The 72,089-nt window shown below is 45.5% G+C and overlaps 1 protein-coding gene across 1 annotated transcript; it reads left to right on the top strand.

Moving 5' to 3' along the window:
• The first annotated feature begins 21,258 nt into the window (after positions 1-21,258).
• Positions 21,259-70,483, top strand: prmt7 (protein arginine methyltransferase 7). The gene is made up of 17 exons (XM_070897852.1): positions 21,259-21,474; positions 28,473-28,509; positions 29,131-29,280; positions 34,403-34,511; positions 35,985-36,097; positions 36,342-36,589; positions 36,966-37,146; positions 39,141-39,268; positions 39,652-39,787; positions 46,548-46,631; positions 47,486-47,533; positions 53,710-53,799; positions 56,154-56,315; positions 58,536-58,610; positions 61,157-61,317; positions 64,872-64,968; positions 69,505-70,483. Exons 1-17 carry the CDS (start codon positions 21,380-21,382, stop codon positions 69,664-69,666), a joined length of 2,076 nt encoding a protein of 691 aa, XP_070753953.1. The 5' UTR covers positions 21,259-21,379; the 3' UTR covers positions 69,667-70,483.
• The last annotated feature ends 1,606 nt before the right edge of the window (positions 70,484-72,089 follow it).

The raw sequence follows: 72,089 nt of genomic DNA, 5'->3' as shown, positions 1-72,089 counted from the left end.
AGCTGTTTATGCAAGCTGACTGCTAAAATGCAGAAAGTTCTGGAAGGGCCAGGACTCCATTTTAATCAAAAGGCACACAAATACCGTATGGTATCAGCTTAGATAAAAATACTTTCCACATCACCAACACAGTACCGTTCCACCATGCTACCGGTGGCCTTTCTCGTGAGTCGTTGATTCCCGTTTCTCGTCGCCAAATGTGTCCTTACACACTACAGCAAATCAACACGAGGCACATACTGGAGACAAGGTCACTCTGTGACCTGTACCTTTATTCATAGGACCAAGAAGTGATGACCCTGCGTGGGACCTCCCTTTATATACCTGTATGACCAGGTGAGGAGTGTCTCCCACAAGTTCGCCCCCTGTGGTCAAGGTGTGCATTTCTCAGGTGTATACAGTGTACAGTGTTGTTACATAAAGGTTACAGTTATGTGAGGTTACAAACATGACATCTCTCTCTGCCCCCACCCATCTCTCTCTCTGCTCCCTAACCGTCTCTCCCTCTGCCCCCACCTGTCTCTCCCTCTGCCTCCATTCGTCTCTCCCTCTGCCTCCACCCGCCTCTCTCTCTCTCTCCACCTGTCTCTGTCTCTCTTTCTCTCTCCACCTGCCTCTCTCTCTCCCTGCTTCCACCGGTCTCTCTCTCTCTCTCTCTCCACCCATCTCTCTCACGCTCTCTCTCTGTCATGTATTCAACCAGCATTGTAACCCATGTATAATCTGACCTAAGTTGTACACTGTGAGAACAATGACCACTAGGTGGTGAACTTGTGGGAGACACTCCTAACCTAGACCTTCTTTTTCAATCATGCTGAAGGCTCTCTCAGCCTTAGACAGACTCCTGGATGCATAAGCAACTGGTTGCAGTTTCCCGAAATCATTAGCTTGTTGCAATACACACCCGATGCCAACACAAGCAATTTGTTTGAGCATAACAATTTTCTCGCTTTTACAAAGGCATTTTCTTAGCTTTTACCCCAAACCCATTCACCCCCTTTTCGTAGTAAGACATGTTGTGGTTCTAGCAGGGTGCTGAGACCCGGTAAGAAGTTACCAAAGCATTTCAAAAATCCCAGGAACGACCGCAGCTCCATCACGTTCTGTGGCCTCGGTGCGTTCTCGATTGCCTCCATCTTTGCGTTGATGGGCCTGATACCGTCCGCCGCAATCCTCCTTCCCAAGAACTCCACTTCAGGCGCCAGAAAAACGCACTTTGAGCGTTTTAACTTGAGCATTTTAACCTGAGCCCCACGTGGTTGAGACGACTAAGAACCTCCTCCAGGTTCTGCAGGTGCTCGACTGTGTTCCGACCTGTGACCAAGATGTCGTCCTGGAAAACCACGGTGTGTGGGACCGACTTCAGTAAACTGTCTTTGTTTCTCTGGAATATCGCTGCTGCTGATCGGATTCCAAACGGGCATTTGTTATAAACAAAACGACCTTTGTGCGTGTTTATGCAGGTGAGGGCCTTCGATGATTCCTTCAGTTCTTGCGTCATGTAGGCTGAAGTCAGATCCAGTTTCGTGAATGTCTTTCCTCCCGCCAGCGTTGCAAAGAGATTGTCGGTCTTTGGTAGTGGGTATTGGTCCTGCAGGGAGAAACGATTGACAGTTACTTTGTAATCGCCACAGATTCTGACGGTGCCATCTCCCTTGAGGACTGGGACAATAGGACTGGCCCACTCGCTGAACTCGATTGGTGAAATGATGCCCTCTCTTTGCAGCCAGTCTAGCTCGATCTCTACCCTTTCTCTCATCGTGTATGAGAGAAATGGATGAGTGCAGAGTTGGCTAAAGTAGACTGGAAACACAGACTAAACGGTGGCACAATTGAGGAACAGTGGAGGACTTTTAAGGAGCTCTTTCATAGTGCGCAACAAAAATATATTCCAGTGAAAAAGAAGGTCGGTAAGAGAAGGGATAACCAGCCGTGGATAACCAAGGAAATAAAGGAGAATATGAAATCAAAAACCAATGCGTATAAGGTGGCCAAGGTTAGTGGGAAACTAGAGGATTGGGAAAATTTTAAACGACAGCAAAGAATGACTAAAAAAGCAATAAAGAAAGGAAAGATAGATTTCGAAGGTAAACTTGCACAAAGTATAAAAACAAATAGTAAAAGCTTTTACAGATATATAAAACGGAAAAGAGTGACTAAAGTAAATGTTGGTCCCTTAGAAGATGAGAAGGGGGATTTAATAATGGGAAATGTGGAAATGACTGAGACCTTAAACAATTATTTTGCTTCGGTCTTCACAGTGGAAGACACAAAGACCATGCCAAAAATTGCTGGTCACGGAAATGTGGGAAGGAAGGACCTTGAGACAATCACTATCACTAGGTGGGTAGTGCTGGACAGGCTAATGGATCTCAAGGTAGACAAGTCCCCTGGTCCTGATGAAATGCATCCCAGGGTATTAAAAGAGATGGCGGAAGTTATAGCAGATGCATTCGTTATAATCTACCAAAAATCTCCGGACTCTGGGGAGGTACCAGCGGATTGGAAAGAAGCTAATGTAACACCTCTGTTTAAAAAAGGGGGCAGACAAAAAGCAAGTAACTATAGGCCGGTTAGTTTAACATCTGTAGTGGGGAAAATGCTTGAAACTATCATTAAGGAAGAAATAGCGGGACATCTAGATAGGAATAGTGCAATCAAGCAGACGCAGCATGGATTCATGGGGGGGAAATCACGTTTGTCTAATTTACTAGAATTCTTTGAGGATATAACGAGCATGGTGGATAGAGGTGTACCGATGGATGTGGTGTATTTAGATTTCCAAAAGGCATTCGATAAGGTGCCACACAAAAGGTTACTGCAGAAGATAGAGGTACGCGGAGTCAGAGGAAATGTATTAGCATGGATAGAGAATTGGCTGGCGAACAGAAAGCAGAGAGTCGGGATAAATGGGTCCTTTTCAGGTTGGAAATCGGTGGTTAGTGGTGTGCCTCAGGGATCGGTGCTGGGACCACAACTGTTTACAATATACATAGATGACCTGGAAGAGGGGACAGAGTGTAGTGTAACAAAATTTGCAGATGACACTAAGATTAGTGGGAAAGCGGGTTGTGTAGAGGACACAAAGAGGCTGCAAAGAGATTTGGATAGGTTAAGCGAATGGGCTAAGGTTTGGCAGATGGAATACAATGTCGGAAAGTGTGAGGTCATCCACCTTGGGAAAAAAAACAGTAAAAGGGAATATTATTTGAATGGGGAGAAATTACAACATGCTGAGATGCAGAGGGACCTGGGGGTCCTTGTGCATGAATCCCAACAAGTTAGTTTGCAGGTGCAGCAGGTAATCAGGAAGGCGAATGGAATGTTGGCCTTCATTGCGAGAGGGATGGAGTACAAAAGCAGGGAGGTCCTGCTGCAACTGTATAGGGTATTGGTAAGGCCGCACCTGGAGTACTGCGTGCAGTTTTGGTCACCTTACTTAAGGAAGGATATACTAGCTTTGGAGGGGGTACAGAGATGAATCACTGGGCTGATTACGGAGATGAGGGGGTTACCTTATGATGATAGATTGAGTAGACTGGGTCTTTACACGTTGGAGTGCAGAAGGATGAGGGGTGATCTTATAGAAACATTTAAAATCATGAAAGGGATAGACAAGATAGAGGCAGAGAGGTTGTTTCCACTGGTAGGGGAGGCTAGAACTAGGAAACCTTTACGGTAGCACTGCCGATTACAGGAATCAGTTCTTTAGTGCAAGTTCTTAGTTTCGTGCGAACTGGAGTTAAGACTGGCCTTGATGCCTTGTTGCCCCACAACCTTTCGAAAGTCTTTTTGCCCATGATGGACTGACTCGCGCCCGTGTCCAGCTCCGTTGACACCGGGTGTCCATTTAGTTCAACATTCAGCATTATCGGGGGACAATTCGTGGTGAATGTGTGCACCCCATGTACCTGTGCCTCCTCGATCTGAGGCTCTGGTTCGTCGTGATCCTCTGTGGATCTGTCCTCCTCTGCAACATGGTGGTTTGCAGGTTTAACAGGCTTAGCAGCTCGCCTGCACACTCGTTGGAAGTGTCTCATTGTTCCACAGCCTTTGCAAATGTACTCTTTGAATCGGCATGAATGGAAACGATGATCACCCCGCAGCGCCAACAAGGTATTAATTAATTGCCTTGCATTCATCACCCTTGATAGTGAACTCTGAGTCATCTGCAGACGTGCAGCTGCAGGTATGTGTGACCTGCCCTGTACGTTATGATTCGAAAACAACATCACTTTGTTCACAGTACTTGTAGCAGCACTTCTGTGCTGAGAGATTTGCTTCGTATTGTCACTGGTGGCAATGAACGCCTGGGCTATCGCTATGGCCTTACTCAAGGTTGGGGTCTCTGCAGTCAAAAGTTTGCGAAGTATAGTTTCATGGCCAATGCCAAGTACGAAAAGTCTCTGAGCATGTGCTCCAAATGTCCTTCAAATTTGCAATGTCCTGCAAGGTGTCTTAGCTTGGCAACATAATTCGCCACTTCCTGGCCTTCAGACCTTTTGCCAGTACCTCGCCATCAGAACGCTTTCCTTCGGGTTCAAATGCTCTCGGACCAGTGTGCACAAATCATCGTACGATTTCTCCATGGGTTTCGCTGGAGTGAGCAGATTCTTCATGAGGCCATACGTTGGTGCCCCACAGACGGTGAGGAGGATCGCCCTTTGTTTGGTCGCGCTCTCTTCCCCATCTAGCTCATTGGCCACAAAGTATTGGTCGAGTCGCTCCACAAAACTTTCCCAATCACCTCCCACCGAAAATTTATCCAGGATGCCCACTGTTCTCTTCATCTTTGGGTTCGCTATCTGTATCTCGTCGCCAGTTGTTGTTAATGGAGAAAGAGTCAGACTGAACACTGTGAGCTCAAAGTAAAGTGTGACCTTAGTCTTTTATTGCAGGTCTCCAGAGTGCCTCTCCAACCTGTGAAGCCTCCTTAAATACCTGTGCTCCCAAGGGATTATGGGATCTCTTGGGACTCCAGGGGATGAGCCCACTGGTGGCTGTACAGAGTAAATACAAGTCCACATATATATCAGGAACCATTTCCACTCTGTCATCTTGGCCCTCAGAATCTCATCACGATCAGCCCCAATACCAGTATCACCAGGTACACCAGCATCACTTACAACAACACCAAACTTCTCCAGCAATCAACTGATGCTGCACAGGACACAGGGCATCAGCACCCGACCACATTGCTGCCTGGGAGGCCAGGGATGACCTCACCATTGCCACTTGACGCTGTACACTCTGGCTGCCACATAATGTACCAGGTTGGCACCACCCCACCCCAACATCACAAAGCGTCCCTGCAATGCCCAAACCATTCCTTTCACATTCATCACCATTGCGGGGGTTACCATATTGTCTCATCATTCACTGCAACTCACTAAGCCACTTCCAAACGTGCGCACGGATCAGTCCAAGAACGCAAAGTGTTCAAAATAAAGGTTTCAGTGTTTGACACCACATTAACAGAAACTTCACATGAACATTGCATAAAACACCCAAGTGGCTACTGTTGTTAGTTGGTATGATTGGACTAGGGTGAGGGTGAGTGTGAGGGATGGCTAGTGAGATGGGGAAGTGATAATGTAGATAGAGAGGGATGGGTGGAGGTGCAAGGTAAGTTGATGTGAGTAAGGATGTGCAGGAGTAGGGTAGGGAAGGCAGAGTGATGAGGATGTGATGAGTGGCACAGCAGGATGAGGTTGAGTGGGGCTTTGTAGTAACATTTTGTGATCTTCTGAGATCATTGAAAGGTTTGCGCCACTGCAGCCTACTCCTCCTGATGATATCCCTGCTTGTGCCATCCTGTGCAGTGGTGGATGATCATGGAGGCATGAAGAAGTAAACCATAAACTGAATCACTCCGTGATTTAACTGAGATTGAAAATGGGGTGGAGTGGTGGAGAGAGCAAGGGAACCCTCTTCCTTTAGCAATGTTAGATAATAATGGTATAGTGGTTTATAGCTGTTTTGGTGATGGTGCAATGTTCAATGGAAGTGCTGACGGTGCAGTGTTTGACGGCAGTGTTGGTGATACTGTAAGAGAACAGTGTTCCGTTGCTGATTACCAAGTTAGTGTTGCTACAGTGCTTGTTGTTTGATAGAAGTGTTGATGGGAATATTATTTATTTTTTATTCATTCCTAGGATGTGGGCGTTACTGGCCAGCATTTATTGCCCATGTGCGTTAACTGTGGCTCAGTTAATAGCACGCTCACCTCTGAGCCAAAAGGTTGTTGGGTTCAAGTCCCACACTAAAACCTTGAGCACAAAAATCTAGGCTGGCACTCCAGTGCAGTACTGAGAGAGTTCTGCACTGTTAGAGGTGCCGTCTTTTAGAAAAGACGTTAAACCGATGTCCCATCTGCCCTCTCAGGTGGATGTAAAAGATCCCATGGCACTATTTCGAAGAAGAACAGGGGCATTATCCTTAGTGTCATAGTCGATATTTATTCCTCAATCAATATCACTACAACAGATTATCTGGTCATTATCACTTTGCTGTTTGTGGGAGCTTGCTGTGCGCAAATTGACTGCTACATTTCCTACATTACAACATTAACTACACTTCAACAAGTACTTAATTGGCTGTAAACCGCTTTGGAACATCCAGTGGTCATGAAAGGTGCAATAGAAATGGAAGTCTTTCTTCCATAATTGCCACCTTGAACCATCTTCTTGAACTGCTGCAGCTCTGGTGGTGAAGATACTCCCATAGTGCTGTTATTGAGGTAGTTTCAGCATTTTGACCCAGCGACGATGAAGGAACTGGCGAAAAATTTTCCAAGTCAATATGGTGTGTGACTTGGAGGGGAACTCGGAGTTGATGGTGCTCCCAGGCATCTACTACCCTTGTCCTTCTAGGTGGTAGAGGTCGCTGGTCCGGAAGGTGCTGTAGAAGAAGCCTTGGCGAGTTGCTGCAGTGCATCTTGCAGATGGTACGCACTGCAGACACGGTGTGTCGGTGGTGCAGGGAGTGAATATTTAAGGTGGTAGATGGGGTGCCAATCAAGCGGGCTGCTTTGTCTTGGATGGTGTCGAGCTTCTTGAGTGTTGTTGGAGCTGCACTTATCCAAGCAAGTGCAGAGTATTCCATCAGATTTCTGACTTGTGTCTTGTAGATGGTGGAAAGGCTTTGGGGAGTCAGGAGGTGAGACACCGCAGATTACCCAACCTCTGACTTGCTCTTGTAGCCACAGTATTTATGTGGCTGGTCCAGTTAAGTTTCTGGTCAATGGTGACCCCCCCAGGATGTTGATGGTAGGGGATTCGACGATGGTAATTCCATTGAATGTTAAGGGGCGGTGGTTAGACTCTCGCTTGTTAGATATTGTCATTGCCTGGCACTTGTGTGGCGCGATGTTACTTGCCACTTATCAGCCCAAGCCTGAATGTCGTCCAGGTCTTGCTGCAAGCGGGCATGGACTACTTCTATATCTGAGGAGTTGCGAATGGAACTGAACACTGTGCAATCATCAGCAAACATCCCCACTTCTGACCTTATGATGAAGGGAAGGTCATTGATGAAACAGCTGAAGATGGTTGGGCCTAAGACACTGCCCTAAGGAACTACTGCAGCAATGTCCTGGGGCTGTGATGATTGACCTCCAACCATATTCCTTTGTGGTAGGTATGACTCCAGCCAGTGGAGAGTTTTCCCCCAATTCCCATTGACTTCAATTTTACTAGGGCTCCTTAATGCTACACTTGGTCAAATGCTGCCTTGATGTCAAGGGCAGTCACTCTCAGCTCACCTCTATAATTCAGCTCTTTTGTCCATTTTTGTACCAAGGCTGAAAAGAGGTCTGAAGCCAAGTGGTCCTGTTGGAACGCAAACTGAGCACTGGTGAGCAGATTATTGGTGAGTAAGTGCCGCTTGATAGCACTGTCGATGACACCTTCGATCACTTTGCTGATGGTTGAGAGTAGGCTGACGGGGTAGTAATTGGCCTGATTGGATTTGTCCTGCTTTTTGTGGACATAACATACCTGGGCAGTTTTCCACATTATCGAGTAGATGTCTGTGTTGTAGCTGTACTGGAACAGCTTGGCTAGAGGCGCGGCTAGTTCTGGAGCATAAGCACGATAGCCGGGATGTTGTCGGGGCCAATAGCCTTTGCAGTATCCAGTGGACTCAACTGCTTCTTCATATCATGTGGAGTGAATTGAATTAGCTCCTGTGATAGTGGGAACCTCAGGAAGAGGCCAAGATAGATCATCCCCTCGGCACTTCTGGCTGAAGATGGTTGCAAATGCTTCAACCATGACTTTTGCACTCATGTGCTGGGCTCCATCATCACTGAGGATGGGGATATTCATCTAGCCTCCTCCTCCCATTGGTTGCTTAATTGTCCACCACCATTCATGACTGGATGTGGCAGGACTGCAGAGCTTTGATCTAATCCTTTGATTGTAGGATCACTTAGCTCTGTTCATAGCATGCTGCTTCCGCTGTTTAGCATTCCCAGCTGTGTTACAATTTACCCAGGTTGGCAGCTCATTTTTAGGTACACCTGGTGTTGCTCCTGGCATGCTCTTCTACACTCTTCTTTGCACCAGAGTTGGTCTCCTGGCTTGATGGAAATGGTAGAGTAAGTGATATGCTGGACCATGTGGTTACAGATTGTGGTGGAATGCAATTTTGCTGTTGCTGATGGCCCACAGCACCTCATGGCTGCCCAGTTTTGAGCTGCTATATCCAACTTAGCACGGTAGTAGTGCCACACAAATGTTTCAGTCGAGCATCCCGCATTTGGGGACATCGCAGGCGTCAGCACACCCGAAGTGCAATGGACTAGCCTCGTCCTGGGAGAACCACATTCTTGATCATGGTTACTGTTGAGAACTCCCAGAGACACTCCTTTCTGATTGTATACCACTGTGCCGCCACCTCTGTGGGACAGGGTGAGACAGGACATACCCAGGGATGGTGATGGAGGGGTCTGGGACGTTGGCTGAAAGGTATGATTCTGTGAGCATGACTATGTCAGGCTGTTGCTTGACTAGTCTGTGGGACAGCTCTCCCAATTTTAGCACAAGTCCCCAGATGTTATTGAGGAGGACTTTGCAGGGTCAACTGGGCTGGGTGTACCGTTGTCGTGTCTGAAGCCTGTACCGAGGTTGATGCCAGGTGGTCCATCCGGTTTATTTTTATTATTGTTTTTCATAGTGGTTGTGTACAACTAAGTGGCTTGCTAGGCTATTGCAGAGGGCAGTTAAGAGTCAGCCACATTGTTGTGGGTCTGGAGTCACATATAAGCCAGACCGGATAAGGACGCAGATTTCCTTCCCTAAGGACATTAGTGAACCAGATGGGTTTTTACAACAATCCGATAGTTTCATGGTCACCATTACTGATACTAGTTTTTTAATTCCAGATTTATTGAATTAACTGAAGTTAAATTCCCCAGCTGCCATGGTGGGATTTGAACTCACGTCTCAGGATCATTAGTCCAGGCCCCTGAATTACTATTCCAGTAACATAACCCCTATACTACTGTACCCATAGTATTATTGAGGGTGGAATGTTTGATGACAGTGTTGGTGAATGTACAGTATTTGACAGTGTTGGTGATGGGGCAGTGCTTGGTGTAATGGGTGGTGATGGTGCCCCCTTTGATGACTATGTTGAAGCGAATGTTAGTTATGTTAGTGTTTTGTAGCAGTTGGTGGGGGCATAGTATTGACAATATTAGTGAGAACATAGTGATTAACGGCATTGTTAGTAATGGACTATTCACTGACAGTGTTGGTGAGGATGCAGTATTTGATATCCACCAGAAATACTAACTAACATGCATGGGATGAGGCAGCACAGACACATTTACAGATTAGTAAACAGCAATCTTTCTGAGGTACTAGAGATAAACTGACTTTAAGTGCCATGGACTGTGTCATGTATGTAACCTTCATGTAACTGTAACCTTCATGTAACAACACTGCATACTGCATACACCTAAGAAATGCACACCTTGACCACAGGGGGTGAACTTGTGGGAGACACTCCTCACCTGGTCATCCAGGTATATAAAGGGAGGTTCCTCGCAGGGTCATCACTTCTTGGTCCTGTGAATAAAGGTTAGGGTCACAGAGTGACCTTGTCTACAGAATGTGCCTCGTGTGAATTTATAGTAGTGTGCAAGGACTCAACAGACTGGGTTCTTGAAATGGTAAGATGTTCCATTGCCACTGAGCTGGGTGTTAACCATCTTATCAAACATAAGATGACTGAACTGCATCCGCAATGATGAATTCCCACTGAAGTGTTGGGTAGCTGAAAACGTGCCTGAATTCAAAACAAACAAAATTGGACATATGGTTGGATAATTGATCTATATGCTCCAAGGTTTTTGCTTCTGATCATGTTACTATTGTGTAGTTATTTTGAGATAAGTGAAACTTGCACCTTTTATCTTCCAGGCAAAATGAACATGAATGTTAATGGTGTAGACACTTCAAACTGAGAAAGAGCTGTTACAAATGCTGAAAAGAGACACACTGGAGCACCTTCAGCAGGAGCCATCGATGGACACACATTTAATAAACCCTTTAACAAACCTTTTGCTGATCTTAATTCAGCGATACAAATAAAGTGCTTTTTTTCATTAGAGGGCCAGCCAGCTCGATTTTATAAACTGACACTGTTTCATTAGACTAATAGGACTATAATCTCTGATTTTTCTCTCCCACTTTTCTTGAATAATGAAGTGCCAGAGGCAATTATGAATTGAAAGAGTTTTGGAAAATCATGGCTGAAGCATCAGCAATTTCCTCACCTACATCGTTTAATACCCTGGGGTGGAAACCATCAGATCCTGGATATTTGTCCATTTTCAGTCTAATTACTTTCTCCATTACCATTTTAAAAAACTTGTATTAAACTTAATATCTACTATTCTTTGCATTTGTGTAAGCTCTTTCGTTTAGTTTTATACTATCTCTCACCTTTTTTGTTGACCAAGGTTGTTTAATTACAGACGTATGTACAGGTCTTGTATTAAATATTTTTTGAATACCTCCCACTGTTCATCAGTCTTACCAGGCAGCAGATCCGCACAGTTTACTGTGGTGAATTTCAGCAACGTCCCTTTAAAGTCAGCTTTATCTACATTTAAAACTAAGTGCCACAACAAGTTGCATTTATATAGCGCCTTTAACGTAGTAGATAGAGAGTAAGATGAAGCAGAAAAAAAGTGTGTATGCCGGATGTCAGGTCGAGAATACATCTGAGAATCAGGCTAAATATAAAAAGTTCAGAGGAGAAGCGAAAAGGAAAATAAGAGGGGCAAAGAGAGGGTATGAGAATAGAATGGCAGCCAACATAAAAGGAAATCCAAAAGTCTTCGAAAATAGTGAACAGGTAGTAAGAGGAGGAGTGGGGCCGATTGGGGGGTCAAAAAGACCTACGCATGGAAGCAGAGGGTATGGCTGAGCTACTAAATTAGTACTTTGCATCTGTCTTCACCAAGGAAGATGATGCTGCCAGAGACATTGTAAAGGAGGAAGTAGAGGAGATACTGGATGGGATAAGAATTGATGAAGACGAGGTACTAAAAAAGCTGGCTGTACTTAAAGTAGATAAGTCTTCAGGACTAGATAGGATGCATCCTAGGACGCTGAAGGAAGTGAAGGGAGAAATTGCAGAGGTACTGGCCATAATCTTCCAATCCTCCTTAGAAATGGGGGTGGTGCCAGAGGACTGGATCATTGCAAGTGTTACACCCCTGTTCAAAAAAGGGTGTAAAGATAAACCCAGTAACTCTAGGCTGGTCAGTTTAAACTTGGTAGTGGGGAAGCTTTTAGAAACAATAATCAGGGACAAAATTAAATCATTTGGAAAGGTGTGCATTAATTAAGGAAAGCCAGCCAGCTAAAGGCAAATCATGTTTAATCAACTTGATTGAGTTTTTTGATGAGGTAACAGGGAGGGTTGATAAGGAAAATGTGGTTAATGTTGTTACACTCACAATAAATGGTGAGACTGAATACTGTGTGTAATGAGAAAGTGTGACCTTAGCTCCATTATTAAGGTTTCAGAGTGCAGGTACCTCGTGGGTGGCCTGCTTATATACTGTGCTCCCAAGGGATGCTGGGATCCCTTGGGACTCCAACAGGTGGCCCCTCTGATGGTCAGGTGTAATGCAAGTTACAAAGGGTTAAATACATAACATCACTCCCCTATGAAGTCAACAGTACACTTTTTTACAAGGTGAGACGATCTGGGGCTTTGCGCTCCCTTGTCGATCGTCTCGGTACAAATGCTACTGTGGATGGGTTTGTCAGTTCTTCACTGGGCTGTTGGGCAGCCGGCCTTGCCGGGCTGCTGGGGATGATGAGTTCTGTTTCGTGGTCAACTGTGATGTCAGTTGCCACTTGTGTGTGTGTTGGAAGGTCAAAGATGGTGGTGTCCTCTTCGGGTTGTTCGGAACTGTTGGTGAATTGCAATTTGATTTGGTCCAAATGTTTTCTGTGCGTTTATTCATTGGTCAGTTTGACCTGAAACTCCCTACTCCCCTCTTTGGCTGTGACCATGCCAGCGAGCCATTTGGGACCATGTCCATACACAAATACAGGATTCATTGATCTCAATATCGCGTGACAAATTTGCGCGGTCATGGTACATATTTTGTTGATGCTGCTTGCCCTCCACATGATCATGGAGACCAGGGTGGACAAGAGTGAGGCTTGTTGTGGGCAATGGTAGCCGACTGAGAGCATCTGCGCAGTTCTCTGTGCCTGGTCTGTGCCGGATTACATAGTTGTATGCCGACAGTGTGAGCGCCCATCTTTGGATGTGGGCAGAGGCATTGGTATTAATCCTTTTGGTCTCAGAGAATAACGATGTGAGCGGCTTGTGGTCAGTTTCAAGCTCAAACTTGAGGCCAAATAAGTACTGGTGCATTTTTTTAAACCCGTAAACGCACGCCAGAGCCTCTTTTTCAACCATGCTGTAGGCCCTTTCGGCCTTGGACAAACTCCTGGATGCATACGCAACTGGTTGCAAAATCCCCGAATCATTAGCCTGTTGTAACACACACCCGATCCCGTATGGCGACGCATTGCAAGCTAACACTAATCGTTTACATGGATTATACAGGACAAGCAGTTTGTTAGAACACAATAAATTTCTGGCTTTCTTAAAAGCAGTCTCTTGTGAATTCCCCCATATCCAGTCATCTCCCTTGCGCAGTAGCGCATGTAGGGATTCTAGCAGAGTGCTGAACCCAGGTAGGAAATTACCGAAATAGTTAAGGAGTCCCAGGAACAACCGCAGCTCCGTCATGTTCTGTCATTTCGGCGCGTTCTTGATGGCTTCCGTCTTGGCGTTGGTGGGTCTGATGCCGTCTGCTGCAATTCTCCTTCCTAAGAATTCGACCTGCTGTGCCAGGAAAACACACTTTGAGCGTTTCAACCTGAGCCCCACGCGATCCAACCGACTAAGAACCTCCTCCAGATTCTTCAAGTGCTCCATGGTGTCCCGACCTGTAACCAATATGTCCTCCTGGAAGACCACTGTGCAAGGAACCAACTTTAGCAGGCTCTTCATGTTCCGCTGGAAGATTGCCGCGGCCGACCGAATCCCGAACTGGCACCGGTTGTAGATAAACAGACCTTTGTGCATGTTGATGCAGGTGAGGCCTTTCGAAGACTCCTCCAGCTCCTGCGCCATGTAGGCCAAGGTCAGGTCCAGCTTGGTGAACGTCTTTCCTCCAGTCAGGGTCGCAAATAGGTCGTCTGCCTTGGGTAGCGGGTACTGGTCCTGTAGCGAAAAACGGTTAATTGTTACTTTATAGTCCCCGCAAATTCTAACCGTGCCGTCCTCCTTGAGTACCGGGACAATCGGACTGGCCCAGTCATTGAATTCCACCGGCACTATGATGCCATCACGTTGCAACCTGTCCAGCTCAATTTCCACTTTTTCCACGCATCATGTATGGTACCGCCAGAGCCTTGTGGTGGATGGGTCGCGTACCGGGAATCAAATGGATCTGCACTTTCGCCCCCAAGAAGCTTCCAATGCCTGGCTCGAATAGCGATGGGAACTTGCTTAGAACCTGGGTACATGAGGAGTTGTCGATGGACAAAAGCGCTTGGATGTCGTCCCAGTTCCAGCGGATTTTCCCCAGCTAGCTTCTGCCAAACAATGTGGGGCCATCCCTGGCACAATCCACAGTGGGAATTCGTGTACTGGTCCATCATAGGAGACTTTGACTTCTGCACTGCCAATTACAGGGATTAGTTCCTTGGTGTAAGTCCTTAGTTTAGTATGAATGGGGCTGAGCTTGGGCCTGTGTGCCTTCTTTCCCCACAGCCCGTTGAAGGCCTTTTTACTCATTATGGACTGACTTGCACCTGTGTCCATAGATACTGGAATGCCGTTCAGTTCAACTTTCAACATTATTGGTGGACATTTAGTCATGAACGGGGTACGTGTGTACCCCGTACACTTCTGCCTCCTCCGTATGAGTTTCCAACTCAGTCTGATTCACTGTGGATCGATCTTCCTCTGCAACGTGGTGGTTTGCAGGGTTTGCAGCTCGTCTGCACATTCGTTGGAGGTGTCCCATTGTTCTGCAACCATTGCACGCATAGTGCTTAAAGCAGCATTGATGGGGCCGATGATCACCTCCGCAGCGCCAACAGGGTGTTAACTGCCTCACATTAACAGATGATGGCGGACTCTGGGTCAATTGAGGTCGGGCCACAGTAGCCGGCGTGTACGTTCTGCCATGTACATTTCTGCTCAAAACCAACGTTACTTTATGCACAGTACTGGCCGAAACGTCTTTTTTCTGCGAAATCTGCTTGGTGTTGTCGCTGGTGGACATAAATGCATGGGCTATTGTTATGGCTTTACTCAGATTTGGAGTTTCTACAGTCAACAGTTTGTGAAGGATTGTCTCATGTTCGATGCCCAGTACAAAAAAGTCTCTGAGCATTTGTTCTAGGAATCCCTCAAACTCACAATGTCCTGCAAAGTGCCTTAGTTTGGCGACGTAGCTCACCACTTCCTGGCCATCCGATCGTTGATACGTGTAGAACCGATATCTCGCCATCAAAACGCTTTCCTTAGGATTTAGGTGCTCCTGGACCAGCGTACATAATTCTTCGTAGGATTTCTCTGTTGGTTTTGCAGGGGCCAGGAGATTCTTCATGAGGCCATAGGTTGTTGCCCCACAGACAGTTAGGAGGATCGCACTTCGTTTGGTGGCGTTCTCGTCCCCTTCCAGCTCGTTGGCCACAAAGTATTGGTCGAGTCTCTCCACGAAGGCCTCCCAATCGTCCCCTTCTGAGAACTTCTCCAGGATGCCGCCTGTTCTTTGTATTTTCGCGCAGTTGTTCGTTACCTCGTCGCCAATTGTTACCCTCACAATAAATGGTGAGACTGAGTACAGTGTGTAATGAGCAAATGTGACCTTAGCTCATTTATTAAGGTTCCAGAGTGCAGGTACCTCGTGGCTGGACTGCGTATATACTGTGCTCCCAAGGGATGCTGGCATCGCTTGGGACTCCAACAGGTGGGCCCCTCTGGTGGTCAGGTATAACACAAGTTACAAAGGGTTAAATACGTAACAGACATGGTGTACGTGGGTTTCCAAAAGGCGTTCGACAAAGTGCCACATAATAGGCTTGCCAGCAAACTTGAAGCCCATGGAATAAAAGGGACAGTGGCAGCATGGATACGAAATTGGCTGAATAACAGGAAACAGAGAGTAGTGGTGAATGGTTGTTTTTCGGACTGGAGGAAGGTATACAGTGGTGTTCCCCAGCGGGTAGTACTAGGGCCACTTCTTTTCTTGATACAGGATGAACCTCCCTTATCCGGACTCCCTTATCCGGTATCACTCCTCGTCCGGCACCATTCCCGGCCGCTCCGTCATGAACAAAATTAAATCCTTCCTCGCTGCTGACTCCCGCAATCGCTGGCCTGACCCCACGATCCACCCCGCCTCCACAATCTCTCTGCCGCACTCCCAGCCCCAAGCCAGCCAGCTCCGAAATCCCCTTGCTCAGTACCTGTACCATCCAATTTAACGTGACCTCCCCTCATCCGGCAAAATCCCTTATCCAGCACAGGCCAGGTCCTAAGGGTGCCGGATAAGAGAGGTTCAACCTGTATATATTAATGACTTGGATGTGGGTGTACAGGGCACAATTAAAAAATTTGCAGATGACTCAAAACTTGGAAGTATAGTGAACAGTAAGGAGGATAGTGATAGACTTCAGGTGAACATAGACAGGCTGGTGGAATGGGCGGACACGTGGCAGATGAAATTTAATAGAGCAATATGTGAAGTGATACATTTTGGTAGAAAGAATGAGGAGAGAAAATATAAACTAAAGGGGGCAATCCTAAAGGAGGTGCATGAACAGAGAGACCTAATTGTGCACAAATTGTTGAAGGTGGCAGGACAGGTTGAGAAAGCGGTTAAAAAAGCTTACGGGATCCTGGGCTTCATGAACAGAGTCAAAAGCGTGGAAATTATGATGAACCCATATAAAACACTGGTTTGGCCTCAACTGGAGTAATGTCCAATTCTGGGCACCGCATTTGAGGAAGGATGTGACGGCTTTAGAGAGGGTGCAGAAAAGATTTACGAGAATGATTCCAGTGATGAGGGACTTCAGTTACATGGATAGGACATAAAAAATAGGAGCAGGATAGGGCCATTTTGGCCCTCGAGCCTGCTCCGCCATTTAATAAGATCATGGCTGATCTGATCCTGGACTCAGCTGCACTTCCCCGCCCGCTCCCCATAACCCTTTATTCCCTTGTCGCTCAAAAATCTGTCTACCTCTGCCTTCATTATATTCAATGACCCAGCCTCCACAGCTCTCTGGGGCAGAAAATTGCATAGATTTACAACCCTCTGAGAGAAGAAATTCCTCCTCATCTCAGTTTTAACTGGGCAGCCCCTTATTCTGATACTATGTCTCCTAGTTTTAGTTTCCCCTATGAGTGGAAATATCCTCTCTGCATCCACCTTGTCGAGCCCCCTCTTTATCTTATATGTTTCGATAAGATCACCTCTCATTCTCAATAGGCCAAATCTACTCAACCTATCTTCATAAGTCAACCCCCTCACTTCTGGAATCAACCTAGTGAACCTTCTCTGAGCAGCCTCCAATGCAAGTTAGTGGGAGTTGTGTACAGACCTCCAAACAGTAGTAGTGATGTTGGGGAGGGCATCAAACAGGAAATTAGGGGTGCGTGCAATAAAGGTGCAGCAGTTATAATGGGTGACTTTAATATGCACATAGATTGGGCTAACCAAACTGGAAGCAATACGGTGGAGGAGGATTTTCTGGAGTGCATAAGGGATGGTTTTTTAGACCAATATGTCGAGGAACCAACTAGGGGGGAGGCCATCTTAGACTGGGTGTTATGTAATGAGAGAGGATTAATTAGCAATCTCATTGTGCGAGGCCCCTTGGGGAAGAGTGACCATAATATGGTGGAATTCTGCTATTCACTAAATATATTCAAAAAGGAGTTAGATGAGGTCCTTACTACTAGGGGGATCAAGGGGTATGGCGAGAAAGCAGGAATGGGATACTGAAGTTGAATGTTCAGCCATGAACTCATTGAATGGCGGTGCAGGCTAGAAGGGCCGAATGGCCTACTCCTGCACCTATTTTCTATGTTTCTATGTTTCTATCCTTACTAAAATACGAAGATCTAAACTGTAAGCAGTACTATAGGTGTGGCCTCACCAATACCCTGTACAGTTGTAGCAGGATTTCTCTGCTTTTATACTCTATCCCCCTTGCAATAAAGGCCAACATTCCATTTGCCTTCCTGATTACTTGCTGGACCTGCATACTCACTTTTTGTGTTTCATGCACAAGGGCTCCCAGGTCCCTCTGTATTGCATAACGTTGCAATTTTTCTCCATTTAAATTATAATTTTCTTTTCTATTTTTTCTGCAAAAGTGGATAACCTCACATTTTCCCACATTATACTGCCAAATTTTTGCCCATTCCCTTAGCCTGTCTATATCGCTTTGCAGATTTTTTGTGTCCTCCTTACAATTTGCTTTCCCACCCAGCTTTGTATCATCAGCAAACTTGGCAACATTACACTTGGTCCCTTCATCCAAATCATTAATATAGATTGTACATAGTTGAGGCCCCAGCACCGATCCCTGTGGCACCCCACTAGTTACTGTTTGCTAACTGGAAAATGACCCATTTATCCCAACTCTCTGTTTTTTGTTAGTTAGCCAATCTTCTATCCATGCTAATATATTACCCCCAACCCCATGAACTTTTATCTTGAGCAGTAACCTTTTATGTGGCACTTTATGTGGCGCCTTCTGGAAATCCAAATACACCACATCCACTGGTTCCCCCTTATCCAGCGTGTTCGTTACATCCTCAAAGAACTCCAGCAAATTTGTCAAATGTGATTTCCCTTTCATAAAACCATGCTGACTCTGCTTGATTTAATTATACTTTTCCAAATGTCCTGCAACTACTTCCTTAATAATGGACTCCAGCATTTTCCCAATGACAGATATTAGGCTAACTGGTCGAAAGCTTCCTGCTTTCTGTCTGCCTCCTTTTTTAAATAGGGGTGTTACATTTGCGGTTTTCCAATCCGCTGGGACCTCCCCAGAATCCAGGGAATTTTGGTAGATTACAACCAATGCATCCACTTTCTCTGCAGCCACTTCTTTTAAGACCCTAGGATGTAAGCCATCAGGTCCAGGGGACTTGTCCGCTTTTAGTCCCATTATTTTACCAAGTACTACTTCTTTAGTGATAGTGATTGTATTAAGTTCCTCCCTCCCTATAGCCCCTTGATTATCCACTATTGGGATGTTTTTAGTGTCTTCTACCGTGAAGACTAATACAAAATATTTGTTCAACGTCTCAGCCATTTCCCTGTTCCCTATTATTAATTCCCTAGTCTCATCCTCGAGGGGACCAACATTTACTTTAGTCACTCTTTTCCTTGTTATGTACCTGTAGAAACTCTTATTATCTGTTTTTATATTTCGTACTAGTTTACTTTCATAATCCATCTTCCCTCTCTATTATTTTTTTAGTCGTTCTTTGCTGGCTTTTAAAAGTTTCCCAATCCTCTGGCCTCCCACTAGTCTTGGCCACATTGTATGCCCTTGTTTTCAATTTGATACCATCCTTTATTTCCTTAGTTAGTCAGGGATGGTTATCCCTTCTCTTACAGTCTTTCCTTCTCATTGAGATATATTTTTGTTGCGAGTTATGAAATGTCTGCCACTGCTCATCAACCGTCCCATACTTTAATCTATTTTCCCAGTCCACTTTCACCAACTCTGCCTTCATAACTTTATTTAAGCTTAGGACACTGATTTGAGATCCCACTTTCTCACCCTGCAACTGAATCTGAAATTCAACCATGTTATGGTCACTCATTTCTAGAGGATCCTTTACTAGGAGATCGTTTATTAATCCTGTCTCATTTTACAGTCCCAGATCTAAGATAGCCTGCTCTCTGATTAGTTCCGCAACATACTGCTCAAGGAAACTATCCCGGATACACTCTATGAACTCTTCCTCAAGGCTACCCTGGCTAATTTGCTTTGTCCAATCAATATGAAGGTTAAAATCGCCCATAATTATTGCCATTCCTGTTTTACAAGCCTCCATTATTTCTTGATTTATATTCCGTCCAACAGTGTAGCTACTGTTAGGGGGCCTATAGACTACGTCTACCAGCGACTTTTTCCCCTTATTATTCCTTATCTCCACCTAAACTGATTCAAGATCTTCTGAACCAATACAGTTTCTCACTAACATACTGATCTCATCCTTTATTAACAGTGCTACCCCACCTCCTTTTCCTTTCTGTCTGTCCTTCTGAATTGTCAAATATCCCTGAATATTTAGTTCCCAGTCCAGATTACCTTGCAACCACGTCTCTGTAATTGCTATCAGATCATGCCTATTTGTATCTATTTGTGCCGTCAACTCATCTATTTTGTTACGAATAGACTGGAGAAGCTGGGGTTGTTCTCCTTAGAGCAGATAAGATTGAGAGGAGATTTGATAGCGGTGTCTAGACACAGTAGATAGAAAGTGTTCCCAATGGCAGAAGGGTCAAGAACCCGAAGACACAGATTTAAGGTGATTGGCTAAAGAACCAAAGGCGACATAAGAAAAAACTTTTTTTATGCAGCGAGTGGTTAGGATCTGGAATGCAATGCCTGAAAAAGGCAGGCTCAATCACTGCTTTTAAAAGTGAGTTGGCTAAGTACCTGAAAGAAAAAAAATTGCAGGGCTACAGGGGAAGATCGAGGGAGTGGGACTAGCTGAGGTGCTCTTGCAGGGCTCGACAGGCTGAATGGCCTTCTTCTGTGCTGTAACCATTCTATGATTCTAGTCATATGTCCCAAGCTTCACAGCAACGTTATTAAACAAAATTTGACACCAATCCACAGGAGATATTAGGACCGGTGAAGCTTGGTCAAAGATGTAGGTGTTAAGTAGTGTCTTAAAGGAGGAGATTCAGGTAGAGAGGTTCAGACCAGTAAAAGGCAATTTTAGGCAAATATCAGGAAATCCTTCACGCAGAGTGATCAAGATGTGCAATAAATTCAAGGGCAAATCCCTGGGATTATTTGATTGGATTCTACAATGAAGGATGAACTGCCGCTACCCATCCTCCGATCATGCCTACTCTTTGTTTTCCTCAGTGAGCACTAGATGTTTTCTTAAATTTGGCTTCCAAATTCCTGGACTTCTCCGGACAGAAGACTACGCTTCTGCACTGGACTACACCGTAAGACTCAGCTGCTGTGTCTCTAATCTGCTGCTCAGTTGTTTAAATTTAAAAGTAACTTTGTCCAGTTTACAGTCCATCCCCACTGCTGTTACTTGCTAGCCTGTGACTATCAAACAGGTCCTACTAGTTTCTCAGCTGTGTAATTCTGCCCTCTTGAGCATCCCTGATTATAATCGCTCAACCACTGGTGGCTGTGCCTTCTGTTGCCTAGGCCCCAAGCTCTAGAATTCCCTGCCTAAACCTCTCCGTCACTCTACCTCCCTTTCCTCCTTAATACTTAACTCTTTGACCAAGCTCTGCGGCTATGTGTCAAAATTGGAATCTCATGATATTGCTGTGCAGCGCCTTGGGACGTTTCATCAAGGCGCTATATAAATTTCAGTTATTGTTGTTGCTGTTCCAGTTTGGCGCCTCTATCACGTGACCCTGGCGCGACCAGCCGGGCTTCAGGCGGTTCTGCGCATGCGTTCTCATCAACCCGCATCATGTGAGGGCAGTATGGCGGGCGCGCTGTATGTTGGGATGGCAATATGGCGGCGCCGGTGTAGGTCAGCGCTGGCGGTGGTTCCCGCACTGAAGTGATTGGCTGCTCCCGCCATCATGAAGACTTTCTGTGGCAGAGCGAACCCTACGACCGGCGCCATCGAGTGGGAGGAGGAAGACGAGGACTATGACTATCACCAGGAGATAGCACGGTACAGAGCCGGTCATAACTTGACACTAGCATCCGCGCGCGTGCTGCCATGGAGACAGGCCTGTCTGTGGCATAAAATAAAAACAGAGAATGCTGGAAATCTCAGCGGGGCACCGGACTCGCTACTGACCCCATTGGCCTAACTCGGCCTCTGCCACCAATAGTAACCGGATTCCCTTGTATACAGTAACTGTGGGTAATAGAAACATAGAAAATAGGTGCCCTTCGAGCCTGCAACACCATTCAATAATATCGTGGCTAATCATTCACCTCCGTACCCCTTTCCTGCTTTTTCTCCATACCCCTGGATCTCTTTAGCTGTAAGAACCATATCTAACTCCCTCTTGAATATATCCAATGAACTGGCATCAACACCTCTCTGCATTAGAGAATTCCACAGGTTAATAACTGAGTAAAGAAGTTTCTCCTCTTCTTGGTCCTAAATGGCTTACCCCTTATCCTAAGTCCCTTGGTTCTGGACTTCCCCAACATTGGGAACATTCTTCCTGCATCTGAACTGTCTAAACCTGTCAGAATTTTAAATGTTTCTATGAGATCCCCTCTCATTCTTCTGAACTCCAGTGAATACAGGCCCAGTCGATCCAGTCTCTCCTCATACGTCAGTCCTGCTATCCCGGGAATCAGTCTGGTGAACCTTCGCTGCACTCCCTCAATAGCAAGAACATCCTTCCTCAGATTAGGAGACCAAAACTGAACACAATATTCCAGGTGAGGCATCACCAAGACCCTGTACAACTGCAGTATGACCTCCCTGCTCCTATACTCAAATACCCTAGCTATGAAGGCCAACATGCCATTTTCCGCCTTCACCGCCTGCTGTACCTGCATGCCAACTTTCGATGACTGATGTACCATGACACCCAGGTGTCGTTGCAACTCCCTTTTCCTAATCTGCCGCCATTCAGATAATATTCTGCCTTCATGTTTTTGCCAGCAAAGTGGATAACCTCACATTTATCCACATTATACTGCATCTGCCATGCATTTGCCCACTCACCTAACCTGTCCAAGTCACCCTGCAGCCTCTTAGCATCCTCCTCACAGCTCACCCAGTTTAGTGTCATCTGCAAACTTGGAAATATTGCACTCAATTCCTTCATCTAAATCATTGATGTAGATTGTAAAGAGCTGAGGTCCCAGCACTGAGCCCTGTGGCACCCCACTAGTCACTGCCTGCCATTCTGAAAAGGACCGTTTATCCCGACTCTCTACTTCCTGTCTGCCAACCAGTTCTCTATCCACGTCAATACATTACCCCCAATACTATGTGCTTTAATATTGCACACCAATCTGTTGTGTGGGACCTTGTCAAAAGCCTTTTGAAAGTCCAATACACCACATTCACTGGTTATCCCCTGTCCACTCTACTAGTTACATCCACAAAAAAATCTAGAAGATTGGTCAAGCATGATTTCCCTTTCATAAATCCATGCTGACTTGGACCAATCCTGTCACTGCTTTCCAAATGCGCTGTTATTTCATCTTTAATAATCGATTCCAACATTTTCCCCGCCACTGATGTCAGGCTAACCAGTCTATAATTGCGTGTTTTCTCTCTCCCTCCTTTCTTAAAAAGTGGTGTTACCTTAGCCAACCTCTGGTCCATAGGAACTGATTCAGAGTCGATAGACTGTTTGAAAATGATCACCAATGCATCCACTATTTGTGAGGCAACTTCCTTAAGTACTTTGGGATGCAAACTATCAGGCCCTGGGAATTTATCGGCCTTTAATCCCATCAATTTCCCTAACACAATTTCCTGACTAATAAGGCTGTCCTTCAGTTCCTCCTTCTCAATTGACCCTCTGTTCCCTAGTATTTCCGGAAGGTTATTTGTGTCTTCCTTCGTAAAGACAGAATCAAAGTATTTGTTCAATTGGTCAGCCATTTCTTTGTTCCCCATTATAAATTCACCTGATTCTGACTGCAAGGGACCTACGTTTGTCTTCACTAATCTTTTTCTCTTCACATATCTATGGAAGCCTTTGCAGTCAGTTTTTATGTTCCCAGCAAGCTTCCTCTCATACTCTATTTTCCCCCTCCTAATTAAACCCTTTGTCCTCCTCTGCTGAATTCTAAATTTCTCCCAATCCTCAGGTTTGCTATTTTTCTGGCTGATTTATATGCCTCTTCCTTGGATTTAACACAATCCTTAATTTCCCTTGTTAGCCACAGTTGAGCCACCTTCCCTGTTTTATTTTTATTGCAGATCTGGATGTACAATTGTTGAAGTTCATCCATGTGATCTTTAAATGTTTGCCATTGCCTATCCACCATCAACCTTTTAAGTATCATTCGCCAGTCTATTCTAGCCAGTTCACGTCTCATACCATCGAAGTTACCTTTCCCTAAGTTTCCCTAGTCTCTGAATTAACTGTATCACTCTCCATCTTAATAAAGAATTCTACCATATTATAGTCACTCTTTCCCAAGGGGCCACGCACAACAAGATTGCTAATTAGTCCTTTCTCATTACACATCTCACCCAGTCTAGGATGGCCAGCCCTCTAGTTGGTTCCTCGACATAATTGGTCTAGAAAACCATCCCTAATACACTCCAGGAAATCCTCCTCCACCGTATTGCTACCAGTTTGGTTAACCCAATCTATATGTAGATTAAAGTCGCCCATGATAACTGCTGTACGTTTATTGCATGCATCCCTAATTTCTTGTTTGATGCTGTCCCCAATCTCTACTACTGTTTGGTGGTCTGTACAAAACTCCCACTAGCGTTTTCTGCACTTTGGTATTCCGTAGCTCTACCCATACAGATTCTACATCAAGCTAATGTCCTTCCTTACTATTGCGTTAATTCCCTCTTTAACCAGCAATGCTACCCCACCTCTTTTTCCTTTCTGCCTATCCTTCCTGAATGTTGAATACCCCTGGATGTTGAGTTCCCAGCCTTGGTCACCCTGGAGCCATGTCTCCGTAATGCCAATTATATCATATTTGTTAATAACTGCCTGCGCAGTTAATTCGTTCACCTTATTACGAATACTCCTCGCATTGAGGCGCAGAGCCTTCAGGCTTGTCTTTTTAACACACTTTTCCCCTTTAGAATTTTGCTGGGGCCCTTTTTGATTTTTGCCTTGGGTTTCTCTGTCCTCCACTTTTACTTTTCTTCTTTCTATCTTTTGCTTCGGCCCCCATTCTCCTTCCCTCTGTCTCCCTGCATAGGTTCCCATCCCCCTGCCATATTAGTTTAACCTCTCCCCAACAGCACTAGCAAACATTCCCCCTAGGACATTGGTTCCTGTCCTGCCCAGGTTCAGACCGTCCGGTTTGTACTGGTCCCATCTCCCCCAGAACCGGCTCCATTGTCCCAGGAATTTGAATCCCTCCCTCTTGCGCCATTCCTCAAGCCATGTATTCATCTTAGCTATCCTGCAATTCCTTCCCTGACTCGCACATGGCACTGGTAGCAATTCTGAGATTACTACCTTTTGAGGTCCTACTTTTTAATTTAATTCCTAGCTCCCTAAATTCAGCTTGTAGGACCTCATCCCGTTTTTTTAATCTATATCGTTGGTACCAATGTGCACCATGACAACTGACTGTTCACCCTCCCCCTCCAAAATGTCCTGCAGCCGCTCCGAGACATCCTTGACCCTTGCACCAGAGAGGCAACATACTATCCTGGAGTCTTGATTGCGGCCACAGAAACGTCTATCTAGTCCCCTTACAATAGAATCCCCTACTACTATAGCTCTCCCACTCTTTTTCCTGCCTTCCTGTGCAGCAGAGCCACCCATGGTGCCATGAACTTGGCTGCTGCTGCCCTCCCTTGGTGAGTCATCCCCCCCCCCCCCCCAACAGCACCCAAGGCGGTGTATCTGTTTTGGAGGGGGATGACCGCAGGGGACCCCTGCACTACCTTCCTTCCACTGCTGCTCTTGATGGTCACCCATTCCCTATCTACCTGAGTAACCTTTAGCTGCGGTGTGACCAACTCACTAAACGTGATATTCACGATATCCTCAGCATCGCGGATGCTCCAGAGTGAATCCATGCGCAGCTCCAGTGCCGCAATGCAGTCTGTCAGGTGCTGCAGCAGGATACACTTCCTGCACATGTAGTCATCAGGGACACTGGAAGCGTCCCTGAGTTCCCACATTGCACAGGAGGAGCATGACATGGGCTCTCCTGCCATGACTTAACCCTTAAATTAACTTAATTTGGCAACAATGCCAAAGGTTTCCTACTGATAAAGAAAAAGAAGAAAAACTACTCGCCAATCACTTACCCCCTTGGCTGTGACGTCATCCTTCGATTTCTTTTTTCTTTTTTTTCTTTTTCTTTTTTTTCTTTTTTTTTATTCGTAGCCAATCTTTCCAATTCTTTGTCAAATCACAAACGCCAGAGGTCACCTTGCACACATCAAGGATCACTCTGCGCCAATGCTCTTAGCCAAAAGGCCGAGAGCCACTGCACCGTTCCTGGAAGTACTGCAATACCAGGTTCGTGCCATGGAGGTGGATGGGTCAGCAACCCCACACGCCTCCGTGGAGGTGGTTGGGTCAACTTCTCTCCCTGCACCAGCTGGCCTCCTTGATGACTCACCGCTGCTCTTCCGACTGTTGGGCCTTTATAGGCCTCCCCGGACTCCTGCGCCGCCTCCTCGACGACTTTATACTGTAGCCTCCCCATGTACAGTGAGTGTAGGTAATGGGGCTTTATACTGTAGTCTCATATACAGTAACTGGGTAACGGGGCATGTACTGTAACCACCTTGTGTACAGTAACTATTTAGTGTAGAGTAAGCAGTCGCAATGTACAGCAAGCAGGCCCTATTATATACAGTAATGACTGTGTGGATAACAGGGCAATATACAGTAGCCACCCACCCATAGTGTACAGTAACTGCCCCCTCCTCCATGTACAATAAATGGTGCTGTTTTTTGATAAAATGCCTGTGACCTCGTTTCACTCCCCCACCCCGGCCACTAATATTTATTTAAAATCTGTAACAATCCTCAAATGATTACACGTTACAGCAGACACAATTCAATCTGTTTTGTTTTTGTAAAGTGGAAGTTTGCTGGATATGATTGTATTGCTCTTTAATGCAGGTAACATTACCCTTTAATTTCTGTATTAAGCTTAATGCTTGAACAAGGATTTTCCTTTTGTCTCATCCCTTGGACAATGCTGTTGTGCAGCTGAATGTTTGGGAGTGTTTGAGAGCGAGTAGTCAGAGATAAACCAGCCTCTTCCCTCCTTCCCTGTGAGAAAAGCACTGTCATCTTGGCTTGACTAGAATTCAGAAGTTGCTGTATCCTTGTTGCACGGAGTGTATTGACACGCTGTTATACTTTAAAAAAAAAATGTTTAATGCTGATTTTAGTCACAGCAAGGCTGGAGCTTTAATATAATGGCTTATAATATACATGGGAGAGTATGTGTGAAGAAGGTGAAGGGAACCAGTAATGCATACCAGGAATGCGAAAGTGAGCATATAAGAACATAAGAAATAGGAGCAGGAGTAGGACATACGGCCACTCCAACCTGCTCTGCCATTTAATAAGATCATGGCTGATCTGATCATGGACTCAGCTCCACTTCCCTGCCCGCTCCGCATAACCCTTTATTCCCTTAACTCTCAAAAATCTGTATCTCCGCCTTAAATATATTCAGTGACCCAGCCTCCACAGCTCTCTGAGGCAGCAAATTCCACAGATTTACAACCCTCTGAGAGAAGAAATTCCTCTTCATCTCAGTTTTAAATGGGCAGCCCCTTATTCTGAGACTATGTCCCCTAGTTTTAGTTTCCCTTATAAGTGGAAATATCCTCTCTGCATCCACCTTGTCGAGCCCCCTCATTATCTTATATGTTTCGATAAGATCACCTCTCATTCTTCTGAACTCCAATGAGTATAGGCCCAACCTACTCAACCTTTCCTCATAGGTCAACCCCCTCATCTCCGGAATCAACCTAGTGAACCTTTTCTGAACAGCCTCCAATGCAAGTATATCCTTCCTTAAATACGGAAACCAAAACTGTATGCAGTACTCTAGGTGTGGCCTCACAAATACTCTATACAGTTGTAGTAGAACCGCTCTGCTTTTATACTCTATCCCCCTTGCAATAAAGGCCAACATTCCATTTGCCTTCCTGATTACTTGCTGTACCTGCATACTAACCTTTTGTGTTTCATGCACAGGGACCCCCAGGTCCCTCTGTACTGCAGCACTTTGCAATTTTTCTCCATTTAAATTATAATTTTCTTTTCTATTTTTTTTCTGCCAAAGTGGATAACCTCACATTTTCCCATATTGTATTCCCATCTGCCAAATTTTTTGCCCACTCACTTAGCCTGTCTATATCCCTTTGCAGATTTTTTGTGTCCTCACAATTTGTTTTCCCACCCATCCTTGTATCATCAGCAAACTTGGCTACATTACACTCAGTCCCTTCATCCAAGTCATTATAGATTGTAAATAGTTGAAGACCCAGCACCAATCCCTGCGGCATCCCACTCGTCACTGTTTGCCGGAAAATGACCCATTTATCCCGACTGTCTGTTTTCTGTTAGTTAGCACCTTAGTAATGTACTGGGGAATGAGCAGTCATCTACAGATTAACTTAGTAATGTCACAAGCTGGACATGCCTTCTAATCCTGCCTTATGTCCCTCAGTATTGCAATGGTAAGAAAAATAAATGTCCACACTTAATACTGGGCATCTCAGCTAGTTTAAGGCAACAAACCTAAATCGCTTGATGTTTGAATGTCATCTGAAATCTCCCATTAGATCCTAGTCTCTACCTCATTGCTGGACATCCTGTATTCTAAATATAAACCATGTGATTCGTTCATTTCGATTACAAGCTGTAAGGACTCCCAGATATCCATTAATCTGTCTGAAAGTCACCTGAACTCTTCAATTAGATTACAGCTGGTAAATCACTAAAAACCATATGTGAATGTTGCACTTTTTAGTGTTAACTGGCCCATTTTTCATTATCTTTTTATCAGGTCGTCTTATGCAGATATGCTACATGACAAAGACAGGGTAAGCATTTGACACAAAGTGAAGCGTGTATTTATTGATTTTGAATATGTTCGTTTATAGGATATAGGGTGTCCCACTTCCTCAGACTGTACAGGATTCAATCAGGGTCACTGAGCTGCAATTAGGAGCAGGATCCTCAGCCCATTTTCCCCGCCTAACCCAAGACACCGAGACCGATTATAGTGGCTCAGTATTGCCCTGGCTGCGAACACGGCTCAAATCAGGAATTGAGTGTTGATTTTAAACTTTGAACAGGCTATTTACCTGAAGCCTAGGTTATGAAGGGGCCTTGTCTAAACTACAGAAGATGAACAATACTGAAGATATTAGAGTAGCCAAGTCTCTGAACATATTTCCATAGTTAAAAGTGAATGCTCTTTCTTGCATAGCTTGCTCTTGCAGCTCTTAGTGGCCTGTTTTAGAGTAACATTAACGGAGGCTTTGGTTGCCATCTTGTGGGCACCAGGGAGAGACAATTAGGTGAAAGGAGGAAAAATAACAAAAGGAAGGAGGGGTTAGAGAAAAGGTCTGTTATATTATTTGTGCTGAGTGGGGAATCGTGATCTGTTTGAACCACTTTAGTGCAGCAGATGCTTAATCCTATGAAATTGTATTTTGCAGAATGAGAAGTATCACAGTGGAATCCGGGCTGCAGTCTGCAGGGTGAAGGAGCGAGGTCAGAGGGCAATTGTCCTGGACATTGGAACTGGGACAGGGCTGCTGTCCATGATGGCAGTGAGGGCTGGTGCAGATTATTGTTATGCAATCGAGGTGAGATTTCAGGGAGCTCCAGGGATTCGTTGCGCTCCAGATTTTCATTTTGTTGTTGTATCTGAGTTTATATACTTTCAGTAAAATCTTTTCCTGAGCCTTGTTGACTCTTAAAAACTGAGTCTTATGGTTTTGAACACCAGATGAACAAGCTTACAACAACAATTTAGTTTAATAACTATATTGAACAGCACTACAAAATACAGAAAACGATATCGTTAATCGAGGAACAGAAGTACAGTGGTTTCAGCATGCTATCCTTGCAAGTCTGTTCCAGCAGTCAGCGGCTGTGCTGCCTACATATATGCCCCAACTAGCTTTGTTCTAACTGGAACCACAAAGCCATCTGGTCATTACACAAAGGTACCGTTCACTTGTCTTACTTGCATACAAAGCCTATCTGTTAATACACAACTGAAAAAGGCACAATATTGGACATTAGGTTGTCAGTCCCACACACACATAGATGGTTTAATTGGTACAAGGACTCAGCAATTTTCCATCATAGCAAAAACGTCTGACAGTACAACAACACACAGCTTTTAGCTATTTTAACAGAGCCCATGGATGCAGCCAATTCTAGTGCCCTGGCTAAGATCAGCTAACCGAGCGCAGAGCAAGGACGTTGAACCTGAGGATGGGGCTTGTGGTTGTGATTGTGAAGGAGCTGGCCGAGTTGATACTAGAATGAACTGAATGTGGAAACGGTTTGTTGGTTGCATGTGTTGGCTATATTACTCTGATGGAGTGTTGCGGAATTGGAGCTGAGGGTGGATTCACTCTGGAGCATCCACGATGCTGAAAATGACGTGAGTAGACGTGTAGCGAGTTGGTCTTACCGCAGGTGAAAGGTCCACAGCCAGATAGGGAATAGAAGACCAGCAGGAAGAGCAGTGCAAGGAAGGTAGTGCAGGGGTCCCCTGTGGTCATCCCCCTGAAAAACAGATACACCGCTTTGAGTACTGTTGAGGGGGATGACTCATCAGGGGAGGACAGCAGCAGCCAAGTTCATGGCACCGTGGCTGGCTCACTGCACAGGAGGGCAGGAAAAAGAGTGGGAGAGCGATAGTGATAGGGGATTCAATTGTAAGGGGAATAGATAGGCGTTTCTGCGGCCGCAACCGAGATTCCAGGATGGTATGTTGCCTCCCTGGTGCAAGGGTCAAGGATGTCTCGGAGCGGGTGCAGGACATTCTGAAAAAGGAGGTGAACAGCCAGTTGTCGTGGTGCACATTGGTACCAACGATATAGGTAAAAAAAGGGATGAGGTCCTACGAGACGAATTTAAGGAGCTAGGAGCTAAATTAAAACATAGGACCTCAAAAGTAGTAATCTCGGGATTGCTACCAGTGCCACGAGCTAGTCAGAGTAGGAATCGCAGGATAGCTCAGATGAATACGTGGCTTGAGCAGTGGTGCAGCAGGGAGGGATTCAAATTCCTGGGACATTGGAACCGGTTCTGGGGGAGGTGGGACCAGTACAAACCGGACGGTCTGCAGCTAGGCAGGACCGGAACCAATGTCCTAGGGGGAGTGTTTGCTAGTGCTGTTGAGGAGGAATTAAACTAATATGGCAGGGGGATGGGAACCAATGCAGGGAGACAGAGGGAAACAAAATGGAGACACAAGCAAAAGACAGAAAGGAGATGAATAAAAGTGGAGGGCAGAGAAACCCAAGGCAAAAAACAAAAAGGGCCACTGTACAGCAAAATTCTAAAGGGTCAAAGTGTAATAAAAAGGCAAGCCTGAAAGCTCGGTGCCTCAATCCGAGAAGTATTCGGAATCCAGGAAAGGGCTCTGAGCTAGTTAGAGTGGGTGAGAGCTCAGATGAACAGGACCCCAAGAAAGAATGGAAAAGGCAGGAGGCAACAGAGCAGAGTAGCACTGGGGTAAGTGTAAACCACAAGGTGATAGGAAGGGACAATATGTATGAATATAAAGGGGCTGCAAGAGGGGTCAAAACTAAAAATCATGGTTTAAAAACTAGTATTAAAACACTCTACCTAAACGCACGCAGCATTCGAAATAAAGTAAATGAGTTGATGGCACAAATCATTACAAATGGGTATGATTTGGTGGCCATTACAGAAACGTGGTTGCAGGGTGACCAAGACTGGGGTATCCGACAATTCGGAAAGGTAGACAAGAAAGGAAAGGAGGTGAGGTAGCTCTGTTAATAAAAGATGATATCAGTTGTGAGAGACGATATTGGCTCTAATGAACAAAATGTTGAATCATTGTGGGTGGAGATTAGAGATAGTAAGGGGAAAAAGTCACTGGTGGGCATAGTTTATAGGCCCCCAAATAATAACTTCACGGTGGGGCGGACAATAATCAAGGGAATAATGGAGGCATGTGAAAAAGGAACGACAGTAATCATGGGGTATTTTAACCTACATGTTGGTCAAATCAAATCGCACGGGGTAGCCTTGAGGAGGAATTCATAGAATGCATACGGAATTGTTTCTTAGAACAGTATATTACAGAACCTACAAGGGAGCAAGCTATCTTAGATCTGGTCCTGTGTAATGAGACAGGAATAATAAACGATCTCCGAGTAAAAGATCCTCTCGGAATGAGTGATCACAGTATAGTTGAATTTGTAATACAGATTGAGGGTGAGGAAGTAGTGTCTCAAACGAGCATACTATGCTTAAACAAAGGGGACTACAGTGGGATGAGGGCAGAGTTGGCTAAAGTAGACTGGGAACACATACTAAATGGTGGCACAATTGAGGAACAGTGGAGGACTTTTAAGGAGCTCTTTCATAGTGCTCAACAAAAATATATTCCAGTGAAAAAGAAGGGCGGTAAGAGAAGGGATAACCAACCGTGGATAACCAAGGAAATAAAGGAGAGTATCAAATTAAAAACCAATGCATATAAGGTGGCCAAGGTTAGTGGAAAACTAGAATATTGGGAAAATTTTAAACGTCAGCAAAGAATGACGAAGAAAGCATTAAAGAAAGGAAAGATAGATTACGAAAGTAAACTTGCGCAAAACATAAAAACAGATAGTAACAGCTTTTACCGATATATAAAACGGAAAAGTGTGACTAAAGTAAATGTTGGTCCCTTAGAAGATAAGAAGGGGGTTTAATAATGGGAAATGTGGAAATGGCTGAGACCTTAAACAATTATTTTGCTTCGGTCTTCAAAGTGGAAGACACAAAAACCATGCCAAAAATTGCTGGTCATGGGAATGTGGGAAGGGAGGACCTTGAGATAATCACTATCACTAGGGGGGCTAATGGGACTCAAGGTAGACAAGTCCCCTGGTCCTGATGAAATGCATCCCAGGGTATTAAAAGAGATGGCGAAAGTTATAGCAGATGCATTCGTTATAATCTACCAAAATTCTCTGTACTCTGGGGAGGTACCAGAGGATTGGAAAGCAGCTAATGTAACGCCTCTGTTTAAAAAAGGGGCAGACAAAAGGCAGGTAACTATAGGCTGGTTAGTTTAACATCTGTAGTGGGGAAAATGCTTGAAGCTATCATTAAGGAAGAAATAGCGGGACATCTAGATAGGATTAGTGCAATCAAGCAGACGCAACATGGATTCATGAAGGGGAAATCATGTTTAACTAATTTACTGGAATTCTTTGAGGATATAATGAGCATGGTGGATAGAGGTGTATGATTGATGTGGTGTATTTAGATTTCAAAAAGGCATTCGATAAGGTGCCACACAAAAGGTTACTGCAGAAGATAAAGGTACACGGAGTCAGAGGAAATGTATTAGCATGGATCGAGAATTGGCTGGCTAACAGAAAGCAGAGAGTCGGGATAAATGGGTCCTTTTCGGGTTGGAAATTGGTGGTTAGTGTGTGCCACAGGGATCGGTGCTGGGACCACAACTGTTTACAATATACATAAATGACCTGGAAGAGGGGACAGAGTGTAGTGTAACAAAATTTGCAGATGACACAAAGGTGGGTTGTGTAGAGGACACAGAGGCTGCAAGGAGATTTAGATAGGTTAAGCGAATGGGCTAAGATTTGGCAGATGGAATACAATGTCGGAAAATGTGAGGTCATCCACCTTGGGAAAAAAAAAACAGTAAAAGGGAATATTATTTGAATGGGGAGAAATTACAACTTGCTGCGGTGCAGAGGGACCCTGGGGGTCCTTGTGCGTGAATCCCAAAAAGTTAGTTTGCAGGTGCAGCAGGTAATCAGGAAGGCGAATGGAATATTGGCCTTCATTGCGAGAGGGATGGGGTACAAAAGCAGGCAGGTCCTGCTGCAACTGTAAAGGGTATTGGTGAGGCCGTACCTGGAGTACTGTGTGCAGTTTTGGTCACCTTACTTAAGGAAGGATATACTAGCTTTGGAGGGGGTACAGAGACGATTCACTAGGCTGATACCGGCGATGAGGAGGTTACCTTATGATGATATATTGAGTTGACTGGGTCTTTACTCGTTGGAGTTCAGAAGGATGAGGGGTGATCTTATAGAAACATTTAAAATAATGAAAGGGATAGACATGATAGGGGCAGAGAGGTTGTTTCGACTGGTCGGGGAGACTAGAACTAGGGGGCACAGCCTCAAAATACGGGGGAGCCAATTTAAAACCGAGTTGAGAAGGAATTTCTTCTCCCAGAGGGTTGTGAATCTGTGGAATTCTCTGCCCAAGGAAGCAGTGAGGCTAGCTCATTGAATGTATTCAAGTCACAGATAGATAGATTTTTAACCAATAAGGGAATTAAGGGTTATGGGGAGCGGGCGAGTAAGTGGAGCTGAGTCCACGGTCAGATCAGCCATGATCTTGTTGAATGGCGGAACAGGCTCGAGGGGCTAGATGGCCTACTCCTGTTCCTAATTCTTATGTTTTTATGTTCTTATGGATTGACTCGGAACCCACCCTCTATCACGGACACCTAACAATTGCAACGGTTTGTAGTTATTTGAATTTGTGGGTTAGATTCTTTACTGAAGCTATATGTTTCACACAATCTCTTGCCTCCTTGCTCACAAACTGACATAGACACTGGAGAGAAACTGCTGCTTGTTCGTCTGCTGTTTGGTGCCTGCATCCACGGAGAGGCATAATATAGAGAAAAGGGATTGGAGCAGACAATGTGGTTCATGTTGTGTAATCTCTCTGTTATCATTCCCTCAGGTTTTTAAGCCAATGGCTGATGTTGCTGTGAAGATTGTGGACAAAAATGGATTCAGCAACAAAATTAAAGTCATCAACAAACACTCGACTGAGGTGACAGTGGGGCCAGGTAAGGGACCTGGAGTGGGCAGGGTGGATGGAGGCCGTTGATGGGAAAGACTGAGGCAATGGAGTAACTATTGAGTTTTAGCGCTCCATTGAAACAGCTACTTGCGTTTCTGGGTTAGCGGTGTGTCTTGCTGTTTGGTTGGAATGACATGTAATCAGCACTGTAGCAATTGGTGCAGCAATTTTTAAGCAGCATCTTAAATATAGTGGAACCTGATTTCTAAGATCCCTCTAATAACAGATCACCTGTATGCAGCAGTATATGATCACAATATTGTGGCAGGGATGTCTCGCCATGAGAGACCACTTGCTGAACGTGACCAGCCTCAGGCTTGAGATGGCCAGGTCTAATTGTTGGACCTGTAGTAATAACTAGAACATTCCCAGGAAGCAGTATTTACACAATGGGATTTTGTTTGTAAAGTGGAGAAAAACTGAGAATACAGCAATGTGGGCAGAGTCTTATTTGTATATTGTCTTCAGAGACCATGATTGAAAATCCATCTAAGTTGTTTCATGTTAAAATTCATCCAAGTTGTTTCCTACAATACAACAGTGATTACACTCCAAAAGTGCTTCATTGGCTGTAAAGTGTTTGAGACATCTAGTGGTCGTGAAAGGCGCTATATAAATCGGGCAAGTCTTTTTTTTTACAGTGGAAATTCTGTTGTAATGATGGTCCCAATTTCCCAAAGAGCCAGATGTGCTTGAAATCTGAGAGGCTCCAGCAGTTTGAATCCCTTCCCTACAAACAAACCAGCTTGTTACTAATAATTAGTTTGTGTTAAGTATTGAGATGCTCCACCGTTGATGGGAGTTGCCAGCGCTAGTGTTGGAGAGGCCACTGATGCTTTCAACTAAAATGGTTGTAGAGCTGTTGATTGTGCCCTTAAAAAAGGGGCACTTGATTTAAAAGCGTTACAAAAATAGTTGGAGAGACCACTGACAGAGAGAAGTGATCAACTCATAAGTTAGTTCTGACTGCCAAGAACAGAGCAGTTCCTGAAAGGACTGGAACTGCTGAAATAATCATAGTACAAGATGCTAACAAGAACCAGCCTGTTTTCCTACAGTTAGATTTAGAGAATGCACCCAAAGGAACTTTGCTGATCACAAAACAAACCAGTGGGGAGATAATATACTTTCAGTCGCTATACTTGTGTTAAGAGTCTCTTCTTCTTAGGCGGTCCCTCGTATCGAGGATGACTTGCATTCACACCAGAAAGTTCACGGGTGTTTCAAAGAGGGACCTGATATTCTAAGTCCCGAACTACATATTGAAGGGTGGAAGATGCCTGTGCGTGGATTTTTTTAACTAAAGTGCTTGACAGCACAGATTGTATTTCTTTTGTACAGTCATTTCCAGGGTCAATTCATGTAGTGTCTTTACATTGACATATCAGTGTTTGATTGGAAGCCTTATTTAGTAGCCTTTGTCGTATGCACCTTCCTCATCGTGATTTCCATTCTGTAGATGGTGATATGTCATGTCGAGCTAATATCCTGGTCACAGAACTGTTTGATACCGAACTTATTGGAGAGGGCGCGCTGCCAAGTTACGAACATGCTCACAAGTACCTTGTCCAGGTGAGTTAGTGCTTGAGGGTATGGGGGCTTAGTGCATTGTGACTCTTATTCTGGGGCTCCTTCCAGGCCTTCGCTGTCCAGTTCTGGGAAGTAGATTTAAGATACTTGATCCACAACAGCACAGTAAATATTTGTTCTTAATTATATAGTTGTGATAATTATATAATCAGTTCTAACAAAGCAAGGTATCCTGTCCATTCTAAGTCTCTGTTTCCTTCTATCTACCCCAACCGTGGGCTGACAGGAAGAATGTGAGGCAGTTCCACACAGAGCCACAGTTTACGCACAGCTGGTGGAGTCAGAGCGCATGTGGGCCTGGAACAAAGTGCTGCCGATTCACGTCCGACCGGAGGGTGGCAAGGTTGAGAAGGTCATTGTGCCACCAAGGGACATGCAGGTGTGTGCTGGATCCCCCTGTGTCTATGACATCCAGCTGAACCAGGTGAACAGGAACCACTTCACAGCCCTCACAGAGGTCATAGAGATATTCAGGTACAGTATGGTGTCTCCAGTGGAAACATTAGTACTTGTGGGTAGGGGTTGAGGAGTTCAAAATTCCCATCAGTTGTCAGGTAGAATTGCCTTTTCGGGGATTTATTTGTATTGCTGAAGGTGGGGCCGTTGGTGCTGGGGAATGGAACACTTTCCATTTCAGACATCTGGCGTCAGCATAAAGTAAAAGTACTCCAGCTTAGACACATAACTGCAGAGTCAAGCTCTCTGTGCTTTGCCCAACAGTGTGTGAACGGGGAGAGATTGTGAAAGTGGGGAACTGGTGTGATGTGTTGGTCATTTCATTATATTTCGTAAATTCACCTGAGAAAATAAATGGAGTCTTGATTTTATTTGTGTCTTGTTCTTTATGCAGGGTGGATTTTAGTAAAGCAGTGAGCAGTTCTCCGGCCCGACACACCGTGCAGATCCGAGCGACTGGCAGTGGACAGGCCCAGGTAGTACTGTCCTGGTGGGACATGGACATGGATCCTGAAGGACATATCAAATGTACCATGGCACCATACTGGGCCCATCCAACTCCAAATAATATTCAGGTAAGGAAGCTTCCTGGTTCCTGTTCCATGAAATGTGTAGTTGACACCTGGAAATGTTGAGGAGCAGGAAATGGCACAATCCACTTTTGGCTTCAGGAGACTGCTGTAAATCTGCGGGAGAGGTTACTGAGAAGGAAATGCGATAAATTGCAAAGAGTGTAGATTCAAAAGTACAGACGAGCATTTGAACACATCCAGCTCTTCCTCGAATATTGCCACGTGATGTTTTACGAGGGCAGACGGGGCCTTGGTTTAAAGTCTCATCCAAAAGGTGGCACCTCTGACAGTGTAGCACTCCCTTTGTACTGCACTAAGGTGTCAGCCTCCAGAGAGGGACTTGAACCCACAACCTTCTGACTCGGAGAACCTTATCAAACTCTGCTACAGTGGCCCTTCAGGCAAGGAGCCTGCCATCGAGGCTTGTATATGAATAGTGGCTGTTTGGCTGAGGTACTGAAGGGCAGTCTCCGCTGCTGGAACTGGACACACAAAATCTGCAAAAGGACATAGGCAGACTATAAGTGAGTGGGCAAAAATTTGGCAGATGGAATATAATGTCGGAAAGTGTGAGGTCATGCACTTTGGCAGAAAAAAATCAAAGAGCAAGTTATTATTTAAATGGAGAAAGATTGCAAAGTGCTGCAGTACAGCGGGACCTGGGGGTACTTGTGCATGAAACACAAAAGGATAGTATGCAGGTATAGCAAGTGATCAGGAAGGCCAATGGTATCTTGGCCTTTATTGCAAAGGGGATGGAGTATAAAAGCAGGGAAGCCTTGCTACAGCTATACAAGGTATTGGTGAGGCCAAAGCAGAAATACTGCTGCAGTTTTGGTTTCTAGATTTACGAAAGGATATACTTGCTTTGGAGGCGGTTCAGAGAAGGTTCACTAGGTTGATTCCGGAGATGAGGAAACGTTGAGTAGGTTGGGCCTCTACTCATTGGAATTCAGAAGAATGAGAGGTGATCTTTGTTATGTATGTAAACCTGTAAATACCATGTCTAACCATCAGAGGGCTTATCCCCTGGAGTCCCAAGGGATCTCACAATCCCTTGGGAGCACCTATATATAAGGAGGCCTCACAGGCTGGAGAGGCACTCTGAGATCTGTAATAAAGGACTACGGTCACACCTTACTTTGAGCTTGCAGTATCTAGTCTGACTCTTTATTCAAGACATAACAATCTTATTGAAACGTATAAGATTATGAGGGGGCTTGACAAGGTAGATGCAGAGAGGATGTTTCTACTGATAGGGGAGACTAGAACTCGAAGGCATGATATTGGAATAAGGGGCCGCCCATTTAAAACTGAGATGAGGAGGAATTTCTTCTCTGAGGATTGTAAATCTGTGGAATTCGCTGCCTCTGAGAGCTGTGGAAGCTGGGACATTGAATAAATTTAAGAGAGAAATATACAGTTTCTTAAGCGATAAGGGGAGCTGAGTCCATGATCGGATCAGCCATGATCTTATTGAATGGCGGAGCAGGCTCGAGGGGCCGTATGACCTCCTCCTGTTCCTATTTCTTATGTTCTTATGTATATCTCTACATGAATTTCTGGAATAGGGGGATTAGCAGAGGAAATTGTGAGGAGAGAACAAAAAGAAGAAATAATAACATGTTCCTTTTTGCTAACAGTAAGGTGAATGGAGGCAAAACTCTAACCCACTGTAATATGACTCTTGAGAATAGGCTGTTTTAAAATATGTTTCACTTTACTTGTTGGGTGGGAACCAATAACATTTGTCATTGACCCAGTTGTCCTCATATTTTCGATTTACTGTATGCAGAGAGTTCAGTTAAGCAGTGCTTGCTATTTGAGAGCCCTTCGTCACCTTTCATTTTCCTATGTTATTTAACTCTTCCATGTGCAGCTGGAAGTGCTGATCTGTCACTTTGCTTTATAAGTCTTTGCGCCTATTTTATGTTTGACTCGACTGCTCTGAGTGCAAGGCTGGTTTGAAACTCTACTTTTCTTGCTTGTGTTGGCAGTGGCGGGATCACTGGATGCAGTGCGTGTACTTCTTACCCGAGGAGTTACCTGTTCAGGAGGGGGAGTGTCTACATATTTCAGCAATGCACGATGACTACTCTATATGGTATAAACTGCAACACAGTAGGTATGGAATGAGGAGTAATTGCTAAAGATATTACAGAAATTCTTGGTAATGCTGGGCAGAGTCTATGCACACTGGGGATTATGCCCCAATGCTTCTTTCTCATTTGCTCACTTGACAGTTACAGAGGAGTCTCGTATGTTGATGTCCTGACTGATCTGAACACTGTATAGTGTGTACAAAGTGAACTATCTGTGCATATGCTCTGTACTACATGTGCACAATGTCCTGTCCAACGTATGGTGTACTGTCTGGGCTGTAATTTCTATATTGTGTGTTTCTTTTATCTTCTCTCATGAAGAGTTCCATGGCTGGGAAAAACCAGGAGAGAAAAAATGAGAAGTAGTATACCTGTTCATCTGGCTCTTTAATTTTGTGCTCCACAGTGATGAGTGTGAGGCTGAAGTACTGAGCGAGCGACCCGTCTGCTCCTGCCAGGCCCATCTCATATGCAACAGGCAGCGCTTTGGGGAACTAAATGACCAGCAAAGGAACGAGGCCTATACTGAAGCCCTGAAAACAGTGAGTGCCCTGAAATATTTCACGACATAAGCAGTTTAATGTTGGAATCGGTACACTTGAAAGTGGCAAAGTTAGGCTAACTTGACATGAGTAGAAAGCATTAAGGGTGAATGGCTTAAGGATGGGTACGGTTACAATGGGACAAAGTACAAATGAGTTCTAAGAGGAAAAATGCAAAAGAGAGACCTTGAGACAAGGAAGCGGGGAATCGGAGAGGCGGAGCGGGACGTCGAGGAGGCCTACAAAAGGCCCAACAGGCGTCGAGCAGCCAGCGGGGAGTCGGAGAGGCAGAGCGGGAGATCGAGGAAGAGCTAGCTGATGCAGCAAAAGCAGGGACAGAAAGCAAAGAAGTAGAAAGAAATCGAAGGGTGACATCACAGCCAAGGGGGTAAGTGATTGGCGGGTGATTGGCGAGTAGTTTTTCTTCTTTTTCTTTTCCTTTATCAGTAGGTAACCTTTATCATTGTTGTTGCCAAATTAAGTTAATCTAGGGGTTAAGTCATGGCAGGAGAGTATGACACGTGTCATGCTCCTCCTGTGCTATGTGGGAAATCAGGGACAGACAACTACATGTGCGGGAAGTGAATCCGGCTGCAGCTCCTGACAAGACCGCATTGCGGCACTGGAGCTGCGGGTTGATTTACTCTGGAGCATCCGCAATGCTGAGGATGTTGTGAATAGCACATTTAGTGAGTTGGCCACACCGCAGGTAAAGGGTACACAACCAGATAGGGGATGGGTGACCAACAGGAAGAGCAGTGGAAGGAAGGTAGTGCAGGGATCCCCTGCGGTCATTCCCCTGCAAAACAGATACACCGCTTTGGTACTGTTGAGGGGGATGACTCATCAGGGGAGAGCAGCAGCAGTCAAGTTCATGGCACGGTGGGTGGCTCTGCTGCACAGGAGGACAGGAAAAAGAGTGGGGGAGCTATAGTGGTAGGGGATTCTATTGTAAGGGGAATAGATAGGCGTTTCTGCGGCCGCAATCGAGACACCAGGATGGTATGTTGCCTCCCTGGTGCAAGGTTCAAGGATGTCTCGGAACGGCTGCAGGACATTTTGAAGCGGGAGGGTGAACAGCCAGTTGTCGTGATGCATATAGGTACCAACGATATAGGTAAAAAAACGGGATGAGGTCCTACAAGATGAATTTAGGAGGTGGAGCTAAATTTAAAAAGTAGGACCTCAAAGTAGTCTCAGGATTGCTACCACTGCCACGTGCTAGTCAGAGTAGGAATAGCAGAATAGCTCAGATGAATACATTGCTTGAGGAGTGGTGCAAGAGGGAGGGATTCAAATTCCTGGGACATTGGAACCGGTTCTGGGGGAGGTGGGACCAGTACAAACCGGTCAGGACCGGAACCAATGTCCTAGGGGGAGTGTTTGCTCGTGCTGTTGGGGAGGGGTTAAACTAATATGGCAGGGGGATGGGAACCTATGCAGGAAAACAGAGGGAAGTAGAATGGGGGCAGAAGCAAAAGATAGAAAGAAGAAAAGTACATGTGGAGGGCAGAGAAACCCAAGGCAAAAAGCAAAACGGGCCACATTACAGCAAAATTCTAAAGGGGCAAAGTGTGTTAAAAAGACGAGCCTGAAGGCTCTGTGCCTCAATGCGAGGAGTATTCGTCATAAGATGGACGAATTAACTACGCAGGCAGCAAGTAACGAATATGATATGATATAATTGGCATTACGGAGACATGGCTCCAGGGTGACCAAGGCTGGGAAATCAACCCAGGGGTATTCAACATTCAGGAAGGATAGACGGAAAGGAAAAGGAGGTGGGGTGGCGTTGCTGGTTAAAGAGGAAATTAACGCAATAGTAAGGAAGGACATTAGCTTGAATGATGTGGAATCGGCATGTGTGGAGTTACGGAACACCAAAGGGCAGAAAACGTTGGGGGAGTTGTGTACAGACCACCAAACAATAATAATGAGGTTGGGGACAGCATCAAACAAGAAATTAGGGATGCGTGCAATAAAGGTACAGCAGTTATCATGGGCGACTTTAATCTACATATAGATTGGGCGAACCAAACTGGTAGCAGTGCAGTGGAGGAGGATTTCCTGGAGTGTATTAGGGATAGTTTTCCAGACCAATATGTCGAGGAACCAACTAGAGGGCTGGCCATCCTAGACTGGGTGATGTGTAATGAGAAAGGACTAATTAGCAATCTTGTTGTGCGAGGCCCCTAGAGAAAGAGTGACCATAATATGGTAAAATTCTTTATTAAGATGGAGAGTGACACAGTAAATTCAGAGACGAGGTCCTGAACTTAAGGAAAGGTAACTTCGATGGTATGAGACGTGAATTGGCTAGAATAGACTGGCGAATGATACTTAAAGGGTTGACGGTGGATAGGCAATGGCAAACATTTAAAAAACACATGGATGAACTTCAACAATTGTACATCCAGGTCTGGAGTAAAAATAAAACGGGGAAGGTGGCTCAACCGTGACTAACAAGGGAAATTAAGGATAGTGTTAAATCCAAGGGAGCGGCATATAAATTAGCCAGAAAAAGCAGCAAACCTGAGGACTGGGAGAATTTTATTATTCAGCAGAGGAGGACAAAGGGTTTAATTAGGAGGGGGAAAATAGAGTATGAGAGAAAGCTTGCTGGGAACATAAAAACTAATTGCAAAAGCTTCTATAGATATGTGAAGAGAAAAAGATTAGTGAAGACAAATGTAGGTCCCTTGCAGTCAGATTCAGGTGAATTTATAATGGAGAACAAAGAAATGGCAGACCAGTTGAACAAATACTTTGTTTCTGTCGTCACGAAGGAAGACGCAATTAACCTTCCGGAAATACTAGGGGACCGAGGATCGAGTGAGAAGGAGGAACTGAAGGAAATCCTTATTAGGCGGGAAATTGTGTTAAGGAAATTGATGGGAATGAAAGCCGATAAACCCCCGGGGCCTGATAGTCTGCATCCCGGAGTACTTAAGGAAGTGGCCCTAGAAATAGTGGATGCATTGGTGATCATTTTCCAACAGTCTAGCGATTTTGGATCAGTTCCTATGGATTGGAGAGTAGCTAATGTAACACCACTTTTTAAGAAAGCAGGGAGAGAGAAAACGGTTAATTATAGACCAGTTAGCCTGACATCAGTAGTGGGGAAAATGTTAGAATCAATTATTAAAGATGAAATAGCAGCGCATTTGGAAAGCAGTGACAGGATCGGTCCAAGTCAGCATGGATTTATGAAAGGGAAATCATGCTTGACAAATCTTCTAGCATTTTTTGAGGATGTAACTGGTAGAGTGGACAAGGGAGAACCAGTGGATGTGGTGTATTTGGACTTTCAAAAGGCTTTTGACAAGGTCCCACACAAGAGATTGGTGTGCAAAATTAAAGCAAATGGTATTGGGGGAAATGTACTGACGTGGATAGAGAACTGGTTGGCAGACAGGAAGCAGAGAGTCGGGATAAACGGGTCCTTTTCAGAATGGCAGGCAGTGACTAGAGGGGTGCCGCAGGGCTCAGTGCTGGTACTTCAGCTATTTACAATATACATGTATGATTTAGATGAAGGAATTGAGTGTAATATCTCCAAGTTTGCAGATGACACTAAGCTGGGTGGCAATGTGAGCTATGAGGAGGAGGCTAAGAGGCTGCAGGGTGACTTGGACAGGTTGGGTGAGTGGGCAAACGCATGGCAGATGCAGTGTAATGTGGATAACTATGAGGTTATCCACTTTGGTGGCAAAAACACGAAGGCAGAATATTATCTGAATGGCGGCAGATTAGGAAAAGGGGAGGGGCAACGAGAACTGGGTGTCATGGTACATCAGTCATTGAAAGTTGGCAAGCAGGTACAGCAGGCGGTGAAGAAGGCAAATGGTATGTTGGCCTTCATAGCTAGGGGATTTCAGTATAGGAGTAGGGAGGTCTTACTGCAGTTATACAGGGCCTTGGTGAGGCCACATCTGGAATATTGCGTTCAATTTTGGTCTCCTAATCTGAAGAAGGACATTCTTGCTATTGAGGGAGTGCAGCGAAGGTTCACCAGACTGATTCCCGGGATAGCAGGACTGACATATGAGGAGAGATTGGATCGACTGGGCCTGTATTCACTGGAGTTTAGAAGGATGAGAGGGGATCTCTGAGAAACATAGAAAATTCTGACGGGACTGGACAGTTTAGATGCAGGAAGAATGTTCCTGGTATTGGGGAAGTCCAGAACCAGGGGACATAGTGTAAGGATAAGGGGTAAGCCATTTCGGACTGAGATGAGGAGAAACTTCTTCACTCAGAGAGTTGTTAACCTGTGGAATTCCCTCCCGCAGAGAGGTATTGATGCCAGTTCATTGGTTATATTCAAGAGGGAGTTAGATATGGCCCTTACTGCTAAAGGGATCAAGGGGAATGGCTGAAAGCAGGAAATGGGTACTGAGGTAAACGATCAGCCATGATCTTATTGAATGGTGGTGCAGAGTCGAAGGGCCGAATGGCCGACTCCTGCACCTATTTTCTATGTTTCTCTGTTTTTAAAAATTCACTCTTAGGATGTGGGTGTCAATGGCAAGACCCTTATCTATTGCCCTTGAGAAGGTGGTGGTGAGCTGCATTCTCAAACCGCTGCAGTCCTTGAGGTGAAAGTATTGGGAGGGTGTTCCAGGATTTTGACCATGGTTGTAGCCTTTCACCTTTGCTTTCGACGGTGCGTGATTTACTCCTGCATCATCGCTGAATTCGTCTTCGTCTTCCTCCTCGTCTGGCAAGTGCAAGGAGACGACTGTCCCGCCTGGAAGGGAGATGTTAGGCCCCACAACCACGTTAAATGCTAAAACACAGTGCTCGTTCAGTTTGACTCCAGGTTTAACCTCCACCTCGTTGCATACAACCGATCTGCAGATATCCACTTTATCTCTAATCCGGACGTTATTCCAGATGTAGGCCTGGTCTAGTTTCACATCGTCTCCTATAACACAGTTGTGGCCAATGGAGCTGTTCCTTATAAAGCAGTTCGTCCCAATGACGGTGCTTTGGCCAATCACAACATTTTCTTCCACAACAGATCAGGTTGCAGAAGGAATAACAGCAACTGAGGAGATAGAAACAGGAGAAGATGTGACTTGTTAACCACAATGTAGCCTAAATCAAGAATGAATAATAGTATAATTCAATAACACATGAATTTAAGAATGTGTAACTGAGACTTTGATCGTGAAAGGATTAAAGTCAGATTATTGAGGTACTGTCCTGGAAAAACTGGTTCCAGCTGTGGCCTAATGGAAAAATTCTGGATAGTGATAGAGATAAGCGATGAGGTCTAATGTCGACTGCGGGACTGGACCGGGCTGGATTTCTACCATTTGTCAAACGGAGAATAGCACATGGTGCTGTGGTTAAATCATATCCTGTGATCAAAAGTGGTTGTGCTATTGAAGTTAGTGCATCCGTGTGGCCTCCGGGCAGCCTGAATTAAAGGCACCACAGATCTATCTTTAGGTATCTGAGATTTCATCTAACGGGGTTTCCTATCTGTAAATGTATAGACGTATGTTACTTGCGTGTTTACTATAATTAATGTATCAATAAGATCAGGCGGAGGCTAAATCTTATATTCAATAGGCCATCAGTAACATGCTATATTCTATGCAGGGGCGTGGGTGGGAGGGAGGAACTTGTTTTGCTCCAGCTGAGCCATCCAGCCATTCTGTATGGGCTGCACATGCTGCTTGATACCACAATAATCTACACTTGTATAGTGCCTTTAATGTCCCATTAGTAAAATGTCCCATGCTATGAGGAGACATTCAATCAGGTCAGAAATGTTGTTCTTAGGCAGTCCCCCGGAGTTGAGGATGACTTGCTTCCACACTAAAATGAGTTCTAAGGTGACTGATGAGACCAATGCGGTATTTACAGTCTCTGTTACAAGTGGGGCAGATGGTGGTTGGAGGGATGGGTGGGTGGGGTGGGTGGGGTGCTTGGTTTGTCGTCCGCTCCTTCTGCTGTTTGTACTTGGCTTCCGCGTGCTCCCGGCAATGGGACTCGAAGTGTTCGGCACCTTCTCTGATGCTTCTCCTCCACTTTAAGAGGTCTTGGGCCATGGATTCCCCAGAGTTGGTGGGGATGTTACATTTTTACATCAGAAATGTACATCCAACCAGTGGTGCTGTAACTCGCTGATCCATGTGGTTTAGCTCATGCATCCGTGCCCTTGGTTTCCTCGGCAACCTGATGATCGCTGGGATTGTCACAGTGCAAGAGAAAGTGTGACATGATCCAAATTCTGCTCAGGAATCTTGAATGGCAACAACAATAACTGAGCAAAGAACATAATGTTCTGTGGGCAAAGAGTGGGAGAACTGAAGGACAAGAAATGTATGGAGCTGGCGTGAATGCTGGGTGAGCTTCAGTGTATTCCTGTCAATAGCACCCTGTGATTAATATGCACACTGCTTGTAATATTGTGCATGTTATTACTTTCCAGCTGTCGTTGGGGAGTTTATTTTCTGTCCGTGCAGTGAGATCAACGATATGAAGGAAAGCACCTAAAGAATTCTTGATACTCCATTCTGTCTTACAAGGGGCGGGGTTTCATCAGTAACGTGAACTGCCAACTTCATTGACCGGGTTTAATTAAATAATTAAGTACAGGGTAAGGAATTAGACAGTCAGTTATTTGAAGGGGTGGGGGTTTGAACTTGAGAATTAATGTGAGTTGTGAACGGTTCCACCAAGGGTTCTGTTATCTCTGTGTGACTGCGATGTTTACAGATTTGCTGTTGTCTTGTATCTCCCACAGATTGTGAGAGCAGACAGCGTGTGTGTGACTGTCAGTGATGGAAGCCTGCTCTCTCTCTTTGCTCACTTCCTGGGCGCTGCACAGGTATGGACATTGCTGGTGGAAAGGGTGGAAGTTGGGCATGTGGGTACGATTTACTATCCAATGTGACTGGGATCTTTTTGGGGATTTGGAATCGTTGTGCTAAACTGGATGATGAAGGACTGTGACTATAAAATTTACCAGACTTCCTGGATGTTGCAGGTGTAAGAGTAAACTAGCAAGAGACATAAATCAGATTGAAAAAGCTTCTATAGGGTATTTAAAAAGGAAAAGATTAGTGAAAGTAAACATAGGTCCCTTACAGTCAGTGACAGGAGAAATAATAAAGGGGAATAAGGAAATGGCAGAGACTTTATATAAATACTTTGTATCTGCCTTTACGGTAGAAGACACACATCCAGAAATAGTGGGGAAACCAAGGGTCTAGTGAAAATGAGTAACTTAAAAGAAAACAGCATTGGTAAAGAAATAGTTCTGGGTAAATTAATGGGACTAAAAGCCGACCAATCCGCTGGAACTGATGGTCTACATCCTAGCATTTTAAAAGCAATGGCTACAGAGATAGTGGATGCATTGGTTTTAATCTTCCAGAATTCGCTAGATTCTAGAATTGTTCCTGGGGATTGGAAGATAACAAATGTAACCCCAGTATTCAAGAAAGGAGGAAAGAGAGATAACCAGGACTTACAGGCCAGTTAGCCTGACATCAGTAATAGGAGAAATGCTAGAATCTATTTTTCGGGATGTGGTGACAGGGCACTTAGAGAATCACAATCGGATTGGGCAGGCTCGTAGGGCCGAATGGCTGATTGCTGCTCCTATTTCTTATGTTCTTATGTACAACTGAACTGACTTGCTTATTTGTTCCCTTACTCAGTGACTTTGTGTTTCTGTAGGTTTATAGTCTGGAGATTTCTGCTATGTCCAAGCGAGTAATGGAGAAGGTGAGCTTCTACTCAATGAGCTGATATTTACCATAGCCTACCCTGCTGGTGCAGTGCTGTATGGTGGAATGCCCTTATCTGAGGGAATGTTGCTGTGTGCTGGTGGGAGGTTGCACAAAGGTAAGGTGCAGCCTGCTCCCTGCCCCAGAGTGTGGTGCAGTGTACTGATTGGCTCCCAGGCCCAGGGTGTGGTGTGCACTGATTGCCTCCCAGGCCCAGGGTGTGGTGCAGTTCACTGATTGGCTCCCAGGCCCAGGGTGTGGTGCAGTTCACTGATTTGCTCCCTGCCCCAGTGTGTGGTGCAGTGCTTTGCACATCCTGGACCCTATTGGTTGGTTGGTGCTAATTTCTAATGTGGGAATCCTGCTGGTGGGAATCCTGCTGTTAGGAATGCCTAAGCTGCGTAGTGACTTCTCTTCACCCCCCCTCCCCCACCCATGATGTGGCACCCTCTGTTCTTTCATAATGTAATTTTCACAGGAAGCAGTCTTCCCACTGTGCATCCGAGTGGATGATCCACATCGGCTTCCTGAGGTCCCTGCCAGATGCCAGTCTTCAGCCAATTCGATTCAATCCACGTGACAGCAAGAAATGGCTGAGCGCACTGGATACAGCAAAGGCTATGGGCCCCAACAACATCCCGGCTGTAGGCAGAAAACTTGTGCTCCAGAACTAGCCACGTCTCTAGCCAAGCTGTTCCAGTACAGTTACAAAACTGGCATCTACAAGACAAAGTGGTATGCCCTATCCACAAACGCCAGACATATCCAATCTGGCCAGTTACTGCCCCATCAGCCTACTCTGTCATCAGCAAAATAATAGAAAGTGTCGTTGACAGTGCAATTAAGTGGCATTTAATCACCAATAACCTGTACCACCAGGACCACTCGGCTCCAAACACAGGCAAAAGAGCTGAATTCCAGAGATAAGGTGGGAGTGACTGCCCTCGACATCAAGGCAGCATTTGACTGAATGTAGCTTCAAAGAGTCCTAGTAAAATTGAAGTCAATGTGGATCAGGGGAAAAACTCTCCAGTGGCTGGAGTCATACCTGGCACAAAGTAAGATGATTATGGTTGTTGCCGGTCAGACGTCGCTGCAAGAGTTCTTTGGGGCCATCTTCTGCTGCTTCATCAATGACCTTCCCTCCATCATAAGGTCAGAAGTGGGGATGTTCGCTGATGGTTGCACAGTGTTCAGTTCCATTCACAATTCCTCAGATAATGAAGCAGTCCATGCCCGCATGCAACAAGACCTGAACAACATCCAGGCTTGGGCTGATAAGTAGCAAGTAATATTTTCCAAGCATTCAATCATAGAATCATAGAATGGCTACGGCATGAAAGGCGACTATTTGGCCCGTTGAGCCTGTGCTGGCTCACTGCAAAAGCACCTCAGCTAGTCCCACTTCCCCCGCCCTTTCCCCATAGCCCTGCAAATGTTTTTCTTTCAGGTACTTATCCAACTCCCTTTTGAAAGCTGTGATTGAGACTGCCTCCACCATCCTTTCAGGCAGTGCATTCCAGATCTTAACCACTCGCTGTGTTTAAAAAAAAAAAAAGTTTTTCCTCATGTCGCCTTTGGTCCTTTTGCCAATCACTTTACATCTGTGTCCTCCGGTTCTCGACCCTTCCACCAATGGGAACAGTTTATCTCTATCTACTCTGTCCAGATATCTTGTGATTTTGAATACTTCTATCAAATCTTCTCTCAATCTTTTCTGCTCTAAGGAGAACTCTAACTCTCTAAGGCCTTCACATCCTTCCTAAAGTGCAGTGCCCAGAATTGGACACAATACTCCAGTTGAGGCCGAACCTTTGTTTTATAAACGTTCTTCTTGATTTCCAAGCTTTTGTACTCTTTTCATGAAGCCCAGGATCCTGTAAGCATTTTTAATTTTTTTTAACCTGCCCTGCCACCTTCAACGATTTGTGCACATATACCCCCAGGTCTCTCTGTTCATGCACCCCCTTTATGATTGTACCCTTCAGTTTATATTTCCTCTCCTCATTCTTTCTACCAAAATGTATCACTTCATACTTTTCTGCGTTAAATTTAATCTGACACATGTCCTCTTGAAGTCTATCACTAGCCTCCTCATGGTTCACTATAGTTCGAAGTTTTGTGCCATCTGCAAATTTTAAAATTGTGCCCTGTACACCCATATCCAAGTCATTAATATATATCCAGAAAAGAAGTGGTCCCAGAACCGACCCCTGGGGAGAACACCATTGTATACCATTCTCCAGTCTGAAAAACAACCGTTCACCACTTCTCTCTCTCTCTCTCTCTCTCTCTCTCTCATGTCACTTAGCCAATTTCGTAACCATGCTGCCATGATCCCTTTTATCCCATGGGCGTCAACTTTGCTGGCACGCCTATTATGTGGCACTTTGTCGAATGCCTTTTAGAAATCCATGCACACCACGTCAGCCGCATTGCCCTCGTGAACTCTCTCTGTTACCCATCAAAAAAGTCGATCAAGTTGGTTAAACGCGATTTGCCTTTAACAAATCCATGCTGGCTTTCCTTAATGAATCCACACGTCCAAGTGACTGTTAATTTTATCTCTGGCTATTGTTTCTAAAAGCTTCCCCACTGCCATGGTTAAACTGACTGGCCTGTAGCTGCTGGGTTCATCTTTACACCCTTTTTTGAACAATGGTGCAACATTTACAATTCTCCAGTCCTCTGGCACCACCCCTATTTCTAAGGAGGATTGAAAGATTATGGCCAGTATGTCCGTGATTTCTGTCTTTCCTTCCCTATCTTTCCTGAACACCCTATATCCAGGAATATTTAATACCCAATCCTGCCCTTTTTTGAGTCAGGTCTGTGTTGTTGCCATGACATCATAAATTTTCTGCTCTCCTCCTCTCCCTCTGGATGTTGAATTGTAGTAAGCCAGCCCCTTCCTCCTCTTCCTGGGCTGGTCTCAGGATTCACTCCAGGCTTTCCAGACAGGAGCTTTTGCAGCAAGCTTCTTCTCTCACCACAGCACAGCTCCAACTGAATAGGCCACGCCTCCAAAGCTCCACCATTGGTCCACAGAACTCTTTTTTGGGAGAAAATTAAAACATTAAATCATTAAATCGTGTCCCCCCGTGCCATGACATCATATTCCCATCTGGCTATTTGCACCTGCAGCTCATCAGCCTTGTTTACTATCCTTCGTGCGTTCACATGCATACACTGTAAACCTATCTTAGACCATCCTGTGTTCTCTCTTAGTCTGACCCCACCTAATGACTTACGATTTCTTTCTTGAGTGCTATCTGTCTCTCCCAATCCTTTGTGCCCTTTGGTTCTCCTTTTAATGGCATTACTCTGGTTGAATCCCTCACCATCAACATCCTGGGGGGTCACTATTAACCATAAACTTAACTGGATCAGCCACATAGGAGGTTACTGCACAAGAGAAAAGTTCACAGGGTTGGGGGTAATATATTATGAATAGAGGATTGGCTAACTAACAGAAAACAGAGAATCAGGATAAATGAGTTATTTTCTAGTTGGCAAACAGTAACTAGTGGGGTGCCGCAGGGATCGATGCTGGGACCTCAACTATTTACAATCTACAGGCAACTCTCAATTATCCAGGTCCCTTGGGGATTGGGCTATACCAGGTAAATGATTTCTCCGTTAGAGCGAGTTGACATTACAGTTAACGCTTTCAGTACTGCAGGTGTGCTCTAACCAATAGCTGTAGCATATCTTTTAATCCTTGAATTCTAATCCTCCTAGATCTAAAGACCATTAGGCTTGTTGATTACTTCCTGTAACTGTTCGTGGCATTTTAATGAATTATGAGAGGCAGTGGAACTGCGTGGGAGCAGCAGCGGGAGCTGAGGTAGGGTGGAGCGCTTAAAAGCAGCACGGCAAGCGCAGGCTCGACAGAGGCAGTGGACCTGTGTGCGAACAAGAGCTGAGGCAAGGCAGAGCACTTAAAAGCAAGGCTCAACAGGCAACATTTGAAAGGAACATCAGAGTTTCAAAGTGACGTCACACACACGGAATTTTAAATGTCGTTACAAGGGTTTCCCGTTGCATCCGTGTGCGGATAATCGAGAGTTGCCTTATATTAATGACTTGGATGAAGGGACCAAGTGTAATGTAGCCAAGTTTGCTGATGATACAACGATGGGTGGGAAAGCAAATTGTGAGGAGGACACAAAAAATCTGCAAAGGGATATAGACAGGCTAAGTGAGTGGGCAAAAATTTGGCAGATGGAGTATAATGTGGAAAAATGTGAGGTTATCCACTTTGGCAGAAATAATAGAAAAGCAAATTATAATTTAAATGGAGAAAATTGCAAAGTGCTGTAGTACAGAGGGACCTGGGGGTCCTTGTGCATGGAGCACAAAAAGTTAGTATGCAAGTACAGCAAGTAATCAGGAAGGTAAATGGAATGTTGGCCTTTATTGCAAGGGGGATAGTGTATAAAAGCAGAGAAGTCCTGATACAACTGTAGAGGCTATTGGTGAGGCCACACCTGGAGTACTACGTACAGTTTTGATCTCCGTATTTAAGGAAGGATATACTTGCATTGGAGGTTGTTCAGAGAAGGTTCACTAGGTTGATTCCGGAAATGGGGGGATTGACTTATGAAGATAGGTTGGGCCTATACTCATTGGAGTTCAGAAGAATGAGAGGTGATCTTATCGAAACATAAGATAATGAGGGGGCCCGACAAGGTGGATGCAGAGAGGATATTTCCACTCGTAAGGGAAACTAAAACTAGGGGACATAGTCTTAGAATAAGGGGCCACCCATTTCAAACTGAGATGAGGAGAAATTTATTCTCTCAGTGGGTTGTAAATCTATGGAATTCTTTGCCCCAGAGAGCTGTAGACGCTGGGTCATTGAGTATATTTAAGGCGGCGATAAGACAGATTTTTGAGCGATAAGGGAATAAAGGGTTATGGGGAGCGGGCAGGGAAGTGGAGCTGAGTCCATGATCAGATCAGCTAAATCTTATTGAATGGCGGAACAGGCTCAAGGAGCCAAATGGCCTACTCCGGCTCCTATTATGTTCTTATAAATACTGTGGCAACAAGAGCACATCAGAGGCTGTATATTCTGTGGCAAGTGACTCACCTTCTGTCTCCCCAAAACCTTTCCACCATCTACAGGAGTGTGATGCAATACTGTCCACTTGTCTGGATGAGTGCAGCTCCAACAGCACTCAAGAAGCTTGACACCATTCAGGACAAAGCAGCCCGTTTGATCAGCATCCCATCCACTACCTTAAACAGTCACTCCCTCCACTACCAGTATACCATGGCTGCAGTGCGTATCATCTAGAAGATGCACTGCGGCAACTCACCAAAGCTTCATTGACAGCACCTCCCAAACCCACGACCTCTACCATCTAGAAGGACATGGGCAGCAGACAGATGGGAACACCAACACCTCCAAGTCACACAGCATCCTAACTTGGAAATATATCGTTGTTCCTTCATCGTCGCCGGGTCAAAATTCTGGAACTCCCTCCCGAACAGCACTGTGGGAGTACCTTCACCACATGGACTGCAGCGGTTCAAGAAGGTAGCTCACCACCACCTTCTCAAGGGCCGATTATGGATGGGCAATAAATGCTGGCCTTGCCAGCGATGCCCACATCTCGAGAATGAATATATATTTTTAAATGTCACTGTGACATTAGTGTTGGAATAGAAGTGTCAGTTTGGCTCAATGGTAATAGTATAGCCTCTAAGTCAGAAGATTGTGGTTTCAAGCCCCACTGCAGACTTGAGAATGTTAATTGAGACTGCTACTTCAGTGTGTAACAGGGATTGCTGCTATCTTTCAATTGAGACATTAAACTGAGATCCCGTCCACCTACCCAGGCGGATGTAAACGGTCCTGCAACATTATTTGATAAACAGAATGTTCTCCCAGCCTACTGGAAAAGCATTCAATCTTCAACCAACTCCACAAAGAATGGATTAACTGGCCGTTCATTCTTTTGCTGTTTGTGGGGCCTTACTGTGTACTAATTAACTGCTACATTTGCTTACGTAACAACGGTGACTGCACTTCAAAAGTAATCTATCAGTCGTGTTTTTGGACATCCTGAGGACGTGATAAGGCATTATGTAAATGCAAGTTCTTTCTTTGTAGCAGTGATGTGACAAGGATCCGATCACAAAACCTTTTATTCACTTCTCTCTCAGATTTTAGCTGCTAACAGACTGACCGGGAAGGTGATTGTTTCTGAGAAACGTCCAGAGCAGCTAACCCCTGCAGACCTTGACAACAACCAGGTGAGACCGTGTGTCTGAGTGAGAAGTGGGGTAAATGTGGCTCGTTCATGAGTGTGTGTTATGTGGTTATACCATCTGTGCTCTTAGTCTATTCGATAAAATGTCCAGGCTCCAAAAACACACAATGTCTTTGAGGCTGCAGGTGTGGGCTTTATTGGTGTGGGTGAAGGTGGGGCCCTGTTACACCTGTTGGTGCCATCCCGGGGGTTTCTCACGCAGAGGAGGTGGCTGCTTTTTGTGCTTGGCCCCTTTCCAGGTAATGCTTTAAAAAGAAAGCCTGCACATAATAACACCACAAGTCCCGGCCAGAATGAAGATTGGGTAATTCCCCAGTCAATCACACACAGGCTGGAGTGATAGCTAGCACAAAGGAAAGATGGTTCGTGTTGGAAGCCAATCATCTCAGTCCCAGGATATTGCTGCAAGAGTTCCTCAGTGCAGCATCCTAGACCCAATCATTTTCAGCTCTTCATCATTGACCTTCCCTCCATAAGGTCAGAAGTGATGATTGCACAGTGTTCAGTTTCACTCACAACTCGTCAGATAATGAAGCAGTCCATGCCCACATGCAGCAAGACCTCGACAACATTCAGACTTAGGCTGATAAATGGCAAGTAACATTCGAGCCACATAAATGCCAGGCAATGACTGTCTCCAACAAGAGAGAGTCTAGCCACCTCGCCATGGCATTCAACTGGATTACCATCGCCGAATCCCCCACCATCAACAATGTGTAAGTAACTGGGATTGATTTTACACACACAATGTTATTATGTAACTATCCTCCACTTGCAGCATTTTGCTGGGAAATAATCCTGCTGTACTTGGGAGACTCTGTTTGCTGTAGTTTCAGTCATGAATTCGGAGACTCTGCTGTAGATCATGAGTTTGCTGTAGTAAAAGACTCTGCTTGCTGAGTAAATAGACTGCTGTAGTCTGAGTAAAGTCGCATCCCAGCCTCGTACTCATTGGCTCACACAGTGGTGTCAATATTCACTTCATTTCAAAAAAAGAGGCGAGACTGATGGAATGATGTTACCTGCCAGACTTCCTTGTACTACAGCCTCTGGTTCCCCCAGCGAACAAATAGACGTGCAGTGTGCTTAAGCCAGTGGAAGTGGGGCCCATCAAGAGGGAAAGTCTGGTTTCCTTACAGCAGTTGATTGCAAAATGATGGGCTGCTTTAAGGAAGTTGGCTCTCCAGAAAAGTAGCCCATTTGTCCTCACTTCTTTGCACTGTCCACAGCAGTTTGCTAACCCTTGCTCTTTCTGCATACCCTACCACTCCAGCTGTGGTGACATTGGTGCCAGTGCCCGCCCATCCACCTAATGTAAATAGCCTGATCCTGGAACTTCTAACTGGGTCCGGCACATAACTGCATGGTGTACGAGACATGCCGCTCCGACATTGATATTGCAGCAGAGCGAGATTGTAGATTTTTGGGGCCCTGATCTCCAGTCTGCCTCCTCTCTTGAAGCAGTTATTTCCTTTCTTGGGTTACAGTTCCAGGGCACCACGGGTGAAACCAGGCATTGAGTGTAGGCAGGCTATTTGTATTGAACGGGGGACATCACAGACAAACTCAGTCTTGGCCTTGCTGGTATCCAAACACGCGCTCTTGGTCTCTCCCTAACCACCTCTAGCCCTACAGCTCTCCGAAGACTCTGTGTTGCTCCAATTCTGGCCTCTTGAGTATCCCTGACTTCCTTCGACCCACCATTAGCAGCATTGCCTTCAGCCGTCTCGGCCCTAAGCTCTGGAATTCCCCCTCTAAAGCTCTCCGTCTCTCTACCACTCTCTCCCTCCCTCTCTCGCTCTTTTAAGATGCTCTTTAAAAATCACCTCTTTTGTCTAATATCTCGGTGTCAATTTGTTTGATTCATTATGCTCCAGTGAGGTACCTTGGGACGTTTTGCTATGTTAAAGGCACTATTTAAATGCAAGTTTCTGTTGGAATCACTGGATATTGTTTTGGAGCCAGAGTCCAGCTGGATTTCTAGCGGAAGAAATGCTGAGTCCAGTTGTAGCACTGGGATCATCCCTGTCTGAGAGTGTGGGCAGATTCAAGTGAATGAGCGAGTGATGATGCTTGGGGACAAGTGTGCGGCGGCACTTACAGCAGAACCTAAAAGTTTATTGCATTGGGACTAGCTGAAGTGCTCTTGCAGAGAGCCGGCACAGGCTCGATGGGCCGAATGGCCTCCTGTGCTGTAACCATTCTTGTGATTCTATGAATCTGAAGTTGAAGTGAGTGAATAACTCGGCTGTGTCTTGCTTCAGTGAGACCCCATGGTTTACCCTCCCTTTTTTTTATCTCTCTGATTCTTCTGGCTTGCTCGGTTTCTTTTGCCAGGTGTCCGTTCTGATTGGAGAGCCGTTCTTCACCACCAGCCTGCTACCCTGGCACAACCTTTACTTCTGGTATGCGAGGACCTACCTGGCCAAGCACCTGAGTAGCGAGTTCACCGTGCTGCCGCAGTCCGCCACACTCCTAGCGATGGCCGTCGAGTTCGAGGTGAGCAGAGAATGTTCAGCATCCCAATGAGAAGGGTGAAGTCTGAATTTAGGGAACATAGGAACAGGAGTAGGCCATTCAGCCCCTCGAGCCTGTTTCGCCATTCAGTTAGATCATAGCTGATCGGTATCTTAACTCCATCTACCCTTAATATCCTTCCTGAACAGAAATCTTATCAGTCTGGGTTTTGACATTTTTAATTGACCTAACCTCAACAGCTTTTTGGGTGAAGAGAGTTCCAGATTTTCAATACCCTTTGTGTGAAGAAGTGCTTCCTGACATCACCTCTGAACATCCTAGCTTTAATTTTAAGGTTATGCCCCCTTGTTCTGGACTCTCCCACCAGCGAAAATTGTTTCTCTCTATCTACCCTATCAAATCGTTTAATCATCTTAAACATCTCAATTAGATCACCCCTCATTCTTCTATATTCAATGGAATACAAGCCTAGTCTATGTAATCTGTCCTCATAATTTAACCCTTTTAGCCGTGGTATCATTTTGGTGAATCTGGGCTACACCCCCTCCAAGGCCAATGTATTCTTCCGGAGGTGCGGTGCTTAGACCTGAACGCAGTGCTCCAGATTCAGTCTAACCAGAGCTCTGTACAAATGTAGCATAATTTCCACCCCTTTGTATTTCAGCCCTCTTGAGATACAAGGCCAACATTCAATTAGCTGTTTAAATTATTTTTTGTGACTGGAGTGTTCTGGGGTCTGTGGGGGCAATAGATTGTATTTGGGCTATTACTCAATTCAGGGTATTTCAGAAACTAGAAACACGTGGGCTGTCTCATGTGACCTTGCGATGTGCCCACTATGAAGAATAGTTGCCCCTCCCTTCCTGTGACCACTGACTACGAATGGGGCAGTTACTTAGCTGCATGTGATCTTGGAGTGGGAACCTACAAATAAGGATGTAGCCACGATTTAGATGTTTGTGCACACACCAGCTGTTTGTAGAGGGATCCAGTTCCCAACATTGGGGCTTTTTCTTACATATTTTCTAATAAAAGTGCTGTGTATTTTTGTAAAAGTAATAAATATACTATTCTGAGAAAGGATCCTTGGGGTGAAGGTGGAGGGTGGGGGAGGGGTGGTAGGACCAGTCGGTGGGAGAATCGGGAGAGACCCAGGACTGACCAGTGGCAGAGCAGCGGCCAGCTAGAGGGGAGATGTGGGTCCTACTGATGGGATACCTGGGGTGAGCTGATGGAGGAGTTTGGGGGGGGTGGGGGGACGCGACCCATGACCCAGACCCAACAGTGGGAGAGTTAGCTGAACACCCTCATTGTATCCCCTGCAGAGTAAACTACACTGGCGTAGTCAGCATACCTACACCAATTCCTACAACCTGTGTCCAAAGATGAAACATTCTTATCCTTGCCCTTATTTTCACGCAAGAGAGTACAGAGCAATCTGTCAGAGTGCCCCTGAGCCACCAAATAACTGGAATTCTCAAAGCAATGAAAAGCTCCCCACTGGTCTCGTGGGGAAATGCATCACCTGGTGCTGTACTGGTTTGTGCTGGGTGAGCTGGCTTTAACCGGGACAGCAGAACGAGTGTTTCAATTGGCTTCTGAGCTCCTGGCTAGGGAGGGGGAAATCAGCCATGATTTCCACTCCTGATCACATCGTGTAACCATGCACATTGATCGGGAACCGGATCAGGCTCTGCTGTCCAGCACCCCATGGTTGAAGAGTCGGCTGATGCTCACTATCTTGGCTCTTGGACAAGGTACTGGGCAGCAACTGGGGATATCTCTGGGACTGTATCCCAGCAATGTAGGAACATAGCAATTATGAGATGAGTAAAGACCATGGTCCATCTAATTCGCCTTCTACCATCCTGGTAGCTGGATGATACAATAATATAGAGTTCTTGACTAATCATAACAAACGGTCTCTAACTTAGTGTACAACAGACCCGGTGGTGGAAAGCTTTGAGAACTATAGGTCCAAAGTCACCTGTTCCAGTCATGTTACACTGACCACACGCCATGTCTCAAATTACTCAGGTACTGTATCCCAAAATACTATTTTCTGAAAGAAATCTATCTAATTTGCTTTTGAATGAAGTGGAGATAGTTCTGGATTTGGGTGGAGGAAATGTGAATTATTTTATATTTACCTCCACTGTCTGTATATGTTGCCTTGTTTTGAAGGAGCAGTTATCGGTGTAATCTATTTAAACTGCTTGCGCTTGCTATCTGTCTCTCCAGGACCTCTGGCGTCTCCGTGCTCCCTGTGAGGTTTGTGAGGGCTTTGACGTCAATCTCATGGATGAGATGATCCAGGTAAGAGTTGGGGGCTATTCTGATGCACTGAGCTTGTTCTGTGTGTGCAGTGGGTCGCGCGCATATCCTGCCATCGTTCAGCTGTGAGGATGGCGCGGTGGAATGCCTCGTTGACATTCCAGTGCCAACGTTATATTCTTATATTTTTGAGCGATAAGGGAATAAAGGGTTATGGGAAGTGGGCAGGGAAGTGGAGCTGAATCCATGATTAGATCTGCCATGATCTTATTGAGTGGCGGAGCAGGCTCGAGGGACCAAATGGTCTACTCCTGCTCCTATTTGTTATGTTCTTATGCCCAGAGTTGGTGGAGGGGGTAGGGGGTGGATTCGGTACACGGTGAGCTTTCACTCCTTGGTTAAGTAGAGAAGTGCAGAGCAGAAGCCAGTGCTTTATTCCAGGCCAAGGTACAGGATGAGTGGCACAGGTGGTTGCCTGGGAGCACCCCGGAGAGACTGAGAAGGGAAAATGGAGGCAATAAGCAATTCTTGCTCCAGTTCACTCTGCATTAGATGCGTGACCGCCTGGGAAATATTTTCTAGGCCCCAGAGTGTCAGTGAGGTATTGGATGTTTTTTGGGTGAGCATCCAGTTTCACATATAACTACATCTTCAAAGTATACAGTTAACATTGCCATGCCTGAACTTTGCCTTGTTGTCGATTTTTTACTGAAGAAACCAATAGCATTGTGGTTATGTTAATGGACTAGTAATCCAGAGGCCTGGACTAATGATCGGGGGACAGGAGTTCAAATCCCACCACAGCAGCTGGGAAATTTAAATTCAGTTAATTGAATTTAAAAAAAAAATCTAGTACAGGTAAAATGCCCGAAATCCGGAATCCTCGGGACTGAGTCTGTGCCGTTTTTTTTTATGGATTTCAGACAAGAAAATTAATAGTCCAGAATCCTCGACCGAATCCTTGTCGCTTTTTGGGTTATCCCGGATTTCAGACCAGAAAATCAAGTCTGAAATCCGGAATCCTCGACTGAATCCGTGCCGGGTTTCAGGTTTGGCCAGATTTCGGACCTCGCCGCTCACACTAGTGCTCAGCGCTATCCGGAGCCGAGGGGAAGGATTCCCGACCCCAGTGATGGCTCAACCCCTCCAGGTAGGGTCAGTCAGCCCAATGGCTGGTCACCGATGAGCGGCCCCCCTGGGTGTGTGCGGACTGTTGGCAGGGTGCCACACAGAGGATGGGTGAGGTGCTGAATTTCCATCACTCGCTCATCTCTTCTACATCCTATTCACGCCGCTCCTTGTTGCTCGCCGATTCCTGCAATCCCCTGGCGCTGCAATTTTCACCTGTTTCCTCGTCCCTCGCTGCCCGATGTCACCAACTTGGCCGCCTCAAAATGTCCGGCTTTTGGAGAATAATTCCGGATTTCGGACGACTCCAATCATGATGCACAAAATGTTTGGTTTTCGGACAATTCCTGTTTTTGGAGTTCCGGATTCGGTAGTTATACCTGTATCAGTAATGTTAAGCATGAAACTACCGGATTGTTGTAAAAACCCATCTGGTTCACTGATGTCCTTTAGGGAAGGAAATCTTGTCCTTACCTGGTCTGACCTATATGTGACTCCAGACCCACAGCAATGTGATTGACTCTTAACTGCCCTCTGAAATGGGCCAGCAGTTGTTCAAAGGTAATTAGGGATGGGCAATAAATGTTGGCCTTGCCAGCGACACCCAAGCCCTGTGAACGAATAAAAAAGAGTTCTGAGCCCGTCACCTCTTTCAAAAGTGATAAACTCTTCACTCACGAGGAGGCACTTGATTAAAAGTATGAACCAACTTTCACATTCTTCTGGTCGGCATTTTTGTTCAGTGAGTGCCAGTGAAGTGGTGAGTACTGAAATAATCTGGGAACATTTAACCTCACAGTAAGGGAGCTGTGTCTTATCAGTGGAGATGTACTCAATAATGTAGGGTGCTAAGGAATTGATCTTCTGACATTTTACAAATTAACTTCATGCCTCCATTTTAAAGCAAGTCTTCCAAAGTGCATTACAGCCAGTGAAGTACTTTTGAAGTGTAGTCACTGTTGTAATGCAGCCATTTTGCACACAGCAACAGTCCGACAAGCAGCAATATGATAACAACCAGATAATCTGTTTTAGTGATGTTGGTTGAGGGATAAGTATTGGCCAGAACGCTGGAGAGAACACTCCTGTTCTTCTTCGAATAGTGCCATAGGATCTTTTGCATCCATCTGAAAGAGCAGACGGGGCCTGGGCTTTAATGTCTTATCACTGCAGCACTCCCTCAGTACTGCATTGTCCTGGAGTGTCAGCCAAGATTTTGTGCTCAAGTCTCTGGAGTGGGGAACCCACAACCTTCTGACTCAGAGGCAAGAGTGCTACCCACTGAGACACAGCTGACTCCTACCAACAGTGTGTGTGTTTGTCTCCATGGGGTGTTGGACAGGTTCAATCACAGCATTTTCTCTATTTTTGAATGTTGTGAAATGACTAGCTGTTTATAATTCATTCATTTTTTTTTCTCTCTGTGTCTCTCTCATTTCTCTTGTGCCATCTTTTTCCAGAATTCCTTGAATTTCCGGGAGTGTCAGGAGGCTGAGCCCCATCCCCTGTGGGAGTATCCCTGCAGGGCACTCAGTGACCCCTGCCAGGTCCTCACCTTTGATTTTCGCCAGGAGGTACCAGAGCAGCCAGTCTGCTGCACAGGATCAATGCAGCTGTTGAGGTACGGAGAAGGGCAAATGCCTCCCTGCACCTGACACTAAACAGGAAAGAGCTGAATAAATATTTGGCAGGGAAAGCGCTTGAGGGATGAGAGAGACCGGCACAATTGAAACCTTACAGCACTCTGAATTAATAATCTGTTCACTTTTGAGCCCTGAATTATTTTAACAGGCTATGTGTGTAGTGAGTAAACTGTGTTTACCTGAACTGTGTCTAAATAAAAGCCACAGGTTCAATCACTGATCATGCCGATCAATCCAGGAAAGAAAGTTGCAAATCATTACTTAAAGTATAGTTTATGGTGACCTTTTTCCTGTCCTGGCTGTTTGTAACTGTACTGTTGCTTTGGATGACTATTTTACCGGGTGCTGAAGTATCTGGTTGTTTATTGAACACTGAGCCACAACTTACTGGGATCCTATAAATGTACAAAGAGCTGGAAAGAACATTGAGGTATATCTAGCCAATTTCAAAGTTCAGTAAATTTTATACAGTGCTCTCTGTTGCAAGGCGAGTGCTCTCTATCATAGAATCATGAAAATTTATGGCACAGAAGGAAGCCATTCGGCCCATCGTGTCAGTGCCAGCTGACAGATATTCAGCCTAATCCCACTTTCCAGCTCTTGGTCCGTAGCCTTACAGGTTGCAGCACTTCAAGTGCATCGCCAAGTACTTCTTAAATGCGATGAGGGTTTCTGCCTCTACCACCCTTTCAGACAGTGAGTCCCAGACTCGCACCACCCTCTGGATGAAAACTTTTCTCCTCAACACGCCTCTAATCCTTCTACCAATTACATTAATCTATGCCAGCCCCCCCCTCCCCCCCCTCCCCCCCCCCCCCCCCCCGGTTTATTGACCTCTACTAAGGGAACTAGGTCCTTCCTATCCACTTGAGGCCCCTTATAATTTTAAATACCTCAATTAAGTCTCCCCTCAGCCTCCTTTGTTCCAAAGAAAACATCCCCAGCCTATCCAATCTTTCCTCATAGCTAAAATTCTCCAGTCCTGGCAACATCCCTGTAAATCTCCTCTGTACCCTCTCTAGTGCAATCACATTATTTCCTGTAATGTGGTGGCCAGAACTATACGCAGTACTCTAGCTGTGGCCTAACTAGTGTTTTATACAGTTCAAGCATAACCTCCCTGCTCTTATGCATCGGCTAATAAAGTAAAGTATTCCCATATGCTGCCGTAACCACCTTATCTACCTGTCCTGCTACCTTTAGGGATCTGTGGACATGCACTCCAAGGTCCCTCGGTTCCTCCACACATCTCCGTATCAGACCATTTATTGTGTATTCCCTTGCCTTGTTGGCCCTCCCCAAGTGCATTACCTTGCACTTCTCTGGATTGAATTCCATTTGCCACTGTTCTGCCTGGCTGACCAGTCCATCATGTCCCTACATTGAAGTCTAAATCATTGTTATATACCACAAAAAGCAAAGGACCTAGTACTGAGCCCTGCGGAACCCCATTAGAAACAACCTTCCAGTCACAAAAACATCTGTCGGCCATTACCCATTGCTTCCTGCCACTGAGCTAATTTTGGATCCAACTTGCACTTTCCCTTGGATCCCATGGGCTTTTATTTTTCTGACCAGTCTGCCATTTGGGACTTTGTCAAAAGCCTTGCTAAAATCCATGTAGACTACATTAAATGCGCTACCCTCATTGAATTTTTTGAGGAGGTAAAAAGGAAGGCCAATCAAGTTAGTCAGACACAACTTCCCTTAACAAATCCATGCTGACTGTCCTTGATTAATCTGTGTCTTTCTAAATGATGATCAATACCATCCCTCAGAATCTTTTCCAATAATTTTCCCACCACTGAGGTTAGGCTGACTGGCCTGTAATTACTCGGTCTAATCTTTTCTCCCTTTTTAAACAGTGGTACAACGTTAGCAGTCCTCCAGTCCCCTGGCATCACGCCTGTAGCCAGAGAGGATTGGAAAATGATGGTCAGAGCCGCCACTAATTCCTCCCTTCTATCTCCCTCTGACTATTTGGGGATCTATAGTACATACTCAGCAATGTGATTGTGCTTTTTTTGTTCTTCAGTTCATCCCTTGTCACAGCTGTAATTGTTTCTTTAACCAATATTGTGACCAACTCCTTTTTTTTTTAATCCCCCTCTGTTTTGTCTGAAAACCCTGTAACCAGAAATATTGAGCTGCCATTCCTGCCCTTTAAACCGTATTTCAGTAATCGCTATGATATCATACTTCCGCATGTCTATCTGTGCCCTCAGCTCATCTGCCTTGTTCACTAGACTACTTGCGTTGAAGTATATTCCATTAAGCACTGCCAAACTCCTTTTTGTTGTCTATTTTCTAGCCTTTGCTTCCTCTGCCTTCCAAACTAAGTTAATAATGTTCCCCGAACTATTGCATCCCCTATCACTGTTGCTTTCCTGATGTTCCTCTTCCCCTGCCCCTGTACAGCTGAGCCACCCAAGGTGCCATGACCTTGGTTCTGTCTGTACTCCCCAGTGGAACCATCACCCTCACCAGTATTCAGAATACCGGTTGCGAGCGAGATGCATTCTGGGGACTCCTGTACCACCTGCCTGGTCCTCCTCGTCTGTATGGCAGTCACCCATTCCGTCTCTGCCTGCATATTCTAAAGCTACGGGGTGACCACCTCCAGAAACGTGCTATCCAGGTAGCACTCAGCCTCGCGGATGCACCGCAGTGATGCCAACTGCTGCACAAGCTCTGAAACCTTCAGCTTGAGATCCTCCAGCTGACGACACTTCCTGCACATGTAGTTGTCCAGGACACGGGAAGCGTCCTGAAGTTCCCAAATGGCACAGGATATAGAGCGAGTGCTATCGTGGGGCGGGCATCTCTATCATAGTAGGGCACTCCCCCTATCAACATCGTACAGTAGTGCATCATACGTCTCAGTCGTTTCTCTTACTAATATCCATTCAGTTCTGCCTTGAATTTCTCATAGAATCATAGAAATTTACAGCACGGAAGGAGGCCATTTCAGCCCATCATGTCCATGCCGGCCAACAAGAGGCTATCCCATTTTCCAGCACTAGGTCCGTAGCCCTGTGGGTTACAGTTCTTCAAGTGCTCATCCAAGTACTTTTTAAATGTGATGTGAGTTTCTGTCTCTACCACCCTTTCAGGCAGTGAGTTCCAGACCTCTCTGAGTGAAGTAATTTCCCCTCAAATCCCCTCTAAACCTTCTACCAATTACTTTAAATTTATGCCCCGTGGTTGTTGACCCCTCTGCGAAGGAAAATAGGCCCATTCTATCCACTGTATCTGGGCCCCTCATAATTTTATACTCCTCATGTCTCCATTGCTCCCCAGTGAGTTTGCTCTGTACAGTCACCACTGTCTGTGTAAAGTAACTCCTAAACTCTGTTCACCTTCCCTTTGCTGAGCTGCAGTCAAACCCCACTCCGCCCTTCTGTGATTTGTGATGGATTATTAAGGTTCAGTTTATCATATCCTTTAGAATCTTAAATTCCCTTAATAACATTTCCTGTGTAAGTATTGAACTTTGTAAACATTGTTTTTAAATTGCTTGTTTATTTTCTAGATCTGGCACTTGCCATGGAGTGGTGCTTTGGATGGACTATTGCCTAACTGATAATATCACCATCAGCACAGGATTAACCAGGCCACACTCTCATACGGTAATAATCCTTTATTCAATTTTGCAGTAAGATGGAGCCCAGCGGAACCTGGGCACTGGGCCAGGGAGTAAATCTGTGCTGTGGTACATTGGAACTGTGACAGTTTCCAGATGTACGCTGACGATACCCAGCTCTGCCTCACCACCACTTCTCTCGACCCCTCCACATTGTCTAAATTGTTAGACTGCTTGTCCGACATCCAGTTCTGGATGAGCAGAAATTTTCTCCAATTAAGTACTAAGACGACCGAAGCCATTGTCTTTGGTCCCCATCACAAACTCTGTTCCCTAGCCACCAACTCCATCCCTCTCCCTAGCATCAGTCTGAGGCTGAACCAGACTGTTCGCAACCTTGGTGCTCAGCTCATCTGCTGCTGGAACCCTCATCCATGCTTTTGTTACCTCTAAACTTAACTACTCCAACACACTCCTGGCTGACCACCCACATTCTACCTGACGTAAATTTGAGTGTTGTTTGAGCTGCACTCATCCAGGCAAGTGAACAATATTCCATCGCACTCCTGACTTTTGTGCCTTGTAGATGGTGGAAAGACTTTGGGGAGTCAGGAGCTGAGACACTCGCCGCAGAATACCCAGCCTCTGACCCGTTCTTGTTGCCGCAGTATTTGTGGCTGGTCCAGTTAAGTTTCTGGTCAATGGTGACCCCAGGATGTTGATGGTGGGGGATTCTGTGATGGTAATGCCGTTGAATATCATGGGGAGGTGGTTAGAATCTCGCATATCATAGAAATTTACAGCATAGAAGGAGGCCATTTCGGCCCATTGTGTCCGCGCCGGCCAGCCAAGAGTTATCCTGCCTAATCCCACTTTCCAACTCTTGGTCCGTAGCCTTGTAGTTTACGGCACTTCACGTGCACATCCAAGTACTTTTTAAATGTGCCTCTAACACCCTTTCAGGCAGTAAGTTCCAGAACTCCACCACCCTCTGGTTGAAGAAATTTCCCCTCAAATCCCCTCTAACCCTCTTACCAATTACTTTAAATCTATGCCCCCTGGTTGTTGACACCTCTGCTAAGGGAAATAGGTCCTTCCTATCCACTCTATCTCAGCGCCTCATAATTTTCTACAGCTCAATAAGGTCTCCCCTCAGCCTCCTCTGTTCTAAAGAAACCAAACTCAGCTTATCCAATCTTTCCTCATAGCTAAAATTCTCCAATCCATGCAACATCCTCGTAAATCTACTCTGTACCCTCTCCAGCACAATCACATCTTTCCTGTAATGTGGTGACCAGAACTGTCCGCAATACTCTAGCTGTGGCCTAACAAGTGTTTTATACAGTTCAAGCATAACCTGCCTGCTATTGTATTGTATGCCTCGGCTAATAAAGACAAGTATCCCGTATGCCTTCTTAACCATCTTGTCTACCTGTCTTGCTACCTTCAGGGATCTGTGGACATGCACTCCAAGGTCCCTTTGTTCCTCTACACTTCTCAGTATCCTACCATTTAATGTGTATTCCCTTTCCTTGTTACCTCACACTTCTCCGGTTTGAATTCCATTTGCCACTGTTCTGCCCATCTGACCAGTTCATTGATATCTTCCTGCAGTCTGCAGCTTTCTTCTTCATTATCGACCACACAGCCAATTTTAGTATCATCTGCAAACTTCTTAATCATACCTCCTACATTCAAGTCTAAATCATTGATATATACCACAAAAAACAAGGGATCCTGCACTGAGCCTTGAGGAACCCCACTGGAAACAGCCTTCCAGTCACAAAAACACCCATCAACCATTACCCTTTGCTTTCTGCCTCTGAACCAATATTGGATCCAACTTGCCACTTTGCCTTGGATCCCATAGGCTTTTACTTTTGTGATCAGCCTAACATGTGAGACCTTATCCAAAAGCTTGCTGAAATCCATATACACTACATCAAATGTACTACCCTCATCGACCCTCCTTGTTACCGCCTCAAAAAATTGAATCAAGTTAGTCAGACGTGACCTTTCCTTAACAAATCCATGCTGACTGTCCTTGATTAATCAGTGTCTTTCGAAATGAAGATTTATTCTGTCCCTCAGAGTTTTTTCCAATAATTTTCCCACCATCGAAGTTAGGCTGACTGGCCTGTAATTACTCGGTCTATCCCTTTCTCCATTTTTAAACAATGGTACAACGTTGGCAGTCCTCCAGTCCTCTGGCACCACACCTGTAGCCAGAGAGAATTGGAAAATGATGGTCAGAGCCTCTGCTATTTTCTCCTCTGCTTCTCTTAACAGCCTGGGATACATTTCATCCGGCCCTGGGAATTTATCCACTTTCAAAGCTGCTAAACACCTTAATACTTCCTCTCTCACTATGTTTATTTCATCTAATATTTCACACTCCTCCCTGATTGCAATGTTTGCATCGCCCCTCTCCTTTGTGAAAACAGATGCAAAGTATTCATTAAGAACCATACCCATGTCTTCTACCTCCACATACGGATTACCTTTATGGTCTCTAATAGGCCCTACTCTTTCTTTAGTTATCCTCTTGTTCTTAATGTATTTATAAAACATTTTTGTGTTTTACTTGATGTTACTTGCCAAAAAATGTTCATGCTCTCTCTTTGCTTTCTTAATTTCCTTTTTAATTTCACCCCTGCACTTTCTATACTTCTCTAGGTTTCTGCAGTATTGAGTCCTTGGTATCTGTCATAAGCCTCCCTTTTTTTCTTTATCCTACCCTGTTTGTCCCTAGATATCCAGGGGGCTCTAGATTTGTTAGTCCCACCCCTTTTCTTTAAGGGAACCCACAGGATCTCCTCCTTGAATGCCTCCCACTGCTCTGACACTGATTTACCTTCCAGTAGCTGTTTCCAGTCCACCTTGGCTAAATCACATCTCAGCTTAGTAAAATTGGCTTTTCCCCCAATTGAGAACTTTGGAGATGGTCATTGCCTGGCACTTATGTGGCACAACTATTACTTGTCACTTATCAGCCCAAGCCTGAATGTCATCCAGGTCTTGCTGCATGCGGGTATGGACTGCTTCATTATCTGAGGAGTTGCGAATGGAACTGAACACTGCAATTATCAGCGAATAACCCCATGTCTGACCTTATGATGGAGGGAAGGTCATTGATGAAGCAGCTGAAGATGATTGGGCCTAGGACATTGCCCTGCGGAACTCCTGCAGCGATATGCTGGGGCTGAGATGATTGACCTCCAACAACCACAACCATTCCTTTGTGCTAGGAATGACTCCAGCCAGTGGAGAGTTTTCCCCCTGTTTCCCGTTGACTTCAATCTTACTAGGGCTCCTTGATGCCACACTCGGTTAAATGCTGTCTTGATGTCCAGGGCAGTCGCTCTCAACTCACCTCCGGAATTCAGCTCTTTTGTCCATGTTTGGACGAAGGCTGTTATGAGGTCTGGAGCTGAGTGGTCCTGGCGGAACCCAGACTGGGCATCAGTGAGCAGGCTATTGGTGAGTAAGTGCCACTTGATAGCACTGTCGACGACACTTTCCGTCACTTTGCTGATGATTGAGAGTAGACTGATGGGGCGGTAATTGGCCGGATTGGATTTGACCTTTTTGTGGACAGGACATAACTGGGCAGTTTTTCACATTGTCAGGTAGATGCCAGTGTTGTAGCTATACTGGAACAGCTTGGCTAGAGGCACGGCTAGTTCTGGAGTACATAGCCTTTGCTGTATCCAGTATGCTCAGCCATTATTTGATATCACATGGAGTGAATTGAATTGGCTGAAGACTGGCTTCTGTGATGGTGGGGACCTCAGGAGGAGGCCGATATGGATCATCCACTTGGCACTTCTGGCTGATGATGGATGCAAAAGCTTCAGCCTTGCCTTTTGCACTCGGATGCTGGACTCTGCCATCATTTGGGATAGGGATATTCATGGAGTCTCCTCCTCCTGTTAGTTGTTTAATTGTCCACCACCATCCACAACAGGATGTGGCAGGACTGCAGAGCTTTGATCTGATCCGTAGATTGTGGGATCGCTCAGCTCTGTCTGTAGCAAGTTGCTTCAGCTTCAGATCTCCCAGCCGTTTTCAGAGCAATTAAGAGTTCAGAGACTCCCCAAATGTCAACTCCCGCGATTCCCAAGCCTCCTAATTGCCGATTCTCCGGCCTCCTGCCGACTACGATCCACGTGGTCGCAGCTCTCTGTGGTGGTGGTCGAGTGACATCCCTGAATCTGAGACTCTTACAGCAGCTGGTGTCACAGTGCGGGGCGGGGGCGGGGGGGGGCTACTGCGGTGTGAAATTTAAATATCTGATCTCCCAGGCTACTGAAGGCACAGCTCGCGAGGGGGTCCCTGATTGCAGGAAACTCCCAGTTATCCCGGGAGGGTTGGGAACCCTCGTTGTGATCAATATTGATGGACCCCTAGTTACGATCGGTACTGACGGGCCCCGAATTATGATCAGCACTAGTTGGGATCAGGGTCCTCATTGTATCTAGTGTTGGACTGTTCCTCCTGTTCCATGTTTCTGTCTCGGGTAATCGGCATCTTCCATGTCCTGTCGTCTTGTCCCTGAAGTCCTTTGTTCCGTCTTTGACAGGGTGACTGCGACTGGAATCCACACTGTAAGCAAGGTGTTTACCTCCTCGGCTCAGTGACCAATCCTGAGATCTCGACAGACGGGGTGACTTCAGTCGCCTACAGCATGACCTTCCACCCAGAGACTGGCGAACTAGCCATGGATTTCAAGCAGTCCCCGTGACCAGCCGCAGCGTGCTGAAGGATGAGTATTGGTGCTGAGTGTCTTTGGGTGGTGTTAGTAACTGGATAGGTGGGCTGCACTGAATGCCACAGGGCTCTCAGTAAAACTGTAATAGGTCTGAAACTAGACGATCCTCGCCAAGCTTTAAAATGAAGAATTGTTTCATCCTTTTGAAACTGAAGGAAAAATAAGCTGAAGTGGTTTGTTCAATCAATTCAGCTGAACCCCGGGGCCATGCAGTGAAGACAGTGACGGGGGGGCAAGAGGGGGAGAGTCCAGGATAAGCCTGCTTGGCTCAGTGGTTGCACTGTTATCTGAGACAGAAAGTTGCAGCACACAATCCGGGCTGGCACTCCAGCTGCATAATTGGATGTGCCGTCTTTGGGATGAGGCATTAAACTAAGGCACCGTCTGCTTGCTGAAGTGGATGTAAAATATCCCGTGACAGTATTGAAAGGAGATGGGGAGTTCTACCAGTATTCTGGATGGCATTCATTCCTCAACCAACACCACCAAAACAGAGTAACGTATCATTCATCCACTTGCAGTTTGTGGGATCTTGCTGTGTGTGAGTAGGCTGCTGCGTTTTCCTAGATAACAACAGTTCAAAACTAACCTATCGGCCCTGAAAGGTGCTGTATAAATGGGACCTAAGTTTAACATCTCATCGCAATGGATCACTTCTTCAGTACTGGACTGTCAATCATCTTTACATAAAGTTGGCAGTGGGACTTGATTCAAATGTTATTGATGTTTCAAATTGTACAAGATTTGTTTTATTTTCAAGGTGACTCATTAAAGCATTGTTCAAGCACTGCCCCCTTCCCCTGGATTTATATAATTTTAGAGATCTACATCTCTATGTTTTGCTGATTCAGGTTGACACATATAGCTGTGAGGGTTTGGGGGCCGAGGTCCATTTCCACTGCCCTGTGTTGGGTGTTAGCACAGAGCTGTAGATCAGTCTGCAGAATTTTACTCGTTGAATCTATGAATTCCGGGTAATTCTGTTGCATTTCACCTGTCCCTCGGTACTGCCCTGCTCGCTAAGTACCAGCCTAGCTCAGTGGTAGCACGCTTGCCTCTGAGTCAAGGTTGAGGGTTCAAACCCCACTCGAGGTCTCTGAGCACATCATGTAGGCTGACACTTGGCGCAGTACTGAGGGAGTGCTGCAATGCTGGGGATTTTGTTAAACCGATACAGACCTTCCCCCGCCCCCACAGCTGTTGGTGAGGCCTTGCCCCCATGCGAATTACTGCCACATTTAGCTTTGTAGCAACAGTGATGTAATTCCAGAAATCTGTGTGCAAAGTGTTTCTGTGAGGTACGATATCATAGGTGGTCCCTCAAACGAGGATGACTTGCTTCCACGAGAGTTCACAGATGTTTCAATGAAGGACCTGATGTTCCAGTCCTGAACTCCAGTTGAGGGGGTGGAAGTTGCCTGTCCGTGGATTTTTTTTTTAACGTGTGGTGACCGTTGCACATAAGCCCCCACACGGGCTTGACAGAGCTAGGCCTTTATCCACTGGCAAGGGTTAATCAGGACGACTGGAGACCTGCTCTGCTGCACAGACCTAGTGCGCGCGCACATCGCAGCGTGGGCAGGTCTGTGCTGCCCTTGGACCCTCGGCTCTTCTGGCACCGTACTCTCATTCGCCGCACCACCGTCATGATGTTCCAGGGCCCGGCGCTCCAGCTCTAGCCCAGACCTGCGGTGGTGTGTTCTCACAGGTCGGTACGATAAGCCATTATATAAATGCAGACTTCCGTTCCTTCTTTCTGCTCCCCGTACTGGAGATTTAAAGGTCTTTGTCTATCAGCAGACGTGACTGATGATGGGATCCCAGTTGCTGGGGTGAGAGCTGATGGCTTTATTCATCATGGTGAGTTGTGCCGACCACCGGCAGTATGTGCGACGCGGCCCTAATTAATGGTCTCCCTACTGGCGTTCCGACTGCCCCATAATGGCGTGATTCACCTCGTGGCCCTGCACATCATCAGGAACAAACTGGCTCTTAACATAGAAAATAGATGCAGGAGTAGGCCATTCGGTCCTTCGAGCCTGCACCACCATTCAATAATATCGTGGCTAATCATTCACCTCAGTACCCCTTTCCTGCTTTCTCTCCATACCCCTTGATCCCTTTAGCCGTAAGGGCCATATCTAACTCCCTCTTGAATATATCCAATGAACTGGCATCAACAAATCTCTGCGGTAGGAATTCCACAGGTTAACAACTCACTGAGTGAAGAAGTTTCTCCTCATCTCAGTCCTATGGCTTACCCCTTATCCTTAGACTGTGTCCCCTGGTTCTGGACTTCCCCAACATCAGGAACATTCTACCCGCATCTAACCTGTCCAGTCCCATTAGAATTTTATATGTTTCTATGAGATCCCCTCTCATCCTTCTAAACTCCA

This window comes from Pristiophorus japonicus, chromosome 13 (genome assembly GCF_044704955.1).
Source record: "Pristiophorus japonicus isolate sPriJap1 chromosome 13, sPriJap1.hap1, whole genome shotgun sequence".
NCBI lineage: Eukaryota > Metazoa > Chordata > Chondrichthyes > Pristiophoridae > Pristiophorus > Pristiophorus japonicus.
Note: the sequence above shows the minus strand (reverse complement) of the source record. Positions and strands in the feature narration are given on the sequence as shown.

Excerpts from the sequence above, each read along its gene's own strand:
- prmt7 (XM_070897852.1), top strand. The coding sequence starts at position 21,380 with ATGAAGACTTTCTGTGGCAGAGCGAACCCTACGACCGGCGCCATCGAG. Across the intron at positions 34,512-35,984 it reads TGAGGTGACAGTGGGGCCAG|ATGGTGATATGTCATGTCGA; the intron begins GTAAGGGACCTG and ends TCCATTCTGTAG. Across the intron at positions 36,590-36,965 it reads GAGGTCATAGAGATATTCAG|GGTGGATTTTAGTAAAGCAG; the intron begins GTACAGTATGGT and ends TTCTTTATGCAG.